Source organism: Scardinius erythrophthalmus (assembly GCF_964197995.2).
Source record: "Scardinius erythrophthalmus genome assembly, chromosome: 25".
Lineage (NCBI taxonomy): Eukaryota > Metazoa > Chordata > Actinopteri > Cypriniformes > Leuciscidae > Scardinius > Scardinius erythrophthalmus.
In genome coordinates, this window is record NC_138245.1 from 27,564,545 (window position 1) to 27,625,492 (window position 60,948).

General features: G+C 37.5%; 5 protein-coding genes across 9 annotated transcripts in view; 3 read left to right on the plus strand and 2 right to left on the minus strand.

The window, feature by feature from the left end:
* Positions 1-14,585, plus strand: part of tkta (transketolase a) — a gene marked incomplete at both ends in the record, with an annotated part of 16,727 nt that extends 2,142 nt beyond the window's left edge. The window contains 12 exons of the mRNA XM_081357439.1: positions 431-544; positions 782-879; positions 2,157-2,348; positions 3,095-3,213; positions 4,187-4,383; positions 4,947-5,111; positions 6,944-7,100; positions 8,191-8,321; positions 8,713-8,796; positions 8,908-9,001; positions 11,370-11,492; positions 14,398-14,585. Coding sequence (XP_081213565.1) covers positions 431-544; positions 782-879; positions 2,157-2,348; positions 3,095-3,213; positions 4,187-4,383; positions 4,947-5,111; positions 6,944-7,100; positions 8,191-8,321; positions 8,713-8,796; positions 8,908-9,001; positions 11,370-11,492; positions 14,398-14,585 — 1,662 coding nt within the window. The remainder of the gene's footprint in view (positions 1-430; positions 545-781; positions 880-2,156; positions 2,349-3,094; positions 3,214-4,186; positions 4,384-4,946; positions 5,112-6,943; positions 7,101-8,190; positions 8,322-8,712; positions 8,797-8,907; positions 9,002-11,369; positions 11,493-14,397) is intronic.
* Positions 14,586-20,241: 5,656 nt separating this feature from the next.
* Positions 20,242-25,139, minus strand: LOC308685591 (tumor necrosis factor receptor superfamily member 5-like). Of its 2 annotated transcripts, XR_014029477.1 has the most exons (7): positions 24,925-25,139; positions 22,804-22,938; positions 22,453-22,590; positions 22,295-22,364; positions 22,067-22,179; positions 20,955-21,100; positions 20,242-20,838 (listed from the first exon to the last, which is right to left on the minus strand). XR_014029477.1 is itself a non-coding variant. In XM_081357468.1 (6 exons), exons 1-6 carry the CDS (start codon positions 25,076-25,078, stop codon positions 21,009-21,011), a joined length of 702 nt encoding a protein of 233 aa, XP_081213594.1. In that variant the 5' UTR covers positions 25,079-25,139; the 3' UTR covers positions 20,242-21,008. The 2 variants fall into 2 exon arrangements, 1 of the variants encoding a protein (XP_081213594.1); XM_081357468.1 differs by having other exon boundaries at positions 20,242-21,100.
* A 4,570-nt stretch (positions 25,140-29,709) lies between these two features.
* On the plus strand, positions 29,710-46,409 carry LOC308685887 (bicaudal D homolog 2). Of its 2 annotated transcripts, XM_081358001.1 has the most exons (9): positions 29,710-30,193; positions 39,128-39,340; positions 39,557-39,709; positions 40,114-40,554; positions 40,705-41,034; positions 41,133-41,798; positions 41,940-42,091; positions 42,829-43,075; positions 44,837-46,409. In XM_081358001.1, the coding sequence occupies exons 1-9, from the start codon at positions 29,954-29,956 to the stop codon at positions 44,837-44,839; spliced, it is 2,445 nt and encodes an 814-aa protein (XP_081214127.1). In that variant the 5' UTR covers positions 29,710-29,953; the 3' UTR covers positions 44,840-46,409. The 2 variants fall into 2 exon arrangements, with proteins under 2 accessions (XP_081214127.1, XP_081214126.1); XM_081358000.1 differs by lacking the exon at positions 44,837-46,409 and having other exon boundaries at positions 29,802-30,193; positions 42,829-43,315.
* A 266-nt stretch (positions 46,410-46,675) lies between these two features.
* Positions 46,676-51,781, plus strand: card19 (caspase recruitment domain family, member 19; the record flags this gene model as incomplete). 3 transcript variants are annotated; one of them, XR_014029487.1, is made up of 7 exons in its annotated part: positions 46,721-46,762; positions 47,997-48,136; positions 48,226-48,382; positions 49,298-49,360; positions 49,449-49,514; positions 49,600-49,770; positions 51,070-51,781. XR_014029487.1 is itself a non-coding variant. In XM_081357740.1 (6 exons), 6 exons carry the CDS (start codon positions 46,756-46,758, stop codon positions 49,704-49,706), a joined length of 540 nt encoding a protein of 179 aa, XP_081213866.1. In that variant the 3' UTR covers positions 49,707-50,581. The 3 variants fall into 3 exon arrangements, 2 of the variants coding, with proteins under 2 accessions (XP_081213866.1, XP_081213867.1); XM_081357740.1 differs by lacking the exon at positions 51,070-51,781 and having other exon boundaries at positions 46,676-46,762; positions 49,600-50,581; XM_081357741.1 differs by lacking the exons at positions 46,721-46,762; positions 51,070-51,781 and having other exon boundaries at positions 47,990-48,136; positions 49,600-50,581.
* On the minus strand, positions 50,697-60,496 carry ninj1 (ninjurin 1). The gene is made up of 3 exons (XM_081357742.1): positions 60,332-60,496; positions 53,665-53,905; positions 50,697-51,777 (listed from the first exon to the last, which is right to left on the minus strand). The coding sequence occupies exons 1-3, from the start codon at positions 60,386-60,388 to the stop codon at positions 51,632-51,634; spliced, it is 444 nt and encodes a 147-aa protein (XP_081213868.1). The 5' UTR covers positions 60,389-60,496; the 3' UTR covers positions 50,697-51,631.
* Positions 60,497-60,948: the final 452 nt, after the last annotated feature.

Below are 60,948 nucleotides of genomic sequence, written 5' to 3' on the forward strand. Positions count from 1 at the left end.
TGTTTATCAGTTTTTAAACAGTTTTTTAAAGTTGGTTTTTAATTGTTGGATAATTGCATAATAGTAGTGGTAATATAAATTAAATTAAATATACAAATATATAATACTAAAATCAATGTAATATAATAAAATAATACAGGGCTATGTTAAATATGTTTATCAGCGTTCAAACAGTTTTTTTTAAATGAAGTAATTTTTTGATAATTGCATAATGGTGGTAATATAAATAATATAAAATAACATAAATAATAAAATCCCAAAAAACAATGTAATATAATAATAATATAATAATACAGTCCCATGCTAAATATGTTTATCAGCTCTTAAACAGTTTTTAAAAAATTGTTAAGTAATTGTTTGATAATTGCATAATGGTGGTATTGTGGTTAATTCATAGATTTGATTATTTTATTTTTTTTGTCGTCCACAGGGTCATGCGGCTCCTATTCTCTACTCTGTGTGGGTGGAGATCGGCTTCCTGAAAGAGTCTGAGCTCATGAGCATGTGTCAGGTCGACTCAACTCTGGAGGGACACCCCACACCCGTGAGTAACACACACACTCATCTAAGATCAGATGCTCTTCTTTAACATATTCAATCAAAATTATATGAAATTTGCCTGCTCTCAGAGCAGAAAATATTCAGGAGCACCGTGAGAAATATTGTAGTTCATTAGATCATAAATGATTGTTCAGGTTAAACTGGCTGCAAACGCATGATTAACCAATGAGCTGTTATTTGATGTAACATCCAAATGAGTGTGTGAGTGTGTGTTTGACAGAAGCAGCAGTTTGTGGATGTGGCCACAGGCTCTCTGGGACAGGGGCTGGGTGTAGCCTGTGGAATGGCCTATTCAGCAAAATACTTTGACAAATCCAGGTAAGAATGTTATCCATAAACCCACACGTTAATGATAACTGCATATTTTAGCTCTACAGTAAAAGAAACAGCTTTATAGCTTGCGATTCATGCAAACTCGAAATTACTTGATCTATTTTACAGGGGGCCCTTTTTCAAAGTCTTGATTTAGTTTGTAAAAAAAATGTGTTGTGATTGGTCAACCGCTTCGAGCGTGTTTCGGGAAATGCCACGCCCATTATCATAACCGCGATTTTCAACATACTACTAAAGCAACTCAACCAGGCCTCACCGTTTTTTTGAGAATGCTTTGGTCGGGAATTATTTAAATGAGGAATATTTAGAAGAAAACTACAATCGAGGCGTTTCGGGGAGTTCAGAAACACTGATATAGAGAATACCTCCTTTTGGAGTGAATTTGTGCTTTGTTACTTTGCAGACCTTTTCCATGCTCAAACAGCAACATCACACACTGAAGAATGTTGAAAAAAGCTAAACAGATTTAAAAAATACCCTAGTGCTAAGATGCTTAAACCATAAATATAATATGCAAAGATGCAGAAAATGTATTTACCAGAATTGTTTGTATGTCCGTGTGGGAGTGTGCTGCCGATTTGAAGGGTGTGGAGTTTTCCTGTCAAGCTGTGCTTTCACGATTCTTCTGCTCTAATAATCAAAGCCCCAGCGGCCATCACCCGGTTATTTTTATATCTTGGATAGAATTCAATATAGGCATAAGCACACAAATTATTCCCAAATTGAAACCTAATTTTTGTGCAGTCCTTTCTTTGGCTAGCTCTCTATTTATAATGCATTGTGAAAGCCAATGAATAAATAATCTGTGTATGTACATATGTTGCTGTGCAGAGAGCAATTTTTCTCAAATCCCAGCTGATTTCTAATCCATTGAACCTATCTCTTCTCATTCATGTAAGATCTGGCGTGACAGGAATGTGTCAGGTGGTATTAAGAAGGGCGGCGGTGATGAGGTGTAAGGGTCGGAAAGACTTTATAATGCTTCTCATATGCTCACCAAGGCTGCATTTATCTGGTCAAGAATACAGTGAAAACAGTAATATTTTGAAATATTATTACAATTTAAAAGAACTGAATATATTTTAAAATGTAAGTTATTCCTGTGATCAAAGCTGAATTTTCAGCATCATTACTCCAGTCTTTAGCGTCACGTAATCCTTCAGAAATCATACTAATATGCTGATATGATGCTCAAGAAACATTTCTTCTTATTATTGCATTGTCTGCACAAAGTGCAATAAATGTAATTGACTCTTTTGCAGTTATCACGTGTACTGTCTGCTGGGAGATGGAGAAATGTCGGAAGGGGCTGTATGGGAGGCCATGTCCTTCGCTTCCTACTACCAGCTGGATAATCTGTTGGCCATACTGGACATCAACCGTCTGGGCCAGAGCGACCCGGCACCACTGCAGCACCATGTGGAGAAGTACCAGAGACGCTGTGAGGCCTTTGGGTAGGTTGGATGGAGATTGTTAAAGGCATGGGCTGGGAGCCAAAACTTTGTAGGTTCAAACCCCAGAAAGGGTACCTCAAGTTGCTCCAGGAGGGTTTGGATAAAAGTGTCTGGTAAATGACATACTGTATGGGTGAATTTTGAAAAACAAGTCAAGAACATGTTATATTTCAATTCCAAATAAAAATGAATTATAATTATTTAAAAGGATAGGTCACCCTAAAATGAAAATTAAGTCGTCATTTACTCACCCTGGTGTTGTTCTAATGCCGTACGCCCTTCTTTCTTTTATGGACTACAAAAGGAGTATTTTTTATAAAAATGTCCTGCTCGCGATCGTCCATGTAATGGCGAGGAGCATCAAGCTTTTAAAAAAAGATGCAAAAGTATCACAGAATGATCCCATACGAAACGTGTCGAATATTGCAAGTGTTCTCGGGGAATACGATAAAGAAGAAGTTAATAAAAGAAGTTTTATTTAGATAGCGCCTTTCCGTAGCTCAAGGTCGCTTTACATTTTACATTACAATACATTTATTTAGTCATTTACATTTATCCAAAATACATGTTAAATAGATATGTTTTCAGCTGAGTCTTGAATGTAGCCACAGATGAGATATTACAAAGTGTAAGGGGTAGTGAATTCCATAATTTAGGAGGATTAACACTAAATATACATATTTTTATATGTGAGTGTTTGTGAAGTATATAGCCATCAATCAATTAGTTTTTTGGTGTGTTTTCAGGTGGCATGCCATCATTGTGGACGGCCACAGTGTGGAGGAGCTGTGTAAAGCCATGAGCCAACCACGCCACCAGCCCACGGCCATCATCGCCAAGACCATCAAGGGCAAAGGCATTCCTGGTATATTTATACCTATAACATCCTAATCTGTAAAGACTGATAGAACTATTCCTGGGCTTTTCCTGGGTCATCCACACACACAGTACAAAGTACCCTACCCATGTAAACTGCAAGCCCAGTATTGATAATAAGTCCAAAATATGCAATATTAACTAAAAAAAAAATCACTGTCAGGACTAAAAAATACATAAAACAAAGTGCTTAGAACTATTTTATATTTAAAAATCTGTAAATGTACAGTACATACATGTTAAGTCACCGAGTACCGGATTTTATGATGGACAACAAATACATTTCTCATTACATATCTATAATTTGCATTTACACTCCAAGACTTAATGCACAGATCATTTGAGATACAGTATAAGATTGTTTTGTTCCGTCCATTGCTATGGTTATCACTGTCAATCAGTTTAAATACGGCTGTCAATCCAGAAACTTTGCAATGTGTACTTAGCAGCATTAAAAAAAAATGTTTTATTATATGCAGAAAGTGAGCAAGCTGTCAATCACAACGCGAGGTACACAAAGCTGCACTCGTGAAAACTCCCGTTATAATCAATGAAGCTGTGCAATGAATCTCTTATTAGCATCGTGTTTATACTTTGTTGGTTATAATGAAAGGATTGGCGCGCGTGCAGAACTCGCGCTGAACACACATGACTAACTTAAACACATCTGATTGGCCATTGCATTCACACGCTCAACAGATAGGCCTATGTCTGTTATTGGTTACACTGCTCAATGCTGCAAAAACACATCGTAAACAGAAACATTTGGCGCTCTTCACAGAGTGCTTGCTCTCATGGAAGCATTTTAAAGGCTGTCAGCGGGTAACGGTACTGCAGAACAGCAGGTATCGTCACATTAAATAAATATTTGGCCGGACAAAGATTCATTTTGGCAGCCGCCAAAATATTTTCAATGCAGGAAAAACCCTGTATTCTTTGATAAAAAACTTTGTTGTCTTCAGTGGCAGAAGATAAGATGGGATGGCATGGCAAGGTCCTGTCAAAGGACATGGCAGAGAGCGTCATGAGAGACATCCAGAGCCGCATCCTAAACAGTAACAAGCGCATGTACCCAACCTCACCCATTGAAGATGCTCCACCCGTGAGCCTGCGCAATGTCCGCATGCCCAGCGCTCCCAACTACAAGCCTGGAGAGAAGGTGAGAGGTCAAGGCACAAAAAAGATGGACTGATGGTTAGATGGATGATATATACAGTGCGTGTATAATTATTATGCAAGTCAATATTCTGATCTTTTTTTAAAAACACATTTTACCAATTCCAAAGCACGTCAAACTTAATAACTATTCATTTTGAATAATAATTTATAAGTGATAATTGTTAACGAGGGCTGGAAGTGAAAAACGCCTTAGGTGTGCAGGTTTTATTTTACAGAAAAAATGGGCCAAAAAGTATATTTAACTTGCACTCGCAATTTCTACAGTATTAATTAATAATTTTTGACATTCCAGTGTGAGTTAAATCTATGTTTTGGTCCAATAATTGCTTAATAATTATGCATTTTTGTCTGCATAAAAGGCTTTCTTTTTCGTTAATAATTAAATATCACTTATACATTTTTATATACTAAATTAATAGTAGTTATTAAGATTGATGTGATTTGGAATTGTTAAAATGTGCTTAGACTTGAATAATCATTATGCAGGCACTGTAAGCATAATTATCATGGTCTAGCTCTCTTCACCGTGTTTTTTCCCGACAGATTGCCACCTGCAAGGCATATGGGATGGCCTTGGCCAAACTGGGACGTTACAACGAGAGAGTGGTGGCTATGGATGTCGACACCAAAAATTTCACCTATTCTGAAATCTTTAAAAATGAGCATCCCAACCGCTTTATTGAGTGCTACAGCGCAGAGCAGAACATGGTAGGAAACTATCAAGTATTATCACTAAAATATCTGAAAGATCCAAAATTTCTATAGTCAGGTAGCAGCGATTTCAATTCTTATCTTTTTTTCACCTTTCTTCTGCACATGCAGCCAAGTTTGATTGAAAGCCCATTTTGCCAGCCCGTAGTACCCCTTTAATTTCTACATTTTAGCACCCTTGACAGTTTTGAGACCCAAATCAAAGGTCTTCACATTTGGAAGAGCTCAGTGAACGAAACACCCCTAAACACTCCCTAGATTGTTCTGGGTAAAGTAGAGCTGTGGGATTGGCCACGTAAAATGCCCCTCAAAGCACCAAAGTCGCTGGTTTGTTGAATAATACATGCGCTCTATCCATAATGCAGCAGTGAAGATGTGACCCACTTACGCTCCATTTTGCACGCGTCCTGCTGCAGTGCCTTTCCCCGAGAAGCCATGCAGAAAACCTGCACCGCCTTCATCTCAGAAGCACATTCTTTAGGATCTGTGCTGTAAGCCAAAATATTTCTGCTTTGTCTCTACAGTCATTGTTCCCTTGGTACGTGTGGTAGGTAAAATGTAGGTCACTCATTTGTGATTTCTAGTTTTGGGAAGCGATCGTAATGGACGTGATAACAATCTGAATACTAATTAAATGGTCAGAGTTCATATCTGCTCCACACAGTTAACCAATCAGAGGCAATACTGACACCAATTAGAGGACATATATTAATAGATGTTAGTGTGCATACTGATGAGGGAGTCATGTGCACTACTGTCTGTCAAAAAGAAAATATGAATTGATTTTGATAGCTAAATGCAAATGTTATAATAGAGTGGCTTCAAAAAGTATTTGGACTCTTAAGCCACTTTTTAAATGTAGAATATGTGACCCTGGACCACAAAACCAGTCACATGGGTCAATTTTTTTTTATTTATACATCATCTGAAAGCTGAATAAATATGTTTTCCATTGATGTATGGTTTGTTAGGATAGGACAATATATTGCCGATATACAACTATTTGAAAATCTGGAATCTGAGGGTGCAAAAAAATCGAAACATTGAGAAAATCGCCTTTAAAGTTGTCCATTTATGTTGGCGATTGTGCTGCATTCACTCACAAAAATAAATGTTTTATATATTTACAGCAGGAAATTTACAAAATATCTTCATGGAACATGATCTTTAATATCCTAATGATTTTTGGCATAAAAGAAAAATAGATTTTTACCCATACAATGTATTGTTGGCTATTGCCACAAATATACCCTTGCTACTTGTGACTGGTTTTGTGATCCAGGGTCACATATATACATATGCTGTATATAGCCTTACTGTGGCTTAGGCTCGCATGGAGTGGATTTGAGACAGGAAACAGGAAATGATAGCGAGTGTGTGTGAGCTGCATGTTGGTAATTCCTCTTATATGAAGGATAAAATGGAGTTCCTGTTTAGCAGATTCCATGTGTCTCTTCTCTAGTATATTACAACCTACAAAATATTGAGGGGGTATTGGCTATTAAACTATTTATGTCTGATGCATCTGCCTGTGTAGTACCAAATGTCATGCCTTTTGGTTTGGATATGCTCTTGTGTATCATTTCTTTCAAAAAAATTCAAAATAAAGTGGTTCTAGTATACAGTAGATTTTTGCTGTGCTTGGGTTTGTAAATGGCTACTATATACTTGCTAAGATGTTGTGAGTGGGGTTTGCTAGGGTTTTCTAGGTGGTTTCTAGGGTGTTGCTAGGTTGCTCTTATACCGGCCCACATTAAAAAGTCCGATCAGTTCGGAATGTTGCGAGATCAGGATCAAAATGTTTTCACACCATTATCCATCGCTCACAGGTCAGTGTTGCCACAGGCTGTGCCGCACGTGAGCGAAACATCGTGTTCGCCAGCAGCCTGGCCACTTTCTTCACCCGCGCCTATGACCAGCTCCGCATGGCCGCCATCTCAGACAGCAACATAAACCTCTGCGGCTCCCACTGTGGCCTGTCTGTCGGTAAGAAGTGCCTTCTTTTGTTTCACAGGCCACAATCAAAGCCCCACCCCTTTTTCAGTGGCCTTGGTTCCGGAAGTATTTTTTCCATTCATTTTACCCATAGGGATTTAAAAAAAAAAAAAGAGTTTGTTAAAGAGTTATAAGCCGTGAACCAAACTAACCAGCTGTAAGCTGAATCACAACATTGCAAACTTTTATTTAAAGCAAGGCATTATTTGAAAATGTGCCAAAAAGACAAGACTATGTACTTAATGGCTTTACTGAGGGGAAGAACTACAATCCCATGAAGCACTGGGAATGACTAAATCAAATTAAACTGTTCATTTCAAATTGTTGATTATATCTATATAAACAATATATTTAATATGCAAAATTATATATATAAAAATATTTAAGTATTTTGAACTCGATTACATCATTTGTGGTACTTAATGGGAGAGGGCGTTGCTTACTCTGACTCTCTGATTGATGGAATTCTGTGTACAGCATCATGGGTAATGTAGTTTTCCACCACAAATTCAGCTGTTAAACACGATTATTTTAAAAATAAGTTAAAATAACACAGGCTGAAGGCAAACAAAAGCATATTTTATCATTCAAAACATAACTTAAGAACTCACAGCAGGGCTGTCTTTAAAGATATTTAAGTTATTGTTAAAAATATTGTTGAATTTTTACTTCCGGAACCTGACTGTCGCACTCTATTCTCCTCTCTCACACACTGCAGCTGTGACTCTTAACTATGATGTTTTTGAATAGATTTGTGAGCAATTCACCCCTCCTTTTCCTAAAGCTGTCTTTCTAATGTGTGTTTTGTTCTCCTGGTTGTCTGGAGGTGGTGCGACTCTTAGCACAACCCCTTCTCCCTCTCTCCCTCCCCCTGTGTATCTCGGAGGCTGTCTCCGGGTGACCAGGCATCCCCTCCGTTAGCACAGGTACACTGCATGCCACTCCGTCTGTCTGTACACCTGCCTGACTGCTCGACTGTCACATGTGTGTGCACCTGCCTCACATATCTGATGTACAAATGCTGTTCAGTCTTAATTAACAGTGCCAGTGTGTGGCTGATGTGTGTGTGTGTGTGCTTCAGGACAGGACGGACCGGCCCACATGGGACTGGAGGACATGGCTATTTTTAGAGCCATCCCCACTGCCACCATTTTCTACCCCAGTGATGCCATGTCAACTGAAAAGGCTGTGGAGCTTGCAGCCAACACTAAGGTTGGCATGTTATATCTGCTGTTATGAGTGGTCGATAACTGATGCTGGTACACAATACTTAAAATTCAAACAAAATATTTGAACACAGAAAATGTACAGTACATTATCTATTGATAAGGATGTTGGTATATTCAGATTTGAATTGAAAATACTTTTTAAATTCCAATTTAATGTATGAATTTCTATTCAATTAGATAGATAGATAGATAGATAGATAGATAGATAGATAGATAGATAGATAGATAGATAGATAGATAGATAGATAGATAGATAGATAGATAGATAGATAGATAGATTTCAACTCATGAATAGAAAGGGAGACTATTCTAATTATAATCCTATTGAAAACTGTAAGAAAAAGTATTTATTTTTAGTTTATTTCGTACTTTAGGGTGTTTGCTACATCAGGACCACTCGTCCAGAGACTGCAATCATTTACAACAGCAACGAGGACTTCCATGTTGGCCAAGCCAAGGTAACGCCTCTCCCTTTATTAACAATTGATATTTAAAATATGTTGTTTTGGCACATTTTACCACTTGCATATTATGATAATGTGCCATAAATGTATAAATGACCTGACCAGGTGGTGTGCCAGAGTAAGGAAGATCAGGTTACAGTGATCGGAGCTGGAATGACCCTCCATGAAGCTCTGGCTGCAGCTGAGCTCCTCAAGAAAGGTAAAATCCTGCACAAAAATAAAATAAAAAAGTAATAAAAATTTGGCCAGTACTGTATATCTTCGACATGAATAAGAATTTGTTCCCTCGTTTTAGTTAAATCGTGGCCCAGAGTTAATAATTCACTCCCACGATGTATTAATCTGTTCCCTTGTTTTAGTAAATCATTGAACTAATTCATTCCCTCTTTTAGATTTAAAGCAGCACTCAGTAGCTTTGGGATTTCTTCGCTGTATTCTCGCTTTTTGCTCGCAGGTTTCTCTCTAGAGCTCCCCCCACAGCTTCGGAATAGATATTTGACAACACTGTTGTAAAAACTCGAGAGGCTATAGATCAACGACATCAAAGCAGATGGAACATTCTTTAAAACGTCTTCTTCATTCGGGTTCGGACAGCGTGAGGGAGCGCAATAATGACAGTATTTGAGCAGATTTATTTTGGCCGTAAAACAATTGTTTACATCGCGAGACCTGATATCACAGCGGCCCGCCGGCTCAAAGCAATATTATCTGCCTGCAGAGCCGGAGGCTGCATTTTCAGGACCCCACTTCTAGGACCGCATTTCTAGGACCCTAGTTTTTTGTGACAGCGCCACCTACCGAATTAGAGGACCGCAGTCTCAGGAACGCATTTCCAGGACCCTAGTTGTGCCAGGCAGTATTTCCACCCACCCAGTTTTAACTACATTAGAGTTTTACAGTTTTATTACACCCAAATACTACTTTATTTATTGCAATTAAACCTGGTTCCTAGGAATGTTGAGAAATTATTGGGTCTAGCATAATATAATAACTCAAGTAAAATAAACAAGGAATCATGTTATAGTCTTTTCAGTCACTAGATCGACCACATTTTCAAGTATAGAGGGAAGACAAGGATGACTCTGGGGGTAGATTGTGTATATTTTACAAAATAAATTATCACACCTCAACTTGAACACACTAAATATTTTACAAAATAATATATAACAACTGAACTTGCACACACAAAATATTTTACAAAATAATATATAACTGAACTTGCACGCACAAAATATTTTACAAAATAATATATAATAACTGAACTTGAACACACACAAAAACAAATTTGTTCATGATGTGGACCACAAACAGAACTTCATGGACAACATCATCACTGACTCCTAAGAGAGAGAGAGAGAGAGAGAAAGAGAAGTTAATTAAATAAGGAACATTTAGTTGAACATGTTCTACTCTTTAATTTTTTTTTCTTAGTTACCAAAAAGTGCACACATATCAATTCATAATACTATTATTGCATACTGTTCAAAGATTAAAAAAAAAAAAAAAAGGTTTTGATGTTGTGGGAACAAAGGTTCTAGAAACACTCATGTCAATAAAGCCCATCTCAATTGAGAAATCTGAATAGAAATAACATTGACACGACTTTTTTTCTGACCATATATATATATATATATATATATATATATATATATATATATATATATATATATATATATATACACACACACACATTTAGCCTACATATGTATTTAATATTTGAGGCACACATTATAAAACCATGTTAAAATGAAGAGACGCATGTAGACGCATACTATAACATGTATTGTGGGTAACGTTAAACAGGCTGACTGTGAGCACGTGACAGTGAAAACATTAAGATTATTTTAACTGAATTAAAATGGAAGAACAATGAGTAATTAACAAGCTTTCAGAACGAACATGCTACAGTTTTATTGTGCTGTCAATAAGTCAACACAGGCTTATCACGCAACAGTTCCGTTAAATGAACGTGCTAACAATTCATTTTCAAGCATTAGAGGCTAAATACTATGGCTATGCATTCAAGACTATTTATTTAGCAAATCACCATCACGTTTGCTACGTGCATTTAAAGTTAAAGTTAACTTTCCAATTAAATGCATCGCAATTGTAGAAATTTATTCGCATTTGATACTCACACTCTGATTGTCATCCATCTTCGCTGGTCCTCTAATTCGGTAGGTGGCGCTGTCACTAAAAACCTAGGGTCCTAGAAATGCGGTCCTAAAAGTGGGGTCCTGAAAATGCAGCCTCCGGCTCTGCAGGCAGACCCTACTCGCTCAAAGTTGCAAGTGCGTATTTTCCGCTCACGGGCACCAGGGGGGTGCGAAACGACCACCATTCAACCCGAAATAAGTAATATAACCATTCCAATGACTCCGAAGCTGTTCAGTTAAGGTAAAAAAAGTTACTTAGTTCACCTTTAACTAAAACAAGGGAACAAATTCTTAATTGTTTTCCCACATGTCATGTGTGGGGCTCCTTTTATTGATGTTGTTGCTATGCGAACTTAATATAGACTCTTCACCTGATGTGTGCTGTGTGTGTGTCACCCCCCCCCCCCCCAGAGAAAATTTACATCAGAGTGATCGATCCATTTACAATCAAACCCCTGGATGCCAAAACCATCATCGACCATGTGCGCGTCACCAGGGGTCGTGTCATCACGGTTGAGGACCACTATTATGAAGGTGGGTTTCGAGCTTAGAGCACATTATCCCTTGTCTCAAGCACACATTTCAGCATGGCTAAACATCCAAGCGCCGTTAACGGCACGTCCAGCCGAGGAGGGTCGAGTCGCTCTGTGAGGCCTTGAGGGAGGTTGTGGCAGTGTGCAATTGGCTGGCTGGAAGAAACGTGATGTGTTAGACAATTGTCATTGGATTGGGGAGCGTGAGGCTTTGTGTTGTTATAATCGGTAGATTTTTTGGATTTTTTTTTTTTGTGGGGGGGTGGGGGCCGTGTCTCATTCTGTTTATTCAGGGGGAAAAAAGACTCAGAGAAGCGGAGGGCTGTCAGGTCTCCTTAAGCAAACGTACGCCTGCTGGGCATGTTGTGACCTAGATAACACAGACAGCCCTGGACCTGGCATTACTGCCTGCGTGCCAGAGGAGGAGAGAGAGAGAGAGAGAGAGAGAGAGAGAGAGAGAGAGAGAGAGAGAGAGAGAGAGAGAGAGAGAGAGAGAGAGAGAGAGAGAGAGAGAGAGAGAGAGAGAGAGAGAGAGAGAGAGAGAGAGAGAGAGAGAGAGAGAGAGAGAGAGAGAGAGAGAGAGAGAGAGTTAGAGAGAGAGTTAGAGAGAGAGAGAGAGAGTTTAATATCCAAAATCATTCTGAAAGCAAACATCCCCAAAGGGAGAGAAAGAGGATAGAGATGGACAGAGAGAACATGTGAATGCAGCAAGGTTGAAAGCAGGGGCATGCGGGGATGAAGAGATTTAGATAGTCTATTAAGGCATAATGTCTGATATCTGAACATAACATCTGAATTTTTCAAACTGTGACCTTTATGCACAGGCAGAGCCGATCCTGACCTCCTGTGGCCCTTAGCAAAATTCTGTTAAGGGGCCGTCCTACCTGACCCATGAACCATGTAAACCATTTGCCATTGCCACACAACAGTCACACCTGACCAGTGTTGCCAACTTAGTGCCTTTGTCGCTATTTTTAGCGACTTTTCAGACCCCTTTAGTGACATTTTTTCAAAAAAGCGACTAGCGACAAATCTAGCTACTTTTTGGACAAACCTCAGTAACCTCCAAATGTTGCCAGCACAGTCCTGCGAGCGCGAGGTTTGCTTTCTCCTTGCCGTCACACACCTCTCTCTGTGTCTACCCTGTTCGGTGAATGGCTGAGAGAGGAGCAGCAGCACGGCAGCTGACAGACGTGAATGAGCAGTGTTGTTTCCATGGACTTATCACTTGTCTTTTGTTTTATATTTAAAGAATTTAGTTTGACCATTTTATTTTCCTTTCTTTTCTTGTGCTTATCACTTGTAATACTATCACAGTGCTAAATCACCCAGTTTCCGAACTCTCTCAGTTCAGATAATTTTACACATATAAAAAAAAGTCATTCAATAGCTACTCGTTCTATTGTCTGACAAAAAAAATATAGTAAATGAGAACAGCTTTATACAGTATGTGAGCATGATTTTAGGCAGAACGCAAGTACGCCGCGATGACGTCATGAATATGCTAATTGATGATGTATGATGTCATCTAGTGACATTTAGCAAGTTTTAGGGGAGGCGTTAGCTACTTTCCTTTGAAAATAGTTGGCAACAGTGCACCTGACACCCCAGTGCTCCCACTCCTTTAACTAGTGCTAATGAAAATGTAATTCCTGATATCACAAATAGACATTGTTACTAGAAAAAGTACATTCTTAATATCAAGAATTTACATTTTAAATTGTATACATTTAATTATTGATATCAAAAATGCATCCTGTGAATGAATAAAAGCTAAAATGGCTTGTCATAGCATGTCACTGTGTTTTAAATGATAAAAGCAATACTTGATAGGCCTACTTGATGGTTATTATTTACTGAGGGATGTGCATCCATATTGACCAGTATGTCCAGCCAATCAACATTTTAAATGCAATATAGCCTATAAATCAATAGTCAATGTCAATACATTGCTTTCCATCTTGCTTTATTGCAGAGTTGTAACTAAACTGACTTGAGGACTAGATAACCCTTGTCTTGTTTTAAAAGTATGTGCGCAGCGCCTATAATGAGGAGTGCCATCACGACCAAAATATGCACTGCCCAGCTGGGTTAGACAGACTAGAGAGAGATGCACATCAACTTAACTTTACTGTTCTTTGCTGACATCAAACTTGGAGAGGAGAGAACACAAGTCTGCCTGATTGCTGTTCCTGCAATTCACTCATGGTGTTTTTTCCCCTCTCTTTTCGTGACCAGAAGGATAGTTCCGCTTAATTTTCTCATCAATATTGTAAACTTTGATTGACGTGCTTTGGCACGAGGAGAAGGCGGGGCCTTGAGTAATTTGCGGGGCCCTACGCAACTTATGTAGTGTGTGTATAGGGCTGATCGGCTCTGTGCACAGGTGAATTCTAATTTAAAAAATTGTCTATTTTGCTTGTTTTGGTTGATTGTCAGCTGGCAGCCAGTTAAACCAGCATAAACCAGATAAGACCAAAAAAACACCATAGGCTCTCAATTCAGCAGGGATACATTAAATTGACAGAAAGTGACAGTGAAGGCATTTATAATGATTTGTTCTTTTGAACTTTCTATTCATCAAAGAATCCTGTAGAAAACCAAGCTTTCCATAAACATATTTTTAACATAGATTTTAACAAGTTTGTTGAGCACCAAATCAGCATACAAGAATGATATATGAGGTATGAGATGAGGACTTGTTACATGATACAAGAAATGATATTGCATAAAATTCTTAGTCCCAACTTGTAATTTTGTTTTTCTCGTAATTGCAACAATTCTGACATCACAAAGACAAAACATGATTTCCCAAGACATCAATGATGTCATTTTCTGTCAGAAAATAGGGTAATTTTGTATGGTATTTGTGTGGCTTCTCATGTTTACATGCTGTAATTGCACAGGTGGCCTGGGGGAGGCGGTGTGCTCCGCTATCGTGAATGAGCCTGGTTTCACTCTCCAGCGTCTGGGTGTCGCCCACGTTCCCCGCAGCGGCAAAATGCCCGACCTGCTCAAAATCTACGGCATTGACCGCGACTCCATCGCACAGATGGTCAGGAAGATGCTCAGCAGCTCGGCCAACGCCAAGTGAACCTGTTCGCTTTGCCCCGCCCACTCCATCCAAATCAATCGAAAAACCAGCTCCACAAACACGGTCACATGACTCCTCTTCAGATTGTGACCCTTCCCTCCACCTCTTTCACTGTGAATGACCCTATTGTGAGTATAATAGTAATGTGAGATACGTGCTGTACATTTTGAAGTAATGTTCACATTTTACTTTTTTGTTTTCCTTACAAATACACTAGCTACTGTTTCAAAGTTTGGGGTACGATAATTGAAAAAAGAAATCAATGTTTTTTTCAGCAAGGATGCATTAAATTGATCAAAAGTGACAGTAAATACATTTATAGTGTTACAATCACACAAAAAAATCACAGATTCCACAAAAACATTAAGCAACAAACATTGATAATAACAATAAATGTTTCTTGAGCAGCAAATCAGCATATTAGAATGATTTCTGAAGGATCATGTGACACTGAAGAAAATTCAGCTTTGATCACAGGAATAAATTACATTTTAAAATATAATAAAATAGAAAACAGTTATTTAAAATTGTAATAATATTTCACAATATTACTATTTATCCTGTATTTTTGATCAAATAGATGCAGCCTTGGTGAGCTTAAGAGACTTCTTTTAAAAACATTACAAAATCTTATCAACCTCAAACTTTTGAATGCTAGTTTACATATAAATACACATACAGGAGTCCTTTTCTAACTCTTCTCCTGTACTAACATTCACTGACAGGTTAAAACTAACATTGCAACCATTTTTACTTGCGTATTGTGATGTATTTCAAGCAAAACAGGTTTTTAAATGAGGAAAAAAATTTGTCCATCTGGAATTAACTGTTGAAAATTTTGTCCCGATTTAAACTCAAAGGTTCTTGATGCTAAGACGTATTTTACACCACCTCAGAAAACGTCAATATGCTGTACAATGTGACACTTTAACTGTGTTTTTAACTGTCATTTGATAAGATCCAACAATAAAACTGTTTGCATATTTTAATACTTTTTATATTGTTATGGTGTAGCTATGACGACGGGGCGGGGCTGGATTTCACGGGAACAGATACGTGTTTGAAAAAAAAAAGATTTGATGTTAGATTAATAGAGTGTAGTCTTAAGAAGAAGAAAAAGATGATCAAATGAGAATGTCTGTAGGGTGCTTCACTTCAAAGTGTTCAGTTAATGGTTATCTTCAATGAAACCGTTTGTAGTTTGGTCTCTGTGTTTAAAAAGATGGAGTAGCATGTTGTGGTGTTACGAGCATAAAACTTGAGAAGATAAGAGATGGATTGAATCATGGAACATCAGCGTCACTGGAACGTGCTGTTATATCGGAGCTTTGAACCTACAACTAACACTTTCTCTGTTATTTTTCTATGTATCTCAACAAGTCATTGATTAAAGCCCTCTACATTTGAGTTTGAGAATTCATGAATGTCTTGCCTCTTTTATTCACACTCATACTGTAGGAGAGACACCGGGGCTAGTTGTCACAAACTTGAAAGTCAGTTTTGAGCATTTCCACCATGCATTTCCAAGGCACAGGTCATTTAAGAACACATAAGCCACTATTAGGGCATGTTGTTTCAATGGGAACCTGCTGTATATTCAAACAAATGACAAGAATGCATTTGTTTGCAAAAATACTTACTATTCTAAATTATAATTTTATATCAAGTAAAAAAGGCATCTTCCACAACATTTATGTAGAATGTAGTTTTGTGGTCTATTTAATAGGTTTTCAGAAAAAAATAACTACACTTTTATATAAAGTAAAAAAAAGGCATCTTTACAGAATTTTTATACATAATATACTTTTTTTTTAGACATTAATGTATTCTAGGTTATTCAATGGGTTTTCAGGAGATAAAATGCAGCAGTTCCTCCATCTACCAGCAGGAGCAAACTGCTTAAAGGTACAATATGTAACTTTTGTTTTGTTTTTTGTGTAATATATTGAGAATCAACAAGGGCTTACCTTTTCGGTGATGGTGAGAACTGAGGGATTTGAGATGTTGTAAAAGCGACATGAAGATGGCATTTTTAATACTTAACAGGTGAGTAAGGTATTTTATTGATGAGATCAGTTTTGCCATAGCTCTCTAACAGAGGTCAATGTAAAGCATTATGTATTGTGAAGGCTCATATTCATCTGCACAGTACGAAGCACAAAGCACAAACAAAACATGTTCTTCCCCAAAATACATGCAGTTTTGTTTTTAACCTCTAGAGGGACAAAAGTTACATAGAACACGAAACAGCAAAATGTAAAAGGTAACATAAATAATGAAAACATATTAAACCATCGTTTTGGTCATTGTAGTTAACTGGGTAGCAATTGTGAACAATTTTAATAGAGAATTCAACAATAATTTGGATTTCTTCACCACTATACTAACCAGTTGGATGATGCGCGATACAGAAAGCTGATTGGCCTTGATGGTTATATATGCGGAAAAGGGCCAATTTAATTTAATTTTTTTAATTTTAATTTATTCTCTCTTGTGCCTTTTTGCGTGCATTTTCCACGGGTTTTAATAAAACTGGTCTGAAAGAATGAATATCATATTAAAGAAAACGTCAACATTAAATTTGTAACTATTTAATAAATCAGAGTCGATGTGCACGTGCATGCGTGATTCGAATTTTAGTTGCTATGAAGGTTATGAATTCTGACTGCATATATATTTACACTCGAACCGATCGCTGTCTGTATGTGCATGTTTTAAAATCTAGTTGCTATAGAGACGCGTGTTATGAATTCTGCAATGTGCATGTATCTACACTCCACGATCGACCGCTGTCTGTTGGTTGAGAGACGAGGTGAATTAACAGACTTTTGCAGAGAATTATCTGTGCGAAACTTGAGACTTTGAAGCTGTTTTCTGGATTTCTGAGACTTATTCTAGAAGGACATCGGAGGATATTTCCATAGAGTTTTTGAAAGCATCATATAATTTCTGAGAATACTTTTATTTGATTGTTCTTTTCTTATTTTAGAAGGAGTTTGTTTGATATTTTTTCAGGGGAGTATTTCTGAGGAGATTTCTATTGTATTGTATTGTGTTGTATTTTGTATTGATTTTATTGCAGTTTGGAGGAGGATGTCGATGACTCACAATCACATGATGGGTGAAAGAGGAAGTGCTTTAATTTTTCATTTATGTTTTATGGTGTGATGTTGTACAATGACTGACTACATTAATGTTAAGAACCCATTTGATCACATTTATTTGATTCATTGCATGTGAAATAAACTTTGAATTTGAGTAACTTAACTGAAGTAAAAATCTGTAATTGACCACAGACATTGATTATTGATTATCATTATTAAACTATGTGATATGTTAAATATTCCATCCTAAGAGCACTCCAGATCCAGGAGAGCTGCTTTCTCTCAGACGGCTGGTCAGGAGGTTTGGAGACCCGGTTCTGATGACCATGATCAGGATCCGCTGCCCAGAGATTGACAAAGTACACAATTTCCTTACTTGAGTGAGAGTAAGTGACAGATACTACTGGTCATATTACTCAGTTACAAGTAAAAGTTGAAAAGACTGCTTTTTACTTAAGTAAAAGTACAGAAGTACTTGTTTTTAAAAGTACTTAAGTATCAAAAGTAAAAAGTAAATGTCAATGCATTGTTTTATTATTGTTGTTTGTAAAAATGACAGTACCTTATGCCTCTGAATCTGCCTACCTACTCACCCTCATATCAATATCAAATTTATTTCTAGAACACAGTTCCTGTAGTGGGATTGAATGTGAGATTGAATAAGTGCTCTCAATAACGTCCACAATAGTTTCGGGCTGTTCCCTCAAATAGTGCCCTATTAAAAGTTTTTTGGCTTTTAGTATGAATATGTCAACCACTGTTATAAGCTAGTGTGATCCAAAACAATGACAAAATGTGCATTTAGAAGACCAAACCCAATGTTGAAAATTAAAATCAGATTGATGTCACAATCCAACTACTTTCTACTCAAGGACCTTGACAGAAATGTAGTTGAATAAACAGTACGATACTTGTCTCTCAAATGTAGTAAAGTTAAAGTAAAATGTTTCCAGAAAAAATAATACTTAAGTAAAGTACAGATACTCAAAAAGTGTAAATACAGTACTCAAATAAATGTACTTTGCTGCTGTCCACCTCTGCCGCTGCCAGACACAGAGCCAGGATCGTCCTGGATATTTAACATCTCTGTCATCTGAGCTTTCTGTTTCTGTGTCCACAGGTCAGGCTCACGGGACGAGGGTGAAGCAGAACCCAGATGATGGATGTCCGTCTACTTCATCTAAACACTCTCGCAGAGGTCAGAATAGGCTTTTAAAGGGGTCATATAATGGTACATGCACTTTTACAAGTTGTTTGTACTGAAATGTGTGTTGGCAGTGCCTGTACACAACCATCATAAAATGATAAAAATCCATCCAGCCGCTGAAGACGCAGTGGCTGAGTTTTGTTTTCGAAGGGAATATTCCCCACGATCAAGAGCAATGCTTTCATGTTTGCGCGAATCATTTCACACACCAGACTGCTTTACAAACGAGGGTCAGTAAAGCTGGTTTTGCTAAGAAGCTGCTCCTGAAAAAAGGATCGGTACCAACTATTCGTGTTCCTGCTGCACCTCCAGAATAACTGAAGTAAGTGTAACATTTTATTAACCTTTATATTCATCTTTAAATTAATCTTTGCAAATCGCTTGCACGCTTCACAATGAATGCGGCTAAGGTTTACACTCAGGGTACATTACGGCATGTTTTCTATGTACGACGTTCGCAATATAATTCATAATCCCACGTTTATAATGAAAAACGCGTTATGGTTATTGTGTTATTATTACAAACGGTGTCCGCACAGAACAGAGGGGCGGGGTGAGCAAAGCTCATTATCATTTAAAGACACATGCACTTAAACAGCGTGCTGAAAACAGAGCTGGTTTTGACCAGGTAAAATGAGTGTTTTCTTACAATACTAATGAGAATTTTTTATTAAAGTATATATATATATATATATATATATATATATATATATATTAGTATATTATTTGTAGGGAGATTTACAAATTTATGTTCATTGTAATGTTCTTGTTATAGTCAAATCACCTTCATTTATATAGCGCTTGATACTATACAGATTGTTTTAAAGCGGCATTCCTGTAGTAAACAGGAAAATAACAGAATCAGTCAACCAAACAGAATTCAATTCTGTTCTAGCTCTAAAAAAACATTAATGAGTTGACTTTTTCATATACTCTTTGTTTTGGATAGGAACATAACATACTTGCTGAGAGCTCTGAGCTCGAGACTTGACCCGAAGCCAGAAGTCCAACACCAACCTGACAGAAACTCAGAGCCTGTCCACGTCTGAGCAAGAACGTTTATTTTGTTTAACGTGTTTATATTTTATTTAACATTTGTATCTCTTGAATTGAAATGTTGTATGTATATTTTTAATAAACGTTAAAGAAAATCGCAAATGGGCTTTTTCATTTGGACTTGTTTTGGGATCCTTTATTAATTTGGATGTTTTTTTTATTATTAATATGGATTTATTATTATGCAACAATAACAAATACAAAACAAGACAAAACTGTAACAAACAATAATAGACAAAATTGATACAAATTAAATGAAAACAATATCACAGGCAGAAAAATGGCACATCTTTCACACTGTTTACATGTGATGCAAATCAAAATGCCCTTGGAACAAAAAAGTAAATATAAAAAATTATAAATACACATTTACCACATACTTATTTTTACAACAGTAAGTTCATTCTGCACATTGTGATTGATTGAGAGACACTGCAAAGTAGTTCCTATTGTCTCAGTATAGCACTCATACCTAACTTCTAGAGAAATATCACAACTACATTGTTTACATTTGTCTAATTCACCAAATTCCAAACAGCTGTGTTGATTGGACTTCATGTTGGAAGAATGCAAAGGATGTTACTGCTTTGCAATAGCTAACTGTTTTTTTGTTGTTGTTGCTGTCAAAAATATAAAGATGTCTGTCTTTGTTTTAGTTAATGATAATACCATGTGCTATAACATAGGTTTTTACACTACTGCAATTGAAAGCAAAATCATGCCACAGCACACTAGTGTGAAAAACATCAAACCTACAATAGAAATCTAAATAGTCAATTGTTTTTACCATTGATGGTAATTAAAATCACTGGTTTGCCTGGTAACACAGTGAAGTTTGTGCCTTCACAGGAGCAGTCTGGCACCTTCACAGTAGGCAAAATGCAAGCTGGCAAAAAGAAAGAAAACCATTCATTTAGATTATTTGTAACTGGCTGCAGACACATATCCAGCAAAATTAGGGATTTCGTGGGAACATCCCTTGCTCATGGGTGCAATATCCACCTTCCCCTATAATGACGCATGAGGTTGGAGGAATGGCTTCAAAAAACCCATCAATCAGGCATTCCCTGTTGTGGAGTGGCTGTTTTTTGTGACGCAATACATCACAGTCCCCACAGAACCACTCATCAGGAAGACACTCTTTGTACCTAGGGAGAAGAAAAAAAAAATAATCTAATATAAGACATTTTTTCAGGTGAATAACTCATAAAGTACAATATGCTCAATTTAAGATATTTCAAATTTAGTTAGATACTAGGTTTGGTTCTATTGTATAGATTGCATAGTGGCTCAGTGTTTAGCACTGTCACCTCACAGCATGAAGTTCCTAGATTTAATTTTCTCATTAATGTGTTTTTCATCAGGGTATCCAAGTTTCCTCCCATCCCAAAAGACATACATCTTAGTCTATAAAGCAGGGCACTGAGCATTAATTCCTCTGAGTCAAGGCTATGCTTGGTGGCTCTCCCTAGGGGGGTCCGGGGGTGTGGCCCCCACGGGATTTTTTTGTGAAAAATAAACCATTAAATGGCACTTTCTGGAGAGTTTTGTGTAAAGAAATGGAGAAATTGAGTTCAAGTTGTGTGTTCAAGTTCAAGTTGTGTGTGTGTGTGTGCGTGCATGTGTGCGTGCCTGTGTGTGTGTGTGTGTGTACTTGTACAACTATCTTTGTGAGGACCAGTTTGAGTTTTAGACCATTGGAGTGAGGACAAAGAGTAAAGTTAGGACATTTTGGCCGTTCCACACTTTCTGAGACCCCTTTAAAGGCCTGTTTGAGGGTCAAGACTTGGTTTTAGGGATAAGGTTCTAATTAGGTTAAGGGTCAGTTTAGGGCAAGGGTTCGGTTAGGCACTTAGTTGTGATGGGTAAGGTTAGGGTAAGCGGCTAGAGATTGCATTGTGTCAATGAATGTCCTCATAAAGATAGATGTACAAGAATGTGTGTGTGTGTATGTATGTATGTATATGAATTATAAAAGGTCAAGTGCATGAAAAATGTAGGGCCGCTTCCCATAATCTGAAATAAAGACCACTTTAGGGTGTTTAGAAACTCATCAGTGTTTCATCAGTGAGGTTACTATCATGCCCACGGGTTTATATTTCTGTCATACGTACTGCTGTCTGCATCGCTGTTCGGCGACACTGTTGGTTTGAGATGTGGTTTAGGTTCACAGATCACATCTTTAAATACATTTCCAGGAACCTTTATTTGATGGTCAGGTGTACATCTGTGGGTTGAGAGATGATGAGATTTTGAAATAGCTTATAAAATGTGGTTTCATAAGCTCAGAAACATTTTTAACAGGCAGATCGATATCAAAAACAATGTTAAAGGCATCATACTTGGTCCAGTTCACGCAGGGTTGATGGATGTTGTCATTGTACATCCCTGGAGGACACGGCTCACACTTGCCTAAATTCATACCAGAAAGACTTTGCAGTCAGACGCATATTAGTTAATAATATCAAAAGACTGATCGATTATCTTTATCCAGACTCACCTCTTCCATCAGGTTGCTCTCCCTTCCCACACTCCTTCAGGCAGTAAGAGCATTTATCATTTCCACATCGATATCCTTGTAAACACCCACAAACTGTGTCTCTGATGGCGGTGCACTTCTCTTTCACCCGCATGCCACCTGTTTTTGATATTTTGATATTTGGTATTATTCGGGCTTGGGTCATTATTGGGCTAGTTTTTACTGGCCATTGTCTTATTATTACACAGAACCGCCAACCCTGTCGTCAGCTAAGGGCAGTTTTGGCATTTGTATGGTGATGTTCAGAGCACTTGAATAAAAAAAACATAATGAAGAAGTCTTTAGCATCAGTTAAAGTGATGTATGATGTACCTCCTGTACACTGATCACACCTCAGACACATCCACTGGTTTGCGTCAGGGTTTCCGAAGGGGATGAAGGTGCCATTTACACAGGGAGTACACAGTTTCTTTGGGTTTGGACCGCATTCACTGACTAGACGGTTTCCTGTAACAAACACACACACACACACACACACACACACACACACACACACACACACACACAGACACACACACAGACACACACACAGACACACACACACACACACACACACACACACACACACACACACACACACACACACACACACACACACACACACACACACACACACGTAGGATTATAATTCTGAGACCACATTAAAATCTGAAAAACACACCTTGGGTGAACACAGTCTACGTTCTCTTTAGACGTGTCCTCTTTTTCCTCAACCTTAATGGGATAGTTCACCCAAAAATGAAAATTCTGTCATCATTTACACACCCTCATGTTGTTCCAAACCTGTATGAATTTATTTCTTTGCGCTGAACACAAAAGAAGATATTTTGAAGAATGTTGGTAACCAAACGGTTGCTGGTCCCCATTGACTTCCACAGTAGGAAAGAAACACTATGGAAGTCAATGTTACCAGCATTCTCATTCTCCAATCCATTATGCATTGCAAAAACAGTGAAACACTGTAATGTAAAATGAATGACATATTTATTTGACTAATCAAATACATAAATGCGTCGTGATGAACCTTGTGCAATGAAGCACAAGATGCTCTTTATTATGCTGTCATCGGTCATTGATTCAAAAGGTAGACACACCAAAATCATGTTTACTTTTCGATTGTTGACTATAATAGATTAAATAAAAAATGCAAAATAGAAGCATTTTTACAAGTGGACTTCTGAACCTCACTCTATACCTGACATCCTCCCGGTGAACATTATACATCTCTGATGCACGATAATCAAATCGAAATCGAAAGTAATGCGCTGTGAGGATAAAAGCAGCTGTTTATTGTATTTTTTTTTATCACAGGGGAAACAGGAAAACACTTTATACCAGTGTTCATGCGTGTGTAAGTACAGGCTAAATACTGTGAACTACATTTAAATTGATATTTGTGCTGTCGCTTGTTAAAAATAGCTATTATAGCAATTCCAGTTTTGGAGTTTAGTCATTATTTCAACTTCATCACAAATTGATAACTGTGTATTCAATTCTTATCTGAGCTTCTCAAGCCTCCATATGTAATATGCAACAAAAATTGTTACGTATATGTTTTTTTTTCCCATTTGTTTTACATTTACATTGATATTTTTGGTGTTGCTTGATAACACATTGTTATTAATAATATTATAGTAAATAAAATGTGGTAACGTTTAACAAAATTATTAATTTCCATTGATATTGGAGACAAACCCCTGCTTTCTTATATAACAAAATTATTTTTTTATTTAATCAATCTTACTAAAAAAAGAACACAGTGGAACTGCTCCATTTTACATAGTACTCTGAGGTACTTCTAAGAATACCATGGTACTAAGAGTTATTTTAATGCATATTTATTCTATTTCTCTTTTCTTCCATCTCTTTTTACTACATGCATTCACAATAAGTATAGACCATTGTTTCTCAAACCTTTCTGAACCAATGCCCCTTTTGGCCCCAGCTTTTTGCAGACCTAAATAACTCATAAAAGAAAAAAAATCCAAATTCATCCTACCCAGTCCTAATCCTTACTATGGAAACAGGAATCTGACACACTCCTAAGGAGTACTGTACATTAAACTATAAACTTATAATATATTGTATCTTGATACTTGTACCCAAAGTCAATATCTGCAGTTTATCAAGCATAAATTGCTTGCCATTTTATTTTTGTTTTGTTGTTTGTTAAACACAATTCTGTTGAGTTTGAAAAACATTGATGCAGCCAATACAGATTTTGGGTTTTATCAATCATTATGCACAGAGTAGAAGACTTTCTCCCCCATCTGAACACAGGTGTCCATATTAATGCATAACAGATGTACATTACACATGCAAAAGGAATTTAAGCAGACAAAGCTGCTCTCTGGACAAAGCTGAGATGGGGGGAAACTATACTTCTAACAATCAATCATTTTATCCCAGAGTTAAGTCCTTTGCAAAACTCACCTGGTTTACACTTCGTACAGCACACTTTGCGGTCGTTACTGTTTTTTTCCCATATTTGACATCCAGATTCCACGCTGTGTTCTTCAGGCAGAACCAGGACCGCCACAGCCAGGATCAGTGTACAGAGCAGCTTCATCCTCCACAACAGGTCCATCTGCTCACAGGCTTCACACACACTCACACACACACACACAGTTCTCTGGAAGATGCTGAGAATAAAGATCTTCTCTAGTGTGCTGCGTCTATACAAAGTCTGAAACCCTCACACGTGATACCACATTTGTAAGTTCCAAAACGTCATGAGTACGCCCACATCCACATCCACACACACACACACACACACACACACACACACACACACACACACACTCAAGACGCATTTAGTGACTCGTCAGCTATCTGCAGTTTCTTTTTCATAGATAATGACAATGATCCAGTTCAAAAGTGCAGGGATATTCCTTCCTTCAACTTCCTATCAACAGGCATTAGGACATTTAGCATTTACATTACTGTTAATCGGTCATCACTTGATTACACATTTTGTAGCCTATTACCTTGTTATGATATAGTGACCCATACAATGTGCCAAACAAACATAATGTGCCACATGAAGAGACAGTGCAGCATATGACAGTAGCAACAGCCTCATTACAAACTGCCATATTAAGATAAAAATTATGATAACACTGGTTAGTTTACAATCAACATTTGAATTTATTTGTGTTTTACCTTTGTCATTTAATTTTGATTTTACATTTCATACACATTCTTAAAAACAGTACACAGTACAGAGTACACACTATAACTCATAACTCATCTAATCTGGTGTCTCAAAACATCTCCTGAGGAAAATCACATGGTCAACCTTCTTGGATTTAGTCTTATTTTCCTTGCGTTGTCATTCAAGGCCAGGGCACTTTTTGTACAATTAACGTTGTGCTGAACTTGACCAAATTGATCTGCTTTTTTTTTTAAGGCAGTAGAAGGTTCTGGAACTTTTGCGCGCTTCCACATCCCGCTATACGGTGCACATTTTAGGACATCCTCATGCCTTTTAGTCTGAGTCCGTTTCGTCCGATGCCTTTATGTCTGAGGCTGTTTTGTCTGATGCCTAATTGTACGAGACCTGACACCTGACATTGTTTTTCCTGAGACCTGAACCCTTTTAGTCTGAGGCATGATGCCTTGTCTTCCTATGTCTGAGGTCTGAGGATGTCCTAAAATATACATTATATGTATATATAATATATGTATAATATATGTATAGTAATGTAGGCTATATATATATTTGGAGGCAGATATTGAATTTAGTAGAACATTAATTCACATTTGCTTTGATATAAAGTGGTTGAATGCACAAATGGACACCTGCAACAGACATTGACAATGATCATATTTTTGGAAATACACGTACTATACTAATAATGATAAAATTTAAATCAATTACAATTTTCCTTTCTTACCTTTAGTGAACACTAACTTAATTTCAGTCATAGTAATGCCATCTCTTCCTATTTAAAAAACAGGAACAAATCAAATCTTTCTTGGGTGAACTCAGAAAAGAGCAACTCCAATGCCACACATGATGAATACCGGCAGTATACAGTAGTTCATATGAAAGGTCCAATACATAATCAAGAAAAAGTTCTCACCGTAGAGCATTGTATTTGCGTATTGCTCCTCTTAAGGCAAACACAGCGAGGCCCCAGCCACAAGACAGAGTATAAACTGGGAAAAAAATGAAGAACTTAATTGCATATACAGTACCATTTAAAAGTTTAGGGTCAGTAAAATGATTTGATGTTTTTGAAAGAAGTCTCTTATGCTCACCAAGGCTGCATTTATTTAATCAAAAGTACAGTAAAAACAGTAATATTGTGAAATATTATTACAATTTTAAATAGCTGTTTTCTATTTTAATATATCTTAAAATGCAATTTATTCATGTGATGGCAAAGCTGAATTTTCAGTTTCATTACTCCAGAGTCCAGACATCATTTTGAGGAAACAGTGATATTTTTTTTATAAATAGAAGTTCATAAGGACAGCATTTATTTGAAAATAGAAATAGGCTATACACAGTATGTTCAATTTAATGCATCCTTGCTGAATAAAAGTATTAATTTATTTAAAAAAAAATCTTACTGACCCCAAACTTTTGAACAGTAGCCTAGTGTAGGCTACTTACTGAATTTATGAAATATACAGTAATTCCAATATGTATCAGAGGCACCATCTAGAAGATGTGCTTCTGAAACTGAGCTGAAAGGAAGCGGTGCAGCGTGGGTTCATGGCACTACAACAAACCTTGTGATGTCTCTGTTAGGAAGATGTGTGGTTAACATACCATGATAAGACCTGAGATGGAGGATGGTCACAAAGAGAGCCATACAATAACCCCAGATGACATCTGTAGAAAAGAATATATTTTATAAAAATAAAAAACAGTTTTTATATTTGTCAAATGGCCTGATAGAAGAATGGGCAACTTGTCTGAAGACTATAAAACAAGTTAAGTAGTACCTTAAAGTAAACTTAAAGTAAAGTTACCTTTCCAGTGGTAAGGTGGACCCTTACATCTTCTGGTATGTGCTGGCAAACCTGTTAAAAAAGTTCAATAAAATTTTCCACATAGGTAAATGTCATTTTAATTCACGTTGCACATATTTTGATTAGATACATTTCACATCTTCCACTTTCCACACTCATTCATTTTATACGTTTTAATAAGACATCTTACCAAAGCTGGCACCCACACATTCAAACACTACTGTGAAGAACACACCAAGAACTGACGGCACCACAATGGCTGGAAAAGATGAACATTTTGACACTTAAAAAAACATTTCAAACACTTTTTTGTCATTAAAAACACTTCAAACAAACCTTTTGAAAGTGATTTTTCCTCGATTGTAAGACTTATGAACGATAAAAACAGGGCCTGCGTCCGAAATCGCACACTTCCCTACTATATAGTAGGCAAAAAACAATATGTGACAAAAGAAGTCTGTCCGAATTCTCATAAAGAGTAGGCACAAATTACCCGCATGACGTACAGTACTTCTTCCTGTGAGATTCTGAAGTGTGCATACGATGGAGGCCACGGGAGAGGATTAATGAATGGCAGTGAAGCGACACAACTGATGCTGGTAGGTCACATGATAAAGACAACATGGCGAATGTAGTACGTCCAGATTACATTCATACTACACACATTATACTATAATACATACTTTTTTAGCGGTCGTGAAGTAGACTTATTCAAAATAAGTACATACTCAAGGGAGTATGCGATTTTGGAAGCAGCCAGTGACAGCCAATCAGAATCCATCCTGCTTTCACGAGCTCGAGCATTTAAAGCGGCAGATGACAGAAATGTAGTGGCGCATAGAAACTGTTATCGTTCGTTGGTGTGGGCTCTAATGGTTATCTTATATCGTTCTTGGTGTGAACGGGCCTTTAATTCTGAAAAAAATATTGTAAATGATAGTTTCAGTAAACCCAGAGACAAAAGGACTTTGGTAAACCACTAACCACACCCTTCACTTGACTTGACTTCACTGAAGTCTGAAGAACTAGTGCACACTACTGTTCACCTACTGGTCTGGAACAAACAAAAAAATACTTCTTACAGTAGAATGGCCTGTACAGTGATAGTCCACAGCCCATGCCAAAGCATATAGAGAAAAAGTGGTAATATTTATCTGCGGGGAAAGTCAATAACAATAATAAATATTCATAAACTTTCAGTTTTGATTTAAAAGAGTTCTGATAGCAAACTTACAGTGGTTGTACACATCCAAAGCACCCTAAAGACATAATTGTACAATAGTAACTGAGTCTGTAGTTTCGAATTATTCTTTCTTATATATAGTAGCCTATAAAAAAAAGAACAAAACAGGAGCTTACCATTGGGTTGATAGTTCACCTCCTTAATTCTGCTTTGACTAACTCACTCATGTGTGATTTAATGGCAGAGACTTGGCAAGAAGTATATTTTCACTTTCAGATTGATGGGCAAAACCCGTTTTGAGGTTTGTATTTCCTTTTTGTAATAATGCTTTCTGTTCTGATCACATGCAATTAGTGGCAACATGAAAGAAAAGCTGAATATAGGCTAGCATGATCTAGAACACAATGGCCTACAGCAAATTTCAGGGGTTGAGCAGGGATTCAAACCTTGAGGAAAGCAGAAAGATTAAGAGGAATTATATATTGTGGTTAGAAAAAGCAAAACTGTCAGTAATTAATAATACAAAATAAATATTTTCAAAAAAAAAAAAATAATAATCCAATTAGTTCTGATATGCCTATATAATATAAAAGCCTGTTTAATTTTAGAAACAAACAGTGGTCTGTTTATAATATCATTTTTTTTTTTTTTTTTTTTTAAATTTAACTTTTTTCAGATTTTAATGACTTTTTCACTCAAGGTACAAATGGGTCGTTATAAAACGTTATAACGTAATTTCCTTAACGTAAGTACCTGGTAAAACGTAGTAGGCTATAAACTCCCTGTGCTGGGGGACTTTGCATCTGCTACACACAACCTAATATATTCCCACGATCAGCAGATGGAAGCATTGAGCAACATTTGGTTGAGTTTGGCATTCATTCAGTGAACCATCTGTGCGTCCAGTGTTGCCTTCGTGTACAGAACACAAAGCATTGTGGGTGTTGTAGTCAAGCATCAGCCCTAATACGGCTCATGTATGGGTGAATAGAACTGCATTACCCATAAAACAAGAGTGACAAAATCACTTCGTATTCCTGCTGGATGATCTCACAGCAAACCGAGTTCCCCTCCTAATCTCAGGAATGACATCAGAACAAGAGGAAATCATGGAGTTATACGTTGAAACATGGGGAATAAGTTTATAAGATTGAATTTTAAACTTTCCTTGAAGAATAGTGCATCTAATAAACTTCATGCACCTCAGATTGGGGATCAACTTCATGGTTGAGAGGGAGGAATTAACGGGCTCGGTCCGTTATCGCCTGCATTAGACTGTGCCGGGTGAAGGCAGACATGTCCGGGGATGAGGACGGGTGTCCCGAGGCGCAGCTGGTCACGGAGGCCGGGCCTAACTGGCTCCGCGCGGAGATCGAGCGCCTGACGCGGGAACTGAGCGAGACGAGCCGGGAGAAGATCCAGGCTGCGGAGTACGGGCTCGTGGTGCTGGAGGAGAACCAGCAGATGAAACAACGCTTTGAAGATCTTGAGAGCGAATATGAGACCGTCAGACAAGAGCTGGATCAGCTCAAAGAGGTGAAACCAACTCATACAATAACCGATTCAAATGTGTTTTTTAAAGTAACGGTTTTTTTGTTGCGAGCAGCGGCGTACTAAAGGAAAGTGTAACGTTATTGGTCTGTGTCGCCACCCATTGTTACATTGTTCACTCATTTTATGTCCATTCAATGTTCTGAACAGTGTAACGTTACTTCACAAAATATGAAAAGTGCCATAAATAACAGTCCGTATGGAGTAAGAAATATCGATAAATCTGCCGATATTTATGTCGCCATTTTGAAATGATCGGTATCGGTCGATCGACAGCCTTGATAATTGTTGATGTAGAAATTATTTACTGATTTTTGTGTAAATATTATGTAAAGTAAGTTTTAATTAAATTATTTATGTGCAGTCGTCTCAATTTTAAATCTCAATTTGATCATGCAATTTTGAGAGAAATTTAGTCTGTCCCCTTGTATTAAAGTGTATTGCACAAATGACACTTGTCAGGAAAAAAAAATGTAGTTCATTTAGGCTAACGTTAGATGATACAAATGATGTCAGCGGTCAAATGTTTGTTGTTTGCTGTAATAAAGATCTAAAATAGGCCTTCAGTCTAAACTGCAATGTGGTGTGATCTGCTAACCTCAAATTGTATTAAAATGATTGTGCATGCAGGTCTCAAAGGAATTGAGGGACTTCATGGAAATTTTCTTAAATAATGCATTTAATGTATATGTTGTTGTAGACTAATCAGTGATTAGGCTGTTCATTATTGTATCGGAGAGGAACAATATTTAGTTTAATATCAGTTTTCTTTTCATATCTTTATTAGAGATAAAAAAAATGTTGGTACTGGCAGTAAAAAAAAATTACTACCAGTCAAACTCATTTATATAATTTCAAAGCATTATATCAGCATTCTAGCTTATATTATTGGCATCAGTTGATGATGATGATAATAATAAACTTATTGGTAGACCTCAAGAAATCAGAAATTTTCTGACAATATCATTACCAATAATGTCAACACAAGTGAATACAGACAATATATATTGCTGTAAACAAAGGCTATCCTTTAAATAAAATTACATTTATTTTAGAATTTAAAGCAATCCTTGTTTGTTTTCATCACAGTGACCTAAAAAAAGACCACAGGAAATCCTGCCTTTTATCTATGAAAAAGCAGGATATTATTTTTTACATTTTAGGGGAGGCTCGTGAATATATGTAAAATCACTAAATCCTTTTATACATTATATATTGTACATTCAGCATTCTAAACTAGTGTATATAGATTAGACATGTAATGTTGATTAGAGACTGATAATGAAACAATGACAAGAAGTGAGATGTTGATGTGAGACAAGAAGTCAGTTTTGTGGGTGTGTGTGTTTGTGTGTGTGTGACTGAAACCTAGATTGGGATGTAGTTTGTATATGAATTGTTTTACAACTGAATAGACTTCATATAGGTTTCTTTTTCAAGTCAGCTTTTGAACGGGTTCTTAATAGCAACTCTGCACAACTCTCTCTCTCCCCTTTTCCCTTACAACTTCCTGTCAACAACTCAAACATGCAGCAAAGCTCGGACATTAATCCGAATTGTTAGAATTAGTTTATTTAGAGCTTGTCTCGGTTCTGCATATACTTCCTTCTGCTTAATCTTTTCTGCACGGCTCTAAATAAAGGATACAGTCTTCGTCATCTAGTAAGAAGATCTGGGAAAGAAATCGGCTAAAAAAAGCACCTTAGGCTTGACTCATGTCCAACTCACACTAGGGGTGTCATTGAGGGGCTTCACCTGGAAGCTATGAAACTCTTTTTGTTTATAAATGCTCTTGTGTATCATTCCAAGCTACTAAAATACTTCTGTAGGTCAGTGCATGAAATCAGATTAGTAGGCAGATTAACTTGCATGAGTCATTTAATTAACTAAAGCAATGCAAATTTGAATATTTATACAGTACATTGTCAATGTTTATGGTTATAAATTGTATTCATGAACATTTTTCCTTTCTTCCACATTAAGGTTAACATTTACATTTTGTGTTATTAATAACTATTTATTTTAAATGTATTTTTTTTTTTTTTTAGATTTTAGGTTAACATTTACATACAAGTATGTCCTGTTAGTAGTCTATTTGTTTATTTAAAATATTTTTCCATCGCTAATTCATTTTAAATGGTCTTGCGTTGTGGCAAAATATATATATTTTTAAAAGTACAAATACTCCATGCCTCTCAAGTAATCTAAATAAAATATTTTGAGCTTGTCCACTTTTGACCACTTCCACAGGTAGTCGAAAACGCATTCGACCAGATTGCTTTCGTAGTGTAGAGGCTAATATGGTCATATCAAGTGTGTCGCGCAAGTCCTGAAAAGTGAAGCCAAAGCATTTCGATCGCCCCTGGTGGCTGGCTGCAGTATAAGCCTTAAACCCCGCCCTCTCCATGTAATCAATTGGGACGTGAGCCAAACTAAAAAATCCAATAACACTTCAAATCATTTTTTTCCAAAGATGGTTTCTGTCATCACGCAGACGTATGTTCAAGTGTTCGTTTTCCCAACAAGTTTGGTTTTAGTTAGTTATTTGATACTATTAAAACTGTGCACAAATGAGTGGGAGTGTGGGCGGGACCTTGATCCTTCGGCTCCAATACTGCGCAAACTCGAGCTCTGAACGATGTAATCTATATTTTGGCTTCATGTTTCTACAGTGGAAGGAATCAGAGACACCATGTCCATCTTTTTTACAGTCTATGGGTCGAATGTTCGAACATCCACAAAAGACTGCCTACTCTCCACCTACTGACCTAATGCATAGGATTACATTATGTGAAGCACGCCAGTCTGACAGGGTTTAAACTTTGTTGGCTGAAGACCCAAGTTGGGTTCTATCACCATTTTTAATTTCTAACACACATTCACAGCATTCGGTGTGGTCTTTGGCTAAAAGAGCAGAAACGAAAGCTGCTGCTTGTCGAACGTTTTTCCGTCATCTCCTTTCGCATTCATATGTAAATTGCGTAAGCTTATTTCGTCCATTAGATCGAAAGATCTAAAAAAGCCCATACATTTACCCGCCCATAGACCCTCCCCTCGAAATCAGGACAGAAGGGGTTGAAAGTGGACAAAAGAGACTAGGTTAAAACACTAGGTGTAAACTCGTCTACTTGTGATCCGATTGACCAAAAAGCATCTCAATACCAGGTGTAAACAGGGCCCATGAGAGAGTGAACATAGCTTTTAATGTGTTAAAGGCTTTGTTCACACTGTTAGTTTTTGAGATTGACAACCAGTCAACTTACAGGTCTGACTCTCGAAGTGTCATGTTTACACTGCAACTGACAGTAGCGTCTCAAATACTGCCTGTATATGAACTTGTAACTGGAGTCAAGCCCGTATTCTCTTATTAGTAAACATAGCAACAGTGACTAAAGTAATATCAAAGATGACGATGTCTTTGACTTGACGAGTCCAATTGAGCCACAAGTTTATCTGTCAAATCTTCACTAACCTACAGCAGCTTTTATATCTGGGTGGATAGCGGATCTAAAACTGGATCTGAAACCTTCAGATTACTCACAGCCCTGTCCTGTCCGGTTCCGTTCAGATAGTGCAGGTTTTCCGAGAATGCAGTTTTAAGTTCTGAAAATGTATGTTTGTGAGTTCGGTTATAGAATGCAGTTGTCACTCCCGTAAATAACTGAGCCGTGTGAACATAACTATGGACTCAAATTCAGGACTGACATCCGAATTCTGCTGCTGTGTGAACGTGGCCAAAGATAGGTGTAGCGATCAAGGCTCAGACACATCGGATCAGATGGAGGGTGAGGTGAGGAGAGGAGATGAGTTAATCCCACTCAAGTATATCGGATCTGCTCTCTCACCTGTTGAACTCCAACACACACACACACACACATACACACACACACACACACACACACACACACACACACACACACACACACACACACACACACACACACACACACACGTACATTAACTCATTCTTAAAACACTCTCTAAGCATAGTAAGATGCAGTCTTGTCAAGATTGGCATCCTTATGCAAGATGACCATAAGATCTGTTTCTAGGTTAAGTCAGTATGACAAAACACACTGCTAGCAGGGATGCAGAGATATACATATTTATTTTATTATACTTTTTCTTAAATATACATTCAAATTCCAAATTTTGGGGTCGGTAAGTTTTTTATAATTCTTTTTAAAGGAAGTCTCTTATACTTAACAACCCTAATATTCAAAAATAGAGTAAAAAAAGTTAATTTATTCCTGTGATCAAAGCTGAATTTTCATCATCATTACAGTCTTCAGTGTCACATGATCCTTCAGAAATCATTCTAATATGATAATTTGCTGCTCATAGAAAATGTCTCACTGAATGACCGGTAACTTTGGAAGCTCAAGTCGGCGGAGGTGTGTACATACAGTTATTATTATTGATGTTAACAGACATTTAAATATTTTTGTGGAAATTTGAGAAAGCGTCTGATCAAAGCGATGTGGATGTCTGCTCGAGCTCTGCAATTCGGCACTCTGGTAAAGTCGCGTCACGTTCATTTATATAGCACTTTATACAATAGATTGCTTAAAAGCAATCAGCTTTACAGTATTAAACATTAAAAGCAGTGTCAGTATATCTTTCAATTAGAATTACAGCTTCATTTTCTCCACTTGCGGACGTTTAACCTCGATTTCCATGTCAAAGAAGGCGGAGCTTCAGAACAAACCTACCTATTAAGTAATAGCCAAGGACCAATGGTGTTTCGAAGGTGTTTGCCAGCCACAGCGAACTTATCCGGAAAGTTTGTTTTGGCAAGTTGTTTCAAACCCCCAAACTGAACTTAATTTTGATCTGATTATGTTCGAAATGACGTCACACCGGTTTATTCTTCAATTTCGTAGTATATCGGGGCCTTAAGATAATAATCAATGAAAATAATGCTATGAATGGCCAGTACCTATAACATCACCAATATGTTGTTCATCTCTATTTCTGAAAGTAAAAAGAAGTGTATGTTGATAATGTTGAATTTGGTGGGCATTTCCTTCTTCGTTGTGCTTACACAACTGCTCAGATTTGTGTTCAGTTTAAACTTGTGTCCTAACCAGAATGAAACACTTAGTCAGCTGTGCAGTCCATAAGAAAGGGTTTAAAGTGTGAAAGAATGGTAACGTTTTAGTCTCTTTCAACCAGGGGGGATGAGAATAGAGTCTGCATCAGTGTGGTGGGTCCACAGCTGTGCAGGGCTGGGACTCCCTCGCCGTAGAGTTGATTCAGCCTACCTACAGGCTGCTGTGCTTTATAGGGTTTGTGACTATTTAAAGAAGCGGAAGAGTAAATATTTGAGGTTTCTTAAGCCTAGCGATGGAAAAACTGCAGTTTTCTAAGTGGAATGTTCTTTTTGATCAAGATTTGCAGTTTTATTTGATTTTACATGCATGATGTAGGGTTCTAGAGTGTAAATGCACATTTTTACCTGATGATAAGATCTAGCGATAATGAGTGTATTTACACCAACACGTGGAGCTGTAGTGTAAAAGAGTGTGACAGAGGAGTCCAGCTTAACACTTCTTAGTCTCTGCATTTGCCAAGTTATTACTTTAAGATGAACAATTCTAATTATAAAGTCTACATTTCTGCTGTTTTGTAAGTATTTTCTATACAGCTGGTAGTAGACGGACACTGTGTGTGCTTTGCACATGTTTAGCGTGCTTGACATTATAGCATTATAGAAGTTGCTGAACATTCCAGATAATAAAAAAAGTGTGACTTATATTCCCACTTCTATTCTATTTTAGATAAACATCACTAAACGGCACATGAAAACCAAACTAACTTTTGGTTCAGATGCATCTAGTTGGCTATGTGAAGCTAGTTCTTTTTGCCTATCCATAATTTCCTCTTTTCAGTCTCTTGTGAGAAACGTATTTGAAAAATGAAGACTTGCTCATGTAAACTTTTAGGAAGTAGGAGATATTTTTAATCTGCCCAGGCACTAATGGATTGGCTCATCTGTAATTTTTAATGCATTTGCCATTTTTAAAACAAGATATGTAAACCTTAAGTAGATTTTATTTTTAGACTGTCAATGTTAAACTATTTTCATGTGATATCAATGCTGATATGACTGAAATCTGAGTAATCACTAGAGAAGAGTCAGATGATATCGCTTAATGCTCTGCAAACCAAGCCTCTGTCAACTCTCACACAGAGCAAAGCTTGTCTGGTTTCTGAATCAGCTGTCGTTGGCAAGCAGTTTTGTTGTTGTTAGAGAAGATCATGACGTCAATTTGTTTTCCAACCCGGAAGGATAATTCACCATGGATTCCCAATTGAATTTCAAATGGACCTTTAGATTACCAGATTTATGAATAAAATAAGATCTGTGGTTAACATAATACATTACTTAAAGTCTACTACTACTTGTTTTGTTATACAATATAAATCGTTACTAAGGACTCCAACAGTCAATTACTTGCCTGACCAGTCAAGTTTATAATTAACATTTTTCTTTTTCTCTTTATTCTCTTCAAGTACAGACCTTTTATTACTCATAAACTGAAAACTGCTCTGCTAAGAACTTGTTAGAAATTGAAAACAATGAATGAAAAGTAGGCGCTCGAATGCTAATTCTCTCTTTAGGTTGTAGGACTACGAACTGAACAGCTGTGTTGAGGATTTGTTCTGTGTAGGTGAGAAGTCTTGCAGCCTAACATCAAAGCTTAATCTTGTTGCTGAAGTCTCAGCGGCAGCTTTATTTTACTACAGCGCTGGTATAGATAAATTTAACATGGCCTTTTCTTGGTACTGGTTAAATAGAGTACTCTCTTGATGCATCTCTAGATGGGTTTAAGCATAGAAATACTGATAATTTTAAGTAGATTCTCAGATAGGAATTAGTGAATTTGGAATTCAACAGAAATATTGTGTCGTCTATGTTTTAAAAAAAGGATAATATCACAAAAATAGATCTTTGCAAATCATTAGTTAGGGAATAGAGAGAAACAAACAGAGGAGGTCTGTATGTTAGCATGGCCTTTATCCGTGGAATCTCTGTTCTGGAATGGGAATAAACTTCTAAAGAAATGTCTTGGCAACCCGGAGTGACAGGTGGACCGTTGCCAGATCTTAGCAGCAGCTGCTGTGGCAGGAGGAGGACTTAGCGCTGACACCATTTCCACTTCTCTTTCTGCCGTCCAGTGTCGTAAATGGATGTTTCTTCAACTTGCAGGCACTTTTATTTCCCATGGGTTGATTTGAATTAAAACTGGCATCAGCTTTTTGCTGTGCCTTGATTTATTTTTACTACTTTATTTTACTCAATTGCCCTTTATCTTTCAATGTTATTGTTTTATGCTTATCCCAGACTCAGATGATCAAATATAAGCCAATATATATTGCATAAAACATATTTATTGTAAACATGCATTATTATTACATTTAAAACTATGATGATCATTGTGTGAAAATAATTGAAATCTTGTTGTGGCATCATTTCCAGCACAACAAGTTTGCTCCTAATAGTGCCTGGTATTAAACAATGTAAAATGAGGAAAATACTACTGAACAAACTTAGTTAAATTTAATTGTGCGTATTTATGATGCATAAAATACTAGCTATGAAACTACACTTGGCGAGACAAAAGAGTTTGCCATTTTATTCCTATTAATTTTGAAAATGTTATTTCCACCACAATCATTTCCATCACAGAATGCTAATGATACATAATTTGAGGTGTGTTGGAAAATACACTGTGGTGGCAATACTCACGACTTTCATAAATGTACATGTTGTCATAAATTAATACATAGTTATGTTAATACATGATTAATACATAAATTAAACCATGAAAAGTGTTTTTGAGAGGTTTTATTTTCAAAAATTCCAGTCCAGCAGCACTGTTAACATTTATGACTCGTGCTGCCGTGTGTGTGTGTGGCAACTCAGTCAGGCTGTAGCATGCCAATGACATCATTCAGACTGACCACACAGATTTAGAAGGGAGAAAAAGAGATAAAAAGAGCTCTTGGATAGAACTCAACTCGTTTTGTCTCTAGCCAGTTACATCATCAGTTTCCAGGAAATGCATCTTTGAGTCTTACAAAATGACCAACATCAAAACTAAACTGTCTGTGGGAATCCTGAGATTTGGGGCAAATCTGCAGAACGGATTTAAAAATGGTAAAAGGTGTTAAGCAGAGCTGAGAGAACCAGACTCTTATTTGTAGATGTGTGTTAAAGTCCTCGTGAACCGGAAGTTGCAAACGACTTTTCTCCAGTGTTGTGACGTATTTCCCAGTGAAAAGGAATATTGAACAGAGGGCAGGGTTTTACTCTAGCGCTCCTCCTCTCCATCTCTCACTCATAGCAGACTAACGGTTTGAGGGGAGTGGTTAAGCGTTTCCCAACCCAAGCCGTCAAACCTACATCATCAGAGAAGGAACGCCATTCCAGGCCGGAAGTAAATTTTCACACTTTGATTAAAGATTACAACGGCAAACAATTTTTTTCTGTGTATTAACTTGCACAGATAAATTTTTCACCACAAGACTAGTAATATGCGCTAACAAAGTAAATAGGGTCAATTTTGATTTCATTTGGACTTTAAAGAATTTTGGCTGATAAATAGTGAAGATAGCTGTCAACCAATATAAACTACACATAGAAGTCGCATGAGATAAGACATGTTGTTGTTAGCATGTCTTCAAATGAACATACATCTTATTGATTTCCTTCAACAGTCAAAACATTTACAGTCCTTGGGTCGATTACATTTAGCCATTTAACTTCTACCCCATATATTCTATAGCGTTTCTTTAGTACAGTTAAGATTAATATGAACCATTAATTACAAAACAAGTAATTTGTTTGTAGCATAGCGCTAGACATTGATAGTTATAATTCTAACTGATCTCTCCCTGATCATGTTCACACAGGCATATGGCCAGGTTCACTCCACCCATAAAAAGGTGGCTGCTGACGGGGAAAGCAGGGAGGAGTCCCTCATCTTGGAGTCGGCATCTAAAGAGGCGTACTATGAGCAGAGAGTGCAGGAACTGCAGGCTGACCTACGACAAACAAAAAACACTCTCACTAGCACCCAGGCTGAGAACGAACGTCTGGCCACCCACGCCCTCGAGCTGAGAGAGGTCCGTGCAGTAGAGGGTTTTGTTAAGTATTTGCAACTTAAACATTTATTAATGTTGTTCAGATAATAATGTACTCAACAGCAAAGGTTGCAAGGATAAATAGGCTAATATTATACTGACAACTATGTGGTCATACAAACAAACCCAGTGACTTATGCCCCCAGTTTTGCATATAGATTCATTGATTTTTCCATGGAAATTTGTTCCATTCTTAAGAATAATGAGATTGTGGAGCTGCAGCGCAGTCGTCTGCGTGACGACATTCGAGAGTACAAGATACGAGAGTCTCGTCTTCTGCAAGACTACACTGAACTGGAGGAGGAGAACATCAGCCTGCAGAAACAAGTCTCCACCCTTAAACAGGGTCAGGTTAGTAGTATTGACATTTGGGGGTGGTGTGGAAGAGTAACCAAAGCTCACGATTAATAATCAAAAGGTTGATGGTTCCAAGGGTGTAGATTTGGTTTGAACATTGGGGGGGTTGAAGTTTGGGTCTGCATATTTTTCATGTGATCATGGTATAAATATTGGGGGGGTTGTAATGCATAGATTTAAATATTGGGGGGGTTATCTCCCCCCCAACCCCCCCACAAATTACGCCCCTGGATGGTTCCAATCCCACAAGGAGCAAAACATGCACAATCACCATGTACTTTGGATGAAAGTGTCTGCTTAACGATGACTACTACTTCCACAAAGCTGCATGTGTACAAGTCTTTGCTGTTTTTGGCTTGCTTATGTTACAATCTTGTAATCTCTGACCTCTTCCAAAGGTGGAGTTTGAGGGACTCAAGCATGAGAATCGGCGTTTGGAAGAGGAAGTACAGTACCTAAACAGCCAGCTAGAGGACGCTGTTCGGTTACGTGAAATAGCTGAGCGTCAGGTAACGGAGGCTCTAGAAACCGTAAAAACCGAGCGGGAGCAGAAAGCAGCTCTTCGAAAAGAATTGACACATCACATGACCTTGGGAGACTCCCTCCTCGCCAGCTCATTGGACGGCCTTAAACTGAATGCAGACGAACCTAATAACGACGATGCCATTCTGTCATTTGAAAATGGATTTGCTAAAGTCAGTGAGGGTAACGATGAAGATAACAGATTGTTTTCACCAAAGAGAGGTGAAAATTTCCGTCCCGCTCCAAGTCTGGTGGATGACTTGTTGACTGAGCTGAACATCTCAGAGATCCAGAAACTCAAGCAACAGCTCTTACAGGTATAGCCATCTTTGAGTATGCTGCAAATGCAATACTTTGCACTTGATTGGCTTTCGACTGTTTGGCAAATTCATTGAAATAGTCAAACTGCTGAAAATGTTTGAAAATCAAAATGATGAACATTTTACCCCCTTTATTTCACCTTGCAGGTAGAGCGAGAGAAGGTAGCTCTTCTCACCACTTTACAGGACTCTCAGAAGCAGTTAGAGCATGCTCGAGGCGCATTGGCCGAAAAGCAGGAAGCCATGACGAGACTTACCGATGATTTGGGCGCAATGAGAAGACTGCAGGCAGGCAAGGAGCGGCAGTCTGCACTGGACAGTGAGCGAGAGCGCGACAGTCGAGAGGACAATGATGTGGACTATTATGAGCTGGATATCAACGGGCCTGAGATACTTCGCTGCAAGTATGAGGTAGCCATAGGAGAGGCAGGTGAACTGAGGGAGGAGCTTAAAGGACTAAAGTCAGAGCATGATGTGGTGAGTGGGACTGAGAAAAGTCGTGTCGTTCAATATTATTTATGTTTCATTAATGGGTTGATGGTACATTGTGTGGTAACATTTATGTATGATTCTAGATGAAGGCTGAGCATGAGGAGGTACGGGCACGACTAGAGGGACAGGTGCGTGACCTCAGTGTTCAAGTGTCTCAGTTGGAGAGCAGCAGCCGTACAGATCGTGATCAAGTCGTTCGGTTGGAAAAGGAGCTGAAGGAAGTGAGTGCAGTCGCGGGCGAGACAGAGGGCAGTCTCAGCGTGGCCCAGGATGAACTTGTTGCCTTTAGCGAAGAGCTTGCAAACCTCTACCACCATGTCTGCATGTGCAACAATGAAACCCCGAATCGTGTCATGCTTGATTTCTACAAAGAGGGTAAAGGAAACAAGACTGAACATAAAGATCGGCAGTCTACATTGACACAAACCAGCGATAGCGCAGCCCAGACACCCAGGTCCAACTCCACCACTGTTGACAGCTCAACTGCAGTCAGAGAAGATCCCCGTCCTGAACCACTGGACATCTACAACCTGGTAGCAATAATTCGGGATCAGATCCGCTACTTGCAGAAGGCGGTGGACCGTACCACAGAACTATCCAGGCAAAGAGTTGCTTCCCTAGAGTTGGCAGCAGTGGCAGATAAAGACCAAGCTGCTTGCATGGAGGAGATTTTGAAGCTCAAGTCCCTGCTGAGCACTAAGCGAGAACAGATTGCCACGCTGAGGACTGTGCTCAAGGCCAACAAACAGGTGAGAATAAAAAAGATTAGCTTGGCATGAATGTATGACGCCAGAATATTGAGCTTGTTGTTGATCATTCAAATGGGTTGACTGAGATCATCTTCGTATGTAAAGAGCTCTGAACTGTGGTGTGGTTCTGTCCCTCTTTAGACAGCTGAGGTTGCCCTGGCAAACTTGAAGAGCAAATATGAGACTGAAAAGGCCATGGTCACTGAAACCATCATGAAGTTGAGGAACGAGCTGAAGGCTCTTAAAGAAGATGCTGCCACTTTCTCCTCTCTCAGGGCAATGTTTGCCACCAGGTAGTACAAAAACACATCTGAAAAGTTGTTTCTCTTCCAGCTTTCATTGTCTAGCTCGCCCTAATCAAGTAACTCCTCCATTATCCCTGATACTGTCCAGAAAACAGTAGGGTTACTTAGGCCTTGTTGACACCACCGGATCACAAGTAGATCAAAGAGACACATAACTGTTTAAACCTGGTATTTTAATTTGTGTCTTTTGTCCACTTTCAACCACTTCTTTCCTGATTTATTCTTCGAATTTACATATAAGCGTGTCTGGAGACGACAGAAAAACATGGAGAGCAGCAGCTTTTGTCTCTGCTCTGACAGCCGCAAAACCACGCTGAACACTGTGAGTGTTAGAAATCAGGAATGGTGAGAGAACATTGCGCTTGGTAAGTTTTTTTGTCTTCAAACCAAACTTGGGTCTCAGCTAACAAAGTTTAAACCCCATCTGCCTAGTGTGCTTCCCATAATGTTTACTAATTAAGTCAGTAGGCGGTCTTTTATGGCTGTACGAACACCATGAAAGCAATCCGGTTGAATGCGTTTTCGACTACCTCTGGAAGTGGTCAAAAGTGGACAAGCTCAAAATATTTTAGACCACATTCACCTGTATTTGGCATCGTCCACTTGTGATCCAATCGACCAAAACGCATATTAATACCAGGTGTAAACAGGGCTTTTATTTAGGAACTAAATCTGGTTTATTACATCTCACTTACTCTATCCCTCTTTCACTTTTTCTTCTTTAGGTGTGATGAGTATGTAACACAATTGGACGACATGCAGAGGCAGCTGGCTGCAGCGGAAGATGAGAAGAAGACTCTGAACTCCCTCCTGCGAATGGCCATCCAGCAAAAACTGGCCCTCACTCAGCGACTGGAGGATCTGGAGTTTGACCACGAGCAATCCCGAAGGGGATCCGGTGCTGGGCCAGGTGGACGTGGGAAGGCTCCATCTGGGCGTGGCAGAGGACCCTTGTCTTTTTCCAGCCCCCATGTAAGTCCTAGACTTCCCTGTAAGAACCGACCACAACCACACGGCCTCATTGGAAGTCCTGCGGTTTTCTGCAGTGAGAAGTATAAAATTCTGTGTGATGCTGGATCCGATTAACACCTGTGTGTAACTGTCACTCATCAGCATCCTCATACTAACTAACACCTCTTTTACTGTATGTGTGCTTGGGACAAAACAACACTAACATGTTTGTACTAACAGTTCTGATGTGTTAACTTTTGTTCTGTAGATCTACCTGGAGAGAATAGATGTGTTGGTAATGCCATCCTCCCTACGAGGGTTATCACGATCACTACACTTGCTAGTTATCATTGTTCTTGGAGTTTTCCAAAAATGTCATAGTAGGTGAACTCCAATATTTGGGTATTTTTTGCAACTTTTAGTATCGACGAGTGTCGGTATATACTATATTTGGCAAATTATGCAGTATATGACCATGCAATGCATTAGTTTCATTTCCAGTGTCTTTGTACAAACAAATATATTGTGTTGGAACTAAACTACAGGGACGTAGATATCCTATGACCAAGGATGGAGGAAATGATTAAAGACAATGTCTTGTCTTATGTTAATATATATCTCTGTCCATATCTAAATTTGGCTTTTCTGTCTGAACGTTTGAACCCAATGTTTCTACTCGAACATAGCCAGCACTGAGAATACTGAATGTCATTGAGTTAAACCCAGTTTCACAAAGCTAGTCTGTTAATCTCTGTGTCAGTGGGAATAAATCTGTGTAATCCCAACAGAGACGCACCTTGTTGAGCCTGCTGGGAGATTTGCAATCCAGGTTGCAACCTGCAACCCTAAAGCACATAATTGATGCTGCAGATTATTTTGCTAAAAATATTTCAAAAATGAAAGGTCTTTTGTTAAATATGATGTCTATATTTGTGAAAAGATTTCATAAAGATGATGTCCGTGTTTGCGCGCACAGAAAAATGCATTTAAAAATGCAATTTTAGACTATCCTTCTCCAAGATGAATTTAGTTTCAACTGTGATTTTATGTCATTTCATGTCTTTGTTGATTTTGTTCATCCTATTTCATCTAGCCATTAAGCCAGCATAACATACATTGTCCATGTTGTCTTCACAGTGGTGACTCTGAACCACTGTAGCATGCATGATCTGCTCTCAGTCTCAAACCTTTGTATTAGATTGTATGTTTTGTCTGATGCATGTGAGTCCTGTTTCCTGCTGTCCATTGCATCAGGAAGAGTGAGTCTTCTGTTTTGCTGTGTACTAATGGGTCTAACTGGTCTCGTTGTTGACGGTAACATTCACTTTGTCTACTTCCATGTGAACTTTACTTATTAGGATATATTTAAAGGGATAGCTCACCTAAAAATCAAAATTCTGTCATTAATGACTTAACTTCATGTCGTTCCAAACCCGTAAGACATTTGTTTGTCTTCGGAACGCAAAGCACTTGCGTTGCTTCATAAAATTGAGGTTAAACCACTGGAGTCACATGGATTACTTTTATGTTTTTTACATTTCTGGGGCTTGAAAGTGGTAGTTGCGTAGCTGTCAGTAGAGTGAAAGAAAGCTCTCAGATTTCATCTAAAAAAAGAAAATTTGGTTTCTGAAGATGAACGAAAGCCTTACGGGTTTAGAACGACATGAGGATGAGCAATTAATGACAGAATTTAAATTTTTGGGTGAACTATCCCTTTAAGTTACATTTGGATAATTTATGATGTGATCATTCTGATGATTGTTTTGTTTCTCAATTTTGCAGTAATTTTATTAGCTCTGGCTCCTTCACTCTACACTATACGTCCAGAATACACATGCCTGGTTCAATTTTGGAAACAAGAAATTTGTCCCTGGATGTGGCTGCAAGGAAACACAGGCTCACATGTAAAGCCGGCCGGTCTATGTAATCATTTATTCTGACTGTTACTGTGGTATTTCATTTTTTCTGTTTTTTTTTTTTTTTTTTTTTTTTTTTTTTTAAACTGTGCACTTTTAGTGCATTAGTTATTATTATGTAAGAGATGCACATTTCAGTATACTTAGCACATTTATTGTTTTGCTCTTGCAAATTTTACGTATTTAACTGAACAAAAAAATAATATAAGAACTATTTGTTTGTTTATTGTATTTTAAATGCTTAACTGCCTGGTTCTAAGCATACTCCAGGGAGGACAATTATGTTAAATAGGCCTATGTTTCTTGTTCTGTTCAGTAGTCAAACATTCTAACTGAACATGATCTTGCTAGTCATGCTAGTCATAACTCCACTAAAAGAACAATGAATTTGACTGGAAAACTTTCATAGTTGGCCACGGAAATGTTAAATTCAAGACATTTATAAAAAACAAATCGATTCCAAATTGGAATACTTTCTACATTGTTTGCCAAATACTGCATTAAGGTCTGCATTTTGTGTTTTACAATGCAATACATAATTTGTTTTTAGACATTAATTATCTGTTTTATATAATCCTCTCCTAAGACCTCCTGTGCCTTTTATTGGTTTTTGTTTTCATGAACAGTTTTTCTGTCAGTCTCGCTATTGATCTTAACCATTTGGCTCAGTGTGAACATCCAATTTGGATAGTAATTGAACACTCCTTTTGAAATTCAACTCAGATTGCTTGTTTAGGAGATTTTAAGTGGTAGTAAGGATTAAGTGTGTTAAAATCATACATTCCTTTGAGGAAGAGATGATTTCTGATGGCGGTCTTGTTGGCTGTCTGTTGACATTGTTTTCATTATTTTCCTATGTGTAACCTTGATAATATTTTGTTTGTATTTCAGCAAGCAGAAAACTTTGCCTCAGAACATTTGTGCCATTTCAAATTTAAGACATTATAAGTTTTAAATTACCTTTTTCCTTTCTTTTTTTTCTTCTTCTTTTGACCACAAATTAAGTGCAATTTTGTGCTGTTTCTGGAGGGTATGCAATAGTTTTCTATTTGCTGAAAACCGCTTCATCAGCCATGTCATAGCTTATTGTGTCATTTTGAGTTTATTTTTACACATTTGTATGGAATGACCTCACGTGTTCATTCATATTTATTCATAATGTATCGTTCAGTATTAATTACTAGGTTTATATGCATTTTAACTGGCACATGTGCTGCCTCTCTTTGCATTTCTACTTGAAATATTTACAGGTACAGTGTAAGCTATACCGCATCACCTGTATTTGTTTTTTAACAGTACTGATTTCAATTTTGTGCTATTTTTCTAAACATTTGAGATTCCCTGTAGTTTATCATGAGGAACACATTAGGCCTATGTCTGTCTTAACATTTCTCATTTGACAAAAACGAGGAAAAAAATAAACTAATGTAAAAGATTGCATTTGTGTGTAACTGAATGTGTGTATAGATAGATAACGTGTGTTTATACATGTTTATGTATGAATGGGCTATGTATACATATATTATTTTACGTTATACATTATCAATTATTTACACAGACACACGCTTGCCGGTAAACAACTAGTATGCAGTTGTAAGTGTTTCATCTATTATACAAATGGATTCGAATCTATTTTTTACATTATAATCTAAATTTGCGTAAAGTTCCATAATATGTGATATTCTTCCCGTTTTGATCGGAACTTCCGGTAATTTTTCACCATGGTTTCCGCCCCTCCAACACCATGGGCGTTTCCAAACAAAAGACAACAGAGGGCACTTCAGAATGGGAGGTCAGTCAAACTTTGTTACTGCTGTTTAGTTTGATGTGAAGTATAAATATGAAATCAGGATAGTAATTTTACTTTATAAAGTGTGCTTTATAGGATGCATATAGTCGCTGCTCACAAACTTGAACTGGTTCGACTAGTTTTGCTTCGACAGTTGTTGCTCGACTACTGCGATGTCTAAAAGTCTACTCTGCTTAATATGTTGCATTTCAGAAGCTCTATAGCCAGCTGATATTGTACTTCTGAACTTATAAAGCAGTTTGTTGGCTAAAAGTCATAAAATAACCCTCAAAAGTAGGTTTGACAGTCTAGCATTCCCCGTGTCTTTGCTCAATGTATTATTATTCATGAAGTTGCGACATCTTCTGGCCGAAATGTGCACTGCATTAATTTGAATGGAATGGATTATTTAAAGTCCCCATGAAATCAAGATAGAATTTTTTGGGGGGTTTAGAATGAATGTTAGCCTTACTGTAATCTATAAGCTAGTGTGCTCCAAAACAATGACAAAATTCACATTTAGAAGATGTAAGTATTCAAAACTTGTAGTCTCTCACTTCTGCCAATATGGATTAATGATTTTGATGACATCTCTCTGCACTTCAGCTTCTCATTAGGTTTTCTGTCCAATCAAATGCTCTGTGGAATCTAAAGCGTCCCGCCCCCTACATAAATAGATGCTGAAGCTGCGGCTAAAATATGTCACTTGTTAATACATTTAGCCTACTATTTTTTACATGGTGACATAGGGGATAGGGAGCGATTCAGACAGTGTAAGCATGCTTTCCATTGGGGCGAATGAAGTCTGGTTTCACATTAGTGTCACGTGAACCACCGCAGCTCCGGTCCAGAGACAGAGACAGAGCGCATCATATACACTTCGTATACCACCAAATATATCAGACCCATTTTAACTGAGCACAGAATGCTGTATTTAAAGGCGATATGGAGGAGAAATGGTTTGAAGAAACTGCGGCTTTACCGAGCTCAACGGCTCTGGCTAAGCTGTTGTACAAACTAAATGCCATTGGCTATGTAAAAAAAGGGGAGGAGCCTTTCAACATGTCCCACACTATCTTCCTTTTTCAGTAGAAATTACGTCAACACATTGAATAATATTGCGCGTTTCAAGGCAGTTGGCCTTTAAAGGATTAGTTCATCCAAAAATGTTTTTTTGTCCTTTACTTACGCTCATGTTGTTCTAAACCTGTATGACTTTATTCTTTGTAAATGACAGAGAGCTTCCATGAACAGCTGCAAATAGACAGCTGGTTCCTGAAATCGGACCGACGTCTTGATACAGAACTGGTGGATAAGCTCATCCTGCAGCTGAACCGAATCTACCCACAGATCTTGACTGACAAGGAGGCCTCCAAAGTAAGAGCTCCACCTTCAGTAATACAGAGAAACAGTCCAGTTGTCTTTTAGGGAATATCTGTAATATAATGATTTCCTTCAAACATTAGTTCAGGGATTTGGATGTTCCCACCTGTGTCAGGCTGGCGGAGCTGCTGTCTCATCTACAGGAGAAAGGAGAAGAGGCATGTCGAGAGTTTTACCGCGCACTTCACCTCCACGTGGAAGACGTTTACTTCAGCTTACCCACGCGCCTCCGACTCAGAGGTTTGGCTGAATCATCGTTTTCCACTCACAACCACGTCATTCTTTTGAGGATATTAATTTGGTTTTGCCACGCATATCATTTCTTATTCACTGTGGTTGTAGAAATGTATTTAAGCCTGTTATTAAGCCTCTGGTGCTCCACACTCACACTCCTCTCGGTCAAAAGTGGCCAAACACTTCAAATGTAACTTTTTTTGAGTAAAATTAATGTCATATATTCTTGTTAAATAATATTTTTATTTTATAGTTTTATGGTACGTAATATTAATGCAATAATTATGATCCATTTGTTTTTTACAATTTTTACCAATACAATTAATCATTTTTCTTTAAAGGTGCATTGCGCAAGTCTCTGAGTTTTTGCAGAACTATGCCCCCTCTGGCGACAAGCGAAACTGCAACACTGCAACTGAACGCGCATGACGTCACGCCCAGTCTCAAATTCCGACCCGAATCCCTCTTATTTATTTTACTGTACAGGATTATAGAGGCAATCGCAGTGATCAGAGAAGGGCTCATTCAGCCCATCAGGCAATTGTTTAAGCATGTATGGGTTAGAAAAACGGGTATTTTTAACATGAAATGTTGCGCAATGCACCTTTAAAACAAAATTCAATTAACCCCTACATTGCTGTGTTTTTTTTCAGCAATGTGGCTGATTTCTCTGTATTTTCATATATTAATAAATTTCCAATTAATTTCTTTGGTGGTCATTTTTTAACCATGGGTAGTAAAAGTGTCACTTTTTTATTAAGGACCATTTAACCTTTTCCAATCATGTCCACAATCTGTGTGTTTGCACAGCAAGTGCCATAATAATCACCAAGTGCCTTACCATTCCAAAGAAGTAAAATATCAAAACTTGATTTCATTTTTGGTTTGACTTTGACCACCAGGTTTTATTCTTTTTTATAGAGTCTGGTGATCCAGTCAGCCCAATCCCGATTCCCATAGAAAGACATGTATTAAATGACCACAGTAAGTGAGCTATTTCTGTGACCACACACTAGTAAACACACACAATTTACATAAGTGATGTTCCATCATGTTTTTTGTCATTGCACAGGTCCGTTTTTCTTCCTCAGTTGTTTCAGTGTGGCTGTAGGAGCAGCTCTGCTGTATTACTATGGTGGTAAGTGCACAAACTTGTTAATATCTTCATACCCACATCAAAAAATCCATCCCCTAGACTGAAAGCGCTCTGTTTTTATGTGCAGAGTCCAAGCAGGTGTCAGGCTCCAGCAGCGCTCTGGGTCTGGCTGCGATGGGTCTCAGTAGAAAAGTGCGAGACGTTCTCATCTGGTACACAGAAGATGGAAAATAATGGATTTTTTGCTGCCTTAAAAAAAAGTTGATTCAAAAATACTCAAACATCCATTTTAATTCAGGTATATATACTATGTATATACAGAAATGATTGCCATGAGGCAAGAGTCCAAAGATTTAACTTTAAGGTTTCGTGCCTAAATATGGAATCTCTTGTTACAATTTTAAATATAACAATATAATGATTTATATAACTACATACAGTTATGCATTCAAAATAATAGCCATTTACATGCCATAAAAAGAGCAGGAACTCATTACTATTAAACTCTCTTACACTAAAGTATTCAGTTGAAGTTAACATGCGGCTGACAGAGCGGAAACCCTTATTTTGTTTCTGCATTTGTTGTTAAAAACAGACGTCAAACTTATTTCTATATTTATGTATAGTCAATACCTTTCAATTCTGTCTAAAATTATATTAGTAAAGTGTGGACACAAAGGGGTCCACATTTCCAAATTCACTACACTATTTAGTACATGCAAAACTGGATAAACATGACAAATCATGTAGATCAACGTGTCAGAATATTTTGACACGTAAGACGCTAAAGACTACAGGTAAAGCTGATCCTCTGAGTATTGGGAGCTTGTTACTTTGTAATACATTTTGTTTTGGGCTGAGGTTTAAACAGATATTTTATTTGAGCAGGTTTATATAGTTTACTTTTATACTGACAGCATGTTTGCACTGGTTTGTGTACTAATAATTGATATTATCAACTTGTGGCCTTGTTTCTGCAGTGCGACTGTTTTGTAAATCTTATTTGAATCTGTTATTTTCAGCCTTGAAACATTCACAATAGTTAACTGAGAAACTTTTTTTTTGTTGTTGTTGTCAGGGTTTAATAAAACAATGCTTTGGAAGTGTTACTAATGTATTTGGATATTCATTTGATTTTTACGTCTTGATAATAATGACTAAATGCACTTCTGTTTCATGATTTGGTTTTCTTTTATGACACAATCCAGTTATCTAAAAATGAAAAACATCTTTGGTCATTTATTCAAATGATATCCATATAAAATGTACAAAAAGTTCAAGAAATATATAAACATTTGATCGTGAATAATCAACAAATATGAAAACACTAAACAGCATTACAGTTTTGAAAGAAAAGGACATTGTAGATCGTAGTCAGTAGAGGGCGCTCTTATATAGTCAATGCAAACAGACAACAAGCTACAAATTGAACAACAACAAAGCTACAGTTACAGTTTTTTGGGTGACTAAATAAAGAAAATGCTATATGTAAGATAATATATATTCATGTGTAGTGAAGGTACTGAAGTTTGTGAGAAAAGATCCTTTCTGGATCTAAATTCTTAAGCAATTTATCCTTACTTTCTTATTCATGCAGCAAGGCCTCTAAGTAAAAACAAACCCAAACGTGCTGTGCGAGAGAGATGCAATGTGTTGAACCACACATAAATGAATCTATACATCTCCTCCCTAAAGGCCGCTAATACAGTGTCTGGAGACTATCAGGTAGGCAGTATGAAGGTCACATGTGAGGTGAGGAATTACTGTTCATTTCAGGCTTGAAGGTGTCACATGGACCATTGATTGGCTGTTCTTTGGGACTTAACATGTGTAAGTCAGAAAGTAATGATTCTATTACAATTTTTGTTCCAATTTTATCATTACAGTGCATTATGTAATTAAACAATTACCCATATAACAATTATATGTAATTGCAATTTTTAAAATTACATGTGTTTTCATCAGAATTTATGATTCACAAGTTATATTATCTAACCTGTTATCGCCTCATTTCTGGGCCTAAAAACAAAGTTTCTTCATGTAAAACATAAGGCATATTTACAGAGAGGCACATTTGAGTATTTCATGACTACACATAATTTTTGATAATAAATGTCCAACTATATATATCTATAGGAAACCCTGACCAGCATTGCCTGTTAAGATTTTTTCTCTTCTGGTCTTTGGACGCCAAATGCTGTGATGAAAACATTTACTACTACGATAATAAACACGAGAGCTGTGGTGATGTTCTCCAGAAGATTCAGTATGAAGTGTTTACTTGAGTCATTCAGATTCCACTTCACTGCAAAACAAAAGCAATAACAGCAGATCATTATGTAATTCAGAACTTTTACATAAAAGAAAAGGTTATTAAACTGATTCAACAGCTTCTTAAATAAAAATGAAAGGGCAAATTCGGGCCTGGAATATAATTATATGGTGTCGAAATCTGCAACATCACACACTTTTTACTCATTGCTCAAGTTGAAAAGAACCTTCATGATTACTGTAAAACCTTCAATATTAAAAATGAAGCCTATTTTACCCCAATTACAAGATGATTGTGTTAACAATGGACTCTACTGTAAAGCACAGAGTTGCGTTTAAAGAAGTACCAGACAGTTAATGATTGCTAGAAACAGGAGGCTGGGTGCTGTTTATGTTGAAAAGAGAGGAAGGGATATTTCTCAAATTATGTCCGAACCTCTTTCTCAACAGAATGATTCATCTGCTCTTACTCACTATGTGGACAAAAGTAAAAGTAAAAGCATTCCTAATGGGAAACTTTTACCACCTAATACAAGCATCATGAAATACCAATTGTATTACAACCTTTCTGCTACGTATTTACTAGTACTATTTTATTGGTTTTATTATATTATTTTATTATGCAGTACTGTATGTATACTGTGCACATGAAATGCTATGTATTCAATGAAACTGACTGACTGTAATCTCCTTTTAGATATTATTATTTGATCGAATGGCCAAATGTTAGGAAAAGTTCACCTGAAACCCTGTATAACTTTTCTTTCTTAGAAATCGAGTTATTTTTAGCAAGATTTTCATTGAATAATGACTAAAAGGGATGGTTCGGAGTAATTTCATCCTAGGGTCCTTTGCACCATGACCTCGAGCCAAACACCCCCCCAGAAGCTTTTTTCCCCTTGTTTGAACATTATTAAAGTTAGAGCTTATTTAGAGATATCAGCCTAATGGCTTAGTGCAGGCGCTAATGGATCCAAGGTTGTATCTAGTAAATTACCCCACTAATAATGTGAGTATGGTACCAGACTTATACAGTAGTACAAATAGGTTCTGTACTCATAAAACGAGGCATTGGAAAGTTTGTAAGTACATCAGGAGTTTATTTAAATAACAATTGCCTGATGGCTTATGCTACCGCTAACCCAGACGCCAAGGTCACTTCTTTGATTTGGGAAAAGCCCATAAAATTCCTGGCAGTCCTGATATCACGCTGAGCCGGCCCAAAGTTGCAAGGGTGTTTGGCTCAAGGTCATGGTTTAAAGGACCCTAGGTTGAAATTACTCTGAACCGTCCCTTTAAATTTTAATATTTTCCTCACACAAAGTTATCAAATGATCTCAAAAGACTTGGAATATAGTGTCTACATTGTACTGAGTACTTTTATCATGTTTTCATGTTTCTTTTTGTCCTTTTTTAAAGCTTAACACTTCCAATCTATGCAGGAGAGCATGAACATTCCTTAGAACGTCTCTTGTGTGTTCATACAAAGTCATGTGGGTTTGGAAAAACATGAGAGCCAGTAAATTTACTCACAAAAAGAAATATTTGCATACTGCTTTACATACTACACAACCAGTTTAAAAAGGTTTCATTTAAATGGTTTCTTATGGTCTTAAACGTGTGTGTGTGTGTGTGTGTGTGTGTGTGTGTGTGTGTGTGTGTGTGTGTGTGTGTGAATATACATACATATACATATATATATATATATATATATATACAATACATACATACATATACTGTAGATATATATATATATATATATATATATATATATATACATATATATATATATATAGCGAGTATGTATATTATGTGTATATATATATATATGATTAGATATCCTATGGAAGGTAGATATCTAATCATGTATTAATTCTTGTCTCTATATTTTGGGTTCTTTGTTTGGTTGAGCTTCTCTCACCTATGAAGATGAGCAAGACCCCCACGATGATCTGGAGGATGAGGGAGATGCTGATGAGGCTGATGAGGGGGGTGTAGAAGGAGAACGAGGGTCCCAGCTCCACCACGGTCTTCAGCTGGGATGCGTTGGCCATCAGCAGGGCTATATCCAGCATGCTCTCCGCTGCACTCTTCTTATTGGCGTAATGGTTCATGTTAATTGGGGTGTTCCTGTTCCTTGACCAGCGGCCGTGCTGAGGACGCTGAACACAACCATGAAAACCCACGTGATGTTACTTATAAACAGACAAGGTAATGAGTATGTGAGCATCATGCAATGTTTACAGAGGTAGATGGGGAAAACAATCTGTGCAAACAGTGTTAGAATAATTTTTATACTAGTATAGATTTTCAATTGGCTTATATTTTTATATATTCAGTTTTCATTAACTAAGTTAAATTTGTATTCATTTTTTAATATTAATAATTTATTTATTTTTATTTCAGTTTTATTTTTTGTTCAGTTTTAGTTTTTATTTATTTCCATTTTCCAGTTTATTTACAGTAATTATATTGCTTCAACTTAGACTTATTTCAGTTCTCTGGCATGCAAGACAACATTTCTCGTTTAAATTTTTATCTAATATTTATAATTTATTTCACATTTTTAATTTTTATGATTAATATTTTTTTTTAAGTTGTTAATAATGATAACCCTGTTTGCAAACAGTTCAAAATGATTTACCCTAGTCGGGAAAGGATCCTTTTATGGAACAAAAAACATATTTCATTGACTTATCATCGACTTATGTTGTTTATATTGCTCTCTGATTCAAGGGTTCGGTTAAGGCTGTAGGCTTTGACAGTTTCATAGAAATATTGTTTGAGGACCATGATTTTGATAAAGCAACATGCCCCTACTTAGATAGATCACAGTATACTTAAATCGATTATGGTTGTTGGAGACTTATAATTTGCATAGAATTTGACTTATGCGCAATGTCTTTTGCCCTGCAATACCCCATCTATTCATCAGATGAATTGCTGTAATGGGTCATCTTTGTTCACATTTCTCAGTTTTAGAAGGAACTGAAAGTCTGTTGTTTTTTTCTCTTCAGGATAAGAGATGTTTGTGGCATGTGTGAAAGGAAGGGGTGAGCAGTTATTTGGCCCTGCATGATTTCCTTCCTTCTGTTTTAAACACAAGTGCATGGGATATTGAAAATCACTGGTAGGGTTACAGAAACCTCTGTACCACAGAAACTTTTCAAAAGCCAAATTAATTCCCTAAAGCTTTAATTCCAGTAGAATTTTCTATGTATGCCTGCTTGTTTCTTTAAATGAAAACGTAAGAATTCTTATCCTGTTAAAGCTGCTTTTTGGTAGATTAGAATTCCTCTCCGTGATGTTCAACAACTACACTTGAAGCATTAGAGTCACTAGACTAACTGGTCACATTAACAGAATACAAATAACAAGAGTTATAAAAGTCCTATTATTAAGCAGTAAGACATAAGAGGCCTTGCAGTAGTTATTCTACCATTGGTACGAGCCGTTCTTAGAAACAACACAAAGGCACAAAGTACTTAAAACTTCCTTTAAGTTTGCAGTAAACCCAATCTATTTTGTAAATGCATGTTATAGATTTTATTGGGAACCATTAATCAATGTTAATTTATACTGTATAGTCATGTGAAAATTAAAGGAAAGTTAGGACACCCTATTGAATTCTATGGTGTTACATATTAGGATCATCTGGTCCTTGGCAGGTCTTAAAATGAGGTACATACAACCTCTGATGAACAACAACATGTGACATATGACACCATGTCATTATTTATTTAACAAAAACTAGTCTAAAATGGAGAAGCCATGGGTGACAAACTAAGTACAGCCTTTCTGCTTCCATAGGGTTTAAGAGAGTAAGTAGCAGTCAGTCATGATATTAGAGAAGCAATTGCAGTTGCTGCCTTCAATCTAGGAAGGGCTATACAGCCATTTCCAAACTATTTGAAGTCCATCATTCTACAGTGAGGAAGATAATTCACAAGTGGAAAACATTCAAGACCGTTGCCAATCTTCCCATGAGTGGATGTTCCAGCAAATTCACCCCAAGGTCAGACCGTGCAATGCTCCCAGAAATCGAAAGAAAAACAAGAGCTAGCCTACATCTCAGACTCTACACGCCTCTGTTAACATGTTAAAGTGATAATACAATCAGTGAAATACTGACAAGTAGGCTACAGCTTGTTTGGAAGGGTTGCCAGGAGAAAGCCTCTTCTTTCTAAAAAGAACATGGCAGCACAGCTTAGGTTTGAACAAACCACAAGACTTCTGGAACAATGTCCTTTGGACAGACGAGACCAAAGTGGAGATGTTTGTCCATAATGCACAGCGGCACGTTTGGCAAAAACCAAACACAGCATATCAGCACGAACACCTCAAACCAACGGTCCAGCACTGTGGTTGAGGGAGGATGATTTGGGCTTGTTTTACAGCCACAGAACCTAGAGTCAAACGTGAGGCCATCTGTCCGACAGCTAAAGCTTGACCAAAACTGGGCTCTTTCTTTTTAAACAAGATAATATACAGCTGGTCATGTGATCCGTGAGATTTACCTTTCTGAGAACACTAAGAGGAAGAGCTCTGTATGCCTCTAGCTCAGTGGTTCCCAACCTTTTATTGTCTGAGACCCCCTTTTTCCCCAAGAAAATATTTTAGGGCCCCCCCCCCCCAACAAATATGTTGTTTTCAAGCAAACGGTAGGCTATGTTTATTATTATAACCAGATATGTTTATGCGCAAATAATAGCCTAATATTGAAAATACAATAACAAAAACATCAGTGGGCCATTTGTAATTTAAAAACGTAAGCCTAAGAGTAGCCTATAAATTGGCCCTATTTGAATCGCAATAAAAAAATATCAGTATTCACACTGGTGTGTAGGTAAAAAAAAAAAAGAATGAATAGCCTATATAGGCTATTACAAAATTACTGCTGTCTGGGACCCCAATACTTGCATGTTAATCAATAAGTGTGAGGATCTGCTGGTCGTGAGTAATTTGGTCAATGATGGAGAGATCTTTAATAGGGTAAGACATCTTTATCATCCTCAAGGGTCAGTCTGGCCCATATGTATTTGGTTTTTAAGGCTGTCATGGTTCAAATCCCATTTTTGGTCAGCCAGGCCAGGGAATGGATAAAATTAGCTAATGTAATATGATCGTTTTCCTTAAAGCATGCATTCCTTTTTTTCTTTCTTTTTTTTTTTTTGCGCTATAGCGATCGTTAATAAACATGCGTTTGAATAATGCGTCTTTTGGAGCCGGAATTACTTCTCTGTGTTTGGCTATGACGAGGCACGCAGGTCAAGTACCACTCCGCAGCGGCGGCGATCCGAACCAGTGTTAAATAGTCCCAATATAAACACTTATTTTAGGTGTACCATAGTGATTCAGAATAAGACAAAAACACGGTTTGGAAGATGGATTCATGATGAACTCGCTCATTATACATTTTGTACATTTTTAACATAGAAAAAACTACGGACGACTTGAATGCTCATTACTCAAAACTTTTCAAAATATGACGCGACCCCCAAGAGAGCTCGCCGAGACCCCCTTGTGGGCCGCGACCCCCCTGTTGGGAACCACTGCTCTAGCTAATGCGGCTCTGTGAACACAAAAGCATTATTCTTCTCTATGGTGGAGGAGAGGTCAGGCTGCAGGTGTGCTTTTGGTGTCACATTGTTACGTCTGCTTTGTGTTACTTGACTCTCACCAGCTGGTAAGCAGACTTGCGTCTTCAGTGTTAACAAAATGTATGAACTCCCCCAGACTACTAAGTTTATGAAATGTCAAAAAATGTCTCGACATTGGTTAAACTGGCTGCATACCCAAATGTTGTCCAGGCTCTTAGGTGGAGTGCTGGACAGGTGTTGACTTTGGGAGTGGTTCAGTCCAGCTGCCCTCTTTCCATGAACCCCTTAACATTCAGATGCTGACACACAGGGCTTGACATTAACCTTTTTTTTTTTTTTTTTTTTGCTCACCAGCCACTGTGGCTAGTAGTTTTCCAAAGTTATTAGCTACTCAGCATTTTCACTGGCCACAATTTTTGACATTGATACCATGGGGAAAAACTGCCATATAGATATTTTTGATATTATCTCATAATTTGACTGCAGGTATATTAGGCTGCTGTCACTTTAAGGCCTGGTGCACGGATCCATTATACTGTTACAGGTGTTTTCTTTCTCAACTGTTAATGTTCACTTAAAACATAACTGACCATGTTTACATGAATACTCATCAAGACCGCCATTTTTACATTATTTTGAGTGTATTTGACTGTTTAAGCGCAATAAGCAGCGAAAAAGAACTAAATTTAGTACTGAGAGGTGACTTTATGTGCACGCACTTTGGGTGTGAGAACAAATCTGCGGGAATGAGTAAAATTATGCTCAAAACGCGCAATCCCACGCTGAAATTCAAGCTGTAACAGCAACAATATTCATCCAGAGCAAATGAAACGAGTGAGTGAGGGGAGGCGGGTTTGCTGTCGGAGAAATAAGAGTGAGAAGGTGCAGCTGGTATCGCGTATCTGTTCTGTGGAAAATGAGTATTGGAAGTGTTTCAGATATTTCAGTATAAAAATTTATATTTTTGACAACACTACATTGCACTTCGGCCTAGTTTATTATTTCAGATGCCTTTTAAAAAGACTTCAATTAAAATGTGTAGTGACTGCGCTACACGCCGCTGCTGAAATCCACCGGATTTCGCGGGTTGGCGGGTGTTGTTGTCAAGCCCTGCTGACATACAACACCCTTCCAGAGAAAACTGAACCAGTTATCTAAACGTTACAGCCTGGGGTCTCTTCCTCTTTCTAGCTATGGATCTTGCAGCTCTATTAAAAAACAAAATGTTATGTAAGCTGCCGGAGATGGCAGAAAAGTTCTACAGGCTACACTTAAATTAAACAATTGCAGACACATAAATAAAGCTATCATAAACATAAAGACATGGCAACCCCAGCAGATTATAATGACTTACATGGGCAGGATAGTTCAGCACTTTTCAAAGCCCTGTTCATAATGTTAATATAGCCTATATAATATTCATTCTGTAACTATTATTGAAAATTAAAGCACTGCTGAGATGTTAAAAACCAGTGTGCATATATTTTAATTAAGGTAGTGGTCCAAAGTGAATTATTGCAGTTGCCACATGTACTTTTCTGTATGTGTTTATCTTGTTTTTCGGACTCTATTTAGAACCACTTCACTATCTCAGATTAAGTATTTTGCATAAAACGGCACAACTGCCATTACAATCCTTTGCAGGTAGACTATTTATAGACCTGTGGCTCTAGTATTAAAATCAGTGGTGCAGTTGACCATAATATTACTCAAATATTACATCATACCAAGGGTGTTATGGAGGTGGAGGTGACTTTTCCACTTGGCACAGAATTATAGCCACATGGAAATCACTGCCCTTTCAGTCTGCCTAAACTCACAATGTCTTAAACATTGGTGTTGCCCACAGGAATGATGATATGTTTGATTTTGTGTGTCTCGGGATGTTTGCTGGACGGAAAAAACACTGGTAGTAAGATGCTCTAGTTGCTCTAACCACTCCACCTCAAATTTCTTTTCAGTGCAAACATTAATATAAGTGTAAAAACAACACATTAAAATTCAAAGTTTAATTTAGTGAAAAGCTTTAATTAATGGTAACATTAGAAAGAGACTTCTAATGAGAAATGGTGATCTGTCACAGCACTTAAAATACACACTTTCCATATATTATAGCCTACAATATACCCACGAGTCTAGTAGTAGCAAGTAGGAAGTTCTAGTTAGTAGGAACTGCTAGCCTATATATAAATACATAGCCTAATTTGTTATATATATAAAGAGAATACATTCAGTATATTAAATGTTGAGGGAAATGTTCACTCGGAATTTCGTTCTTAAAACATCTCATATAGTGAGATATAAAGTTAGTTATGAATTGACTTATGTTGGATAATGTTATGTTATTTTTGTTAATATTTAGGCTATTTAATAGTGTCGTGTGCAACAGTTAGGCTATGGTGTGTTTATGTAGACAACGCTGTACATTCCAATGCATTTATACCGCGTTTTAAAAGCGAGTTATGTGTCTCCTCAACTGACAGAGTTTATTAGTGTCTTTCAGAGTCTATATTGTTGAGGGTTACACGGCCCGGTGATCTCATCATCGGTCTGGACGCAGTGGAGCGGAACACCATAGTAATGAATAAGAGGTTTGTCTCTCGACTTTCAACCGCTTTTGTGTCGCGTAAGCGAATACTCGTTGCCACTCACAACTTTCCGTTACTGGAAAACAAACATCCCGGTCAGAGTCGAAAGCCACTTCGACCAGCAAGATTTACCCCCATCCCATCAGTTAGAATCATCCATACAATTATTGCATTACAGTATGGAGGATTATACTGGAAAATGTAACGTTACACACGAACAGCCTCATTCCTACAGTGACCAACAAAGAAACGCTTTCAGACTCCTCAAATCAAATCGGTCAATGTATTTTTGTCTAACCCCAGTGGATTTCATGGACACTAGTATGCTATAATAGTTTCAACTTTTATACTAACCCCATCGGCGGATGCGTTTGTTATGGATCTGTTCAGAATCACTCACCTCTCCCGAATCACCTCTGTTAGCACCTCCATTTAACTCTATCTCTTCTGAAGCCATAATCCTTCCTTTGGTTGTATGTATCCGTTTCTAACAGTCCTTAAATAGCTGGGTTTCTGGGTGTTTGTGGTGCATTATGATCTCATGGAGGCTGGACAAACGACTGCCAATCACTGCAGTAGAGCTGTCCGATTCATTCTTCTGAGTCGGATCTTTTCAATCATTTCAGCTGGAAGATGTAACTGTTAAATGAATTTTAACAGCGTTTAATGTAGTTGCAAATTAAATTTGCTAGTTTCTGTATGTTCTTGTTTTTATTTTTTATTTTATTTTTTATTTTTACAAGCAGGCCCTGCTGGAAAAACCATGCTAGACCGGCTCAAGGTGGTCAAGCTGGTAGATGCGAGCTGGTAAGACCACCCAAAACTAATCTTGATTTTATTTTTGGGGTTTGAAGCTGGTTTCTCAGCTTGGTGGAGCTGGATTCTATAGCAGCTGTTAGTTACATAAGCGTACTTCTTATCATTTCTGACAAGATAGCACACAAACACACAGGATCATGGCTGCAACAAATCCTACAGCATAATATTTCAATAAACAAAATTTTTAATAGAAAAAAC

What these genes read in the sequence shown, in the direction of transcription:
- ninj1 (XM_081357742.1), bottom strand. Translation starts at nt 60,388, where the DNA reads ATGGCTTCAGAAGAGATAGAGTTAAATGGAGGTGCTAACAGAGGTGAT. An exon ending in ACAGAGGTGATTCGGGAGAG is followed by an intron (nt 53,906 to 60,331) that starts GTGAGTGATTCT and finishes GGTTGTGTTCAG; the next exon opens with CGTCCTCAGCACGGCCGCTG. An exon ending in GGTCTTGCTCATCTTCATAG is followed by an intron (nt 51,778 to 53,664) that starts GTGAGAGAAGCT and finishes TTTGTTTTGCAG; the next exon opens with TGAAGTGGAATCTGAATGAC.
- LOC308685591 (XM_081357468.1), bottom strand. Translation starts at nt 25,078, where the DNA reads ATGGACCTGTTGTGGAGGATGAAGCTGCTCTGTACACTGATCCTGGCT. An exon ending in AGAGCAACCTGATGGAAGAG is followed by an intron (nt 22,365 to 22,452) that starts GTGAGTCTGGAT and finishes GTATGAATTTAG; the next exon opens with GCAAGTGTGAGCCGTGTCCT. An exon ending in CCCTGCGTGAACTGGACCAA is followed by an intron (nt 22,180 to 22,294) that starts GTATGATGCCTT and finishes CTCAACCCACAG; the next exon opens with ATGTACACCTGACCATCAAA.
- LOC308685887 (XM_081358000.1), top strand. Translation starts at nt 29,954, where the DNA reads ATGTCCGGGGATGAGGACGGGTGTCCCGAGGCGCAGCTGGTCACGGAG. An exon ending in TAAAGTCAGAGCATGATGTG is followed by an intron (nt 41,035 to 41,132) that starts GTGAGTGGGACT and finishes GTATGATTCTAG; the next exon opens with ATGAAGGCTGAGCATGAGGA. An exon ending in AGGGCAATGTTTGCCACCAG is followed by an intron (nt 42,092 to 42,828) that starts GTAGTACAAAAA and finishes TTTCTTCTTTAG; the next exon opens with GTGTGATGAGTATGTAACAC.